General features: G+C 31.3%; 2 long non-coding RNA genes across 2 annotated transcripts in view; both read right to left on the bottom strand.

Moving 5' to 3' along the window:
- The window catches only part of LOC147907902 (uncharacterized), a 7,479-nt gene extending 6,582 nt beyond the window's left edge, over nucleotides 1–897 (bottom strand). Inside the window, exon 1 of the long non-coding RNA XR_015546906.1 lies at nucleotides 1–897. This exon is cut by the window's left edge and continues 3,000 nt beyond it. This is a non-coding gene — a long non-coding RNA (uncharacterized LOC147907902).
- A 29,080-nt stretch (nucleotides 898–29,977) lies between these two features.
- LOC147907901 (uncharacterized) lies at nucleotides 29,978–66,029 on the bottom strand. Its single transcript, XR_015546965.1, has 3 exons — nucleotides 58,117–66,029; nucleotides 51,428–51,627; nucleotides 29,978–51,341 (listed from the first exon to the last, which is right to left on the bottom strand). It is a non-coding gene; the product is annotated as an uncharacterized LOC147907901 (long non-coding RNA).
- Between the last annotated feature and the right edge of the window lie 6,060 nt (nucleotides 66,030–72,089).

Here is a 72,089-nt window from a genome sequence, read left to right as displayed (position 1 = left end):
TCGGGTTTCTGCATACTTTAGATATGCTGATGATATCTTTATGATTGCACCTAAAGATAAGGTCACTCAAATTTTAAATTCATTTAATGAACAGCATGATAAATTTAAATTCACTATTGAATATGAGGAAAATCATTGTCTGAATTTTTTTGGATTTATCAGTCATCAATAAAGACAATACTATCATTTTAGATTGGTATTATAAAAAAACATTCTCAGGTAGTGTTTGTCATTCTATTCGAATTATCCCGCATGTCATAAGATAGGGACATATATAGCTTAGTTGATAGAGCGATTTTATTATCAAATTCTGCATTCTATTATATAATAAGAACATAGAATTTATAATAAAGAATTTGAAGGATAACGGTTATCTTTTAGGAATGATTTTTTATTATATTAACAAAAGGATTAAAAGTTTGACTTGTAGAAAATCCACGATGGTTAATAATACCAGCTTAGATAACTTGATACTGATGAAGTTTTGAGAGAGATAATGATTTTCCCATATATAAGATCTATTTCTTATAAAATTACTAAGTATATTAATAAATCCAAAAACATGATTGGCTATAGGTGCTTAAACAAGCTCAATAAATTTATCAAAGTTTAGAAGATAAAAATCAAAGTTTAGAAGATAAAAATCAACATGATAGAAATAATAATGTCATATATAAAGTAAACTGTAATAACTGCGATGCATCATATGTTGGCCAAATGAAGAGACAATTGCAAACAAGAATTAAAGAACATTGCAATAATATAAAATTAGACCAGTCCAAATACTCAGTAATCTTGAAACATATCACGGAAACTAATTACGACTTCGATTGGGAAAAAGTTAGTACTCTTGATTTCGAAAAAAAATATCGTAAAAGAAATATTTCTAAAATGATACATATTAAAAAACAAAAAAATGGTTTAAATTTAATGAAAGATGAGTTATTGGATAACTCTTATTTTAACATACTTATTTTAACTTGACGATATACGAAAACATAAATGTTCACAGTTTTGAACAGACTTGTTTTTCGATTTTATTGACTTACTTTTATTTGACTTATACTTTACATCAATTAATTTTCAAACGAGCAACAATCAAAATCTTTAATGTACTTAACTGAATATTTGATTGAGAGTTTAGATTATAATATTTTGTATAAATTATCATAAGTTATTATTTGATTCTTTACCTCTTATTTTCACTAATAATTTATTATTATAATAAATCTATTTGTTCTGCATATCATAAAATACTCGTAACTAAAGAATTCTCAAATCGTATGATACAAGTCTAGCAAACTGGATTCTCAATCTCAACCAAGGAATTTGGCAAATCTATTTTTATCGATAAACATAATTAATCTACTGTTGACTGAAGTATCCAAGTGTTCCTACCTTATTGTCATCTGGTGGGATATTTATTGACGTTCGAAATTTTTTAATATTTTTAAAATATTTTTTTGTATTTTGACACTTCATTAATGATTTTTACATTTTCATTGTATCCGTTATTCTTTGTGCATTAATTTAAGATTGTATTTCTGCGTTCTAGCACTGAGGAAGGTTTTGTAAACCGAAACATTTGTTAATTATGTTAATTCAAAGTTAATTTAATTATAGCTCAAATAAGCCATGACATTATGTTAATTTTTAAGATAATATACGCGCATTTTATATATGGAATACTTATAACAATCTCTCAAGTAACATCTTAATATTTATCCATTTCAATATACTATCCTACTCTACTCTATCTTCCATTACTATCTGAAATTTACATCACAAATATAATAATAAGTATAATAACAAATATATAATAACATATAGTAAATGAATTACTTATAATAACTTATAGTTGACTCTTATAGTTGCTTCACGCTGCTTTCATATTCTTATACTCTTCTGCTTCTCTTTCTAATATATTGTATCAATATTTTCTTAAATTTGTGCAGATTTTGCCGCTTTTTTATCTCATTTGGCAAATCGTTAAACATTTTAAATCCATCATGCCATATATTTTTTGTTCCTCTCTAATTCTATATTTATCTATATATATATGTTTCCTTTGTGTCTTGTCTCTGTGTATTGTACAGTTCGACTATTGCCACTTAAATACCGTGGACATATCCCATTCGCTATCTTATAAATTAACTGACATACATTATATTCAATTCTTTCTTTTATTGACATGAATTGTAAGGCTTCAAGCATATTCACTATTCTTTCTCTTTTGTCGCGTTTTGGTATAATTCTCATACTCTGGTTTTGTAATTTTTGTAGTCGCCGCTAATCAGTCGCTCCTAAGCTGATAAATATTGACGCACAACAACAGTACAACTATCATTCTACAATATATATAATACATCTCATATTACATGACAAATTCCTACCAATCTTTTGCGTTACATTTAATTTCGCCCTAGCTTTTTTACTAATATAATCTACATGCGCTGAAAAAGTCAAATTTTTGTAATAACTCCTAGATATTGATTTCACTCACCATTTCTAATATAAAACCCTGCAATTTAACTTTCACATTATCTTCAGTTTTTTTTCTATTAGGTGTTGGAATTAATTCGTAGCGTTTTACAAGTGATGGGAAGTACTTTCATTAATGTATTTTTTAATGCTCATGTGAAATAAATAACATTCTTTCATTAAAAAACGCTACGAATTAATTCCAACACCTAATAATTTCCTTTATTAATATTACCTTGGTTTTATTTACATTTGTTGTCAATCTATTTATTTCTAACCATTCTTCAACTTTTACTATTTGTTCATTTAACCTGTCACTTATCTCATTATTCGCATTACTCGTTGTATAGATCAGTGCATCATCCGCAACCTTATTGCACATTCATCATTTATAACCTTTGTTATATCATTTATATACAGTAGAAATAATAATGGCCCCAAAACAGATTCTTGCGGTACTCCTAACTTTAACAGCATTAGACATCTTTCCATTAAATTTAACTATTTGAGTTCTATTGTCTAAGTAATTTTTAAACCAACTTAGAACTATTCCTTTTAGCCCAAATCTCTAACTTTTATATCAAAATTTCTCTGTCAACCACTTCAAAAGTGGCTCTTTTTAAGTCTAAAAATTACTCCTATCGTCTTTCCCTCTCCTATTACTCATTTCCAGTTTGATATAATTCATTGCAACGCTGTTTCACACTAATGCTTCTCTCTGAATCTTGATTGACATTCTTTTATTAGGTGTTGGAATTAATTCGTAGCGTTTTACAAGTGATGGGAAGTACTTTCATTGATGTATTTTTTAATGCTCATGTGAAATAAATAACATTCTTTCATTAAAAAACGCTACGAATTAATTCCAACACCTAATAATAAATTATTGCTCTCCAAATATATCACTAATTGTTTATGTACCATTATCTCAAGTAGTTTTTCATGCTGGTAATTTATTTATTGGCCTAAATTCGTCAATTTTTATCGTTCCTCGGATCTTTGGCACTGGAACTACAGTTGATTCTTTCCACTCACTAGGAAATACCACCACCTCAAGAGATCTATTAAAAATATATGCTATCTACTCTCCGGCCACTTGTACTACTAACTTCAATATCTTTACCTTCTTCCGTTCTCGATTTATTGAGTAGCTTTCTAACTAAATATTTTTTAAATTTCCTACTTCAATTTGTTCAAACTCTTCAAATATATTATCTATATATATATATATATGTTATCCTGCCTGAACTTGTCTCTTCAGCATCATTTTTTCTTAACACTATCTATAAAGTAGTTACTAAATATATCTGCCATTTGTTTTATATTCCGTATAATTTTACCATATTTTAGTTCTTTATATTCGGTGCTACCTTTACTCCCTTTCAACGTTTTTTTTCAATACTTTCCATATCTGCTATGATTTATTCTTGCTCTTATCCAGTTTATTTTTCAAATTCGCTTTTTTAATCTCACGCGCTTCTTTATAGGTCTTGTCTCTCTGTCTCCTCATTCTACAGGGTGCGTCACCAAAATCCGGACGAATTTCAATTTAAATTTTCCGCTGTATTGTGCTTCCGTTAGAAGTTGTTGGCGTCCGAGAAAGTTTGATGTTTCTAAACAGTCATATTCTCCAAATGGCCGCGATGTTAAAACCAAGTGCGGAGTATAATTGAAGAGTCACGATCATCGAAGGTCTTCGCGCTGGGCGCTCAGCAACGGAAATAATTCGGTTCTTTGGATACCCGAGATCAACTGTTTATGACATTGTGGCAAAAGAACATTACGGCTTTAGAACAGTCCAACAACAGTTCCAGTATGCCAGCGAGGAAGAATCACTCGAAAGAACGCACCGTGAGAACTCCCGCAGTCGTTGAAAGGGTTCAAGCGCTGATTTCGGATGACCCAAGGCAATCATTGCGAAAATTGCATCGATTGTTGGTGTAAGCGAGCCAACAATGCGTCGAATTGCTGAGGAGAGCCTTCAATACAAATTGTATTAAAGATACAACAGATGCTCTCTGAGGCTGTCAGGACAAGACGAGTTGCTCGCCTCGGCTCCTATTCTGACCTCCCAATAGCCCAGATTTAAATTCTTTGGACTATTACGTATGGAGCGACGAAAGGGTCACAAATAAGTCTCGGCATCCCAATGTGACGTCATTAAGGTTTGTTATTGAGACAGTATTCGTCGGTATGGACAGCGCTACATTATAACGTGCATGTGAACAGCTCAGACACAGAATAGAAGTCGTCATTCAATGGGGGATATATTGAATACTTGTGCTCTACAGGGATCTCCCAAGTGCCATATAAAAGGAGAATTTTTTGTAATATTTAATTTTTCATTAAAAACATTCTATTTAAAGAACTTGTTCGATTTGACCGGATTTTGATGACGCACCCTGTATATATAGTATATTATATATATATATATATGTATATATATATATATATGAGGGCAAATCAATAAGTACCCGTGTTTCAAGACAGGCGATGTTGCTGATGCAAGTTGGCATTGCCATAGTATACTACCATCTTTCAAACGACGCCATACAAAATTTCAGAGTGATTCATGCAATAATCTTGATTTGACAGCAATTCGTAGTAAACGTGTTTGATGTTTTCCGATACAATGGAAAAAGAGCAATATCGATCCATGATTCGTTTCTTATTTTTGGATAGAAAAACGTATTGAAAAAAATAAAAACGAAGTTGGATGCCGTCTATGGGAACTCTTCATCATCTATGACAACCGTCAGATATTGGTTCAACGAATTCAAACGTGGTTGTTCGTTTGTTTTTGATGAGGAGCGCCTAGGCCGCCCGTGGTTACTGAGGAAATCGTTGAAAAAGTCCACGACATGATTCTCGCTGATCGCTGAATGTGCATGAAATAGCAGAGGCCGTAGGCGTGTCGTACGGAACGGCATTCAATATTTTGCATGATAACTTAGGAATGAAAAAGCTGTCAGCCCGATGGGTGCCGCGATTGCTCACGGTGGACAACAAGCGGATGCGGTTATTAATTTCAAAGCATGGTCGAATTGTGCTATGAATTGCTGCCGTATTCACCGTACTCTCCGGATTTAGCTCCCTGTGACTTCTTCTTTCCAAATTTGAAAAAAATGGCTCGGAAAAAATTCACGTCGAATGAGATCATCGCCGAAACAGAGGCCTATTTTGTAAAGTTCGACAAATCGTATTTTTCTGAGGGGTTAAAAAAATGGTAGAAGCGTTGGGAAAAGTGTATCCTCTTAAAAGGGGATTACGTTGAAAAATAAAAAAAATTTTTGTGAAAAGCTTGTGTCTTCATTACTAACGCAGGTACTTATTGATTTGCCCTCGTATGTGTGTGTGTGTGTGTGTGTGTGTGTGTGTGTTATTTCTTGTTGAAGCTTTACTTGTAAGCATTTTACATCAGAAATAAAAATTTTATAAATAAAATTAATATTTACTGTAATTAAAAAAGTAATTAAATATTGTAACATAAATGTATAAGAAAAAAAGAATTATATTTTAATATGGACCAAGAGCAAGAGCGTTCGAAGAAATAATGTATTTACTTTTACAACAGTTTAGATTGATCAACAATGTTGGTTTCTTATACCTTTATAAAGAATTCATAATGTTTTTAACATTAAAGGTACATGAATAAAGAATTCTTCAAGATAACTTAGATTTCGATAGCGAACGATTGCATGGAAACATTGAAACATATTATTCGTTTAGCATTTTATGCTTACTCATACATTTAGAATTTTTTTTTATTATGATTTTAAGATGCATCATATCTGTAATATATTTAATGTGTATATTCAATGTGAAATTTATTAATATTAAAATACAAACGTAACAAATTCTTCGGATTAAGTGAAAGAAACTCAGATTGCGTTGAGAGATATGATGATGTACCGTTTTTATTATATTCAATAATAAAAAATTACGTATACGCACTAACACATGGGTTAGAACCCTCCTTACTATCCTACTATGAAACTTCTGTTAAATAAAAGAATAAAATTTATAACTCTTAAAATATGAATTTTTTTCAAGTATCGCATTGTAAATGTATGAAAATTTAAAAAATTCTGAAAGTTTATGAATATACTATATATAAAAAATTTTATGAAAATCTTTAAAAATCACTATGAAAATATATTCTAACAAATATCTGAAATTATATTGAAAAATTCTCTGAAAAGCTCTGTAATGCATTCGAAAATACGGATATTTTCAGAAAAATTTTCGGAGAAATTTAGAGAAATTTTTTTATCATGATATAATATTTTATTTTTGATATATTATTTTTATCATGATATATTATTTAGCTCTAACATTTCTCTGTTGCGTTACGATCTTATGTAAGTAGATAATGTTTATGGTAACTTCATTTGTTACGATCACGACCGCATACGATCGCAGTGTTACGATAGATGTGTACATAGATTGTCCTTAAGACTCAAAACGCGAGTCACAGGTCGCAAGCTTGTTGCATCAATCAATCTCAAAGCGTCATTTGTTAAATTGACGCCTCAGATTGACTGATGCAACAAGCTTGCCACTTGCGACTTGCGTTCTGCATCATATAGATCGAGTTTTAGGACCTATTGCTTTACACAATTATTGCTTTATTTACCATTTTATTGTTAGTCTTATTGTTAGTCTCCTCCTCAGTTCTATTTCTTGGCCGCTTAATCTTAGATAAGCATATGAATATACATAATTTGTAACCAAGTATAAATTCTTTTTTTTAAGTTTTTTTGCAAGGAAAGTTACTTAGATGTTCAATTAATTTTGAAAAAGTAACAGTTAGAAGTTATGATATCTTTCTATTAAATAAAATGCGAGTATCATTCGGAAAATAATGATTAAAAGGTTTTTCTTCACCCGTTTTTTGGGCCTTTAATTTTCGGACTGAACTATGTGCCAAATGATACCCCTCAATGAGATATTTATCACAAAAAAGTTTCAAGTGACAATTGTTATTATAGCTAGATGGGAGGGGAAATCATGTATTATATCTATGCGAAAATCCGTTTTTAATATTCAAAACAAATTGATTTACAAAATCATCAAAATAAATTTGTTCATTTAATCTTGCCTTCAATTGGATTAATTGCGATCTTGTTTCATCGGCTAGATTGGGAGCGGCGCACTTGTACACAATTCAATTGCACATTACTCATATCGGCCGATTCCTAGTAATTTTTAACTGTTTTACCAATAAGATTATATTATTTTAAATTAGCCAACTTGCGATTTGAACAATTGATATACACCTGGCTGGATCAACTTTTTTAAAATACTGAACCTCACAGACCTATGGTAATTCGATAATTGATTCCATCCTTCCTAGCTCTGATAACAATTGTCACCTCAACTTTAAACTTCTTTATGATTAATTCTTATTATAAGATAAAGTTTGATACACAGTTCTGAAAAAAATGGGCGATTTTTTTTTAGTCATTCTTTGATATTCGTTAGAGGAATGAATATTCGCTATAAGCTGCCGAAAATGAGTTTAAATGATATTTTTTTTTGCAGAAAAGGAAGAAAGCCAATATAAGTTAGCCATAGATTGTTTGTGTGTAAGAATTCTGTATATTTGAAGTGAGATAAAAGTTACGTTTCGATCATTATTATTGGGTCATCTTTAATGTACAATAGATTTAAAACAAATTCATTAGTGAATAATTCAAAAATGTATACATTTGCTTAATATTATTTAATGTTAATAATTGAAGTTTAAATATATAATTTAAAATGTACTTGTTTAAGTATTCGATTAAATACGATAGACAACTTTTAAATTTTAACTATTGATGACATTAAATAATATTAAGCGAATGTATACATTTTTTAATTATACATGAATGAATTTGTTACAAATCTACAATGAAGATAATCCAATCATAAAAAGTCGAAACATCTGTAATTTTAATTTCACTCCAAATATACGGAATTCGAACAATCTGTAGCTGGCTTACATTGATTTTTTACTTTTTCTGCTATTTAATCTTTGGAATCTTCAATCAAGATTATGAATTGACATTTTTTCGTAAATTTTTTTACTTTTTAAGTTGTTCTATATACATGTGAGTAATATATGTAAGTGGAATAGAAAGAAAAACTTGGATCTCGATTCCAATGATGGGTATTGAACGTTTATTTATTTATTCCTCTCAATGTTCGAATTACACGTTTGGATATGATAAGGGAAAGTAGGGGAATTTTGCGCATTTCTCCTGGTACTTTCGTACTTTTCCAATAAATGAAGACATCATCGTAGTGAAATTTTTACACAGAAAGTCGTTCTCTTAAGATATAACTACAAAAGATATGACGTAAATACTTGCTAGCCAGAGAAATACAAAAATGTGAAATCACATTTTTTCTTGTTATTTTAGCTTTTGAAAAATATAGTGGTAAGTCCGTATCTGTAATTTGTTTGTTTAAAGTTGCGTTATTAAAGTACATAAATACGTTATTAAAGTACATAATTATGCGCATTTTTTGAGCTGTTATTTATTAAGGATTATAAAAGAAATTTATTTGTTTAGGAATTATTGAAGTAATCGCATTTCATACCAAGTCAGGTCGCGGTGGGTAACTGCACAAGCGAAATGCGCACAATTACCCATCTTCCATATACCAAGCACTAAGTTTTTCGTTTCTTCTTGGCATTATTTTATTTTGCCATTTCATTTTGCCAAAATCTATATGCATTATTATTATATTAGTTTTATATTTTTTCTTAATACAATATATTACAATATATTACAATATATTGAATTTCCCGTCGCAAAAAAACAGAAGATTTTACTATTAAAAATATCATTGAAAAATGAATGAACTCATTGAAAATGAATGCGTTTTTAACAGTATTTTATAGCAAACTGAAGTTTTTGCCAAAGGTAATATTTTATCATTGAGGATTTTATCACTGGCTAATAATGTTTTCAATGGTACATTTTATAGTTTTTATTGGGAAATCGTTTTAACGATACGCTATCGCTGACCACAGATGGCGCTTCTACCACCGGCTCGTTCATCTTTCGCATGCATGATTAAACAATAACAGTTCGAGCCTTCCCTGCGTCGCGATCCCTCCTCAACAGGTTATGGGCCCAGGCAACAATTCGCGATAAGTGTTCGTGTTAAAGTGACAAAGTGAGTGAGGTTCTCGATGATCAAGTGCGTCAAAGAAAACGACACTCACAATGAATGTGTCCGCTATGAGCCGCATTGAAACGCTCAATAAAGACAACTACGACACCTGGAAAATGCAGATGCAAGCAATATTGGTGAAAAACAACGCATGGAAATATGTGAATGGACGTGAAAACGGAACTAGTTGCCGACGACGACGGGATATCTGCCCAAGCTCGTGCGGAATGGGACGACAACGATAGTAAGGCAATGTCAGATCTCATCCTTTCAATTCACTCGAGCGAATTGAAGCAGATCAAAGGCTGCACATCATCTCGAGAAATTTGGCTGAGATTGGAAGGGATATATCAATCCTGCCCGAAAGGCAACGCTGCTGAAGCGTCTCGCATTACAAAAAATGGCGGACGGGGAAGACGTGCGCGAACACATTCGTACATTCTTCGACGCAGTGGATAAACTGACCGAAATGGAAGTGATCATAAATCCCGATCTGCTCGCGATTTTATTATTATACAGCCTACCATCGCAATATGAAAACTTCCGATGTGCCATCGAGTCGCGCGATGAATTACCTGCACCGGAAGCACTACGAATTAAAATAATTGAAGAGAGCGACGCTCGAAAAAAGGACAACAACGTTCTTGTGCAAAACGCCATGGCGATCAAGCCTTACGCAAATAAAAATTGGAAGAACAAAAAAAAGGCGACATCGAAAAACGAGGACAAGGAAAAATCTAAGCTTAAATGCCACAGTTGCGGAAAAATTGGGCACAAGGCGGCCGACTGCTGGTATCGAGACAAACAATTAGCCAAAACGGCCGAAGATATAGGATTCTTTGCGACGCTCGCGACGAAGCCATTGCCGCTCGAAACGGACGAAGCGCACGAGGCGCGCCGAAGACTCGCGAAGATAACCGAAGGCGAAGTTTCCCGAGCGATCGCCGAAGACGGAGAGTGCAGATCGCAGCGAGCGGGGCCACTCGGCGACAGTGTCCGAAGTTTCCCGAAGGACGCCGAAGGCGCGACTGTAGCGAACCGCAGCGAGAATAACAAGTCGACGCACGCGTTAACCGCAACTCGCAATGAACTATGGTGCCTCGACAGCGGCTGCACGTCGCACATCTGCAAAGACGCCCATGAATTCACTAAGATGAGGGCGTGCGAAGTCAGACAACTCAACTTAGCGAGCAATGCCTCTACAAAGATCAATGCGAAAGGAGTCGTGACTATTGTAGCGAATTCAGACGGACGTGAAACAAACGTGGTGCTGAGCTCCACGTCCCCGACTTGCGCACAAATTTGCTTTCAGTCGGTAAAATAACCGAAAAGGGATTCAGTGTAACATTTAACAGAAACTCCGCATCTATAATAGACGACGACGGAAATACGAAATTCGTCGCAAAACGTATCGACGGACTTTATTATCTCGAGGGAAATGCGTGATCGAAGTGTAGACTGACTTTGCACCGCAAGATTCAAACCGGAATATCAACGGATTCTGAGATCGTGAAATGGCATCGACGCCTAGGACACCTGAATCTGAAAGACTTAATGAAGTGCGAGAATAGAGTGCGAGGACTGCGCTTGGATAAATTCCATGGACCGCTCGAATGTGAAATCTGCACCCGAGCAAAAATGATTAGGATTCCTTTCCCGAAGAACTCAAATAGAAAAACGGAATTGTTGGAGCTCATTTATTCAGACGTTTGCGGACCCATGCGCGTGGAAACGAACGGCGCGGCCCGGTATTTCGTGACCTTCATAGACGACAATTCGAAGTGGTGTCACGTGAGGATGATCAAAAGGAAGAGCGACGTATTCAATTGCTTCATAGAATTCAAGGCCTTCGCAGAAAATTCTACCGGAAAGAAGATAAAATATCTTCAAACGGATAACGGTCTGGAATACGTGAATACGGAGTTCAATGAATTTCTGAAAGCGAACGGAATTCAGCGGCGACTCACTGCATCTTACAACCCGGAACAGAATGGAACGGCGGAAAGGAAAAATCGCACGTTAGTGGAGATGGCGAGGTGTCTTCTGACGCAATCTGGATTAGCCACATCATTTTGGGGCGAGGCCATCGCCACGGCAAACTATTTGCGAAATCGGTGCCCCACAAGTAGTCTGAAGGGGAGGACACCGTACGAAAAAATGGAGAGGACGCACACCGAACGTCAGCCATCTCAGAGACTTCGGATGCGAAGTCTATGTCCTGGATAGAACCCGGCAAGGGGAAGCTCGAGCCTCGATCTACAAAAGGAGTATTCATCGGCTACTCTGATACGTCAAGAGCCTACAGAGTCTGGCTACCGGAAGAAAAGAAAGTCGTGATATCAAGAGATGTCAAATTCATGGAGAATAACGCAAAAAATTCTACCCGTATTGAATCTGTGCCGGAAACGTTCAGTGAGAAGCAGGCCGACGATCCAATAGACGGACCACATGAAATGGACATCGAGCTAACGCCCCCACCAATAGTTAACGAAACCGTACCAGAAGACGAGACAGAGGAAAACTTCAAAGACAGGCAATCGGCGGCGAATGAGCGAGACGTCGTTGCACAGAGAGACTCGCAGGCAAAAAGGGGCAGAGGCAGGCCTACCATAGTGCGCACTGGACTGAGGGGAAGACCCCCCAAAAGGTATCATGAAGCTCGCACCGCCAGCGAAGAAATGGAACACGCCTTCTCGGTGGAGATCCCCATACGTCAGGCCATGGATTGCTCTGATGCGGATGAATGGATCCGCGCCATGGCGGAAGAAGTAATCTCTATCGTCAAAAATGACACGTGGGAACTTGAACAAAGACCGACAAACCGCGACGTGATTGGAAGCAGGTTCGTCTTAAGAAATAAGTACGACGCGAACGGAGTCGTTGAACGCCGCAAAGCTCGGTTGGTCGCAAAAGGTTTCTCCCAAAAGTCAGGAGTGGACTTTCACGAAACGTTTGCGCCAGTAGCGCGTTTGAATTCGATTCGTGCTCTAACCGCGGTGGCGGCGAAACATCAGATGTCGATGCATCAGATCGATGTGACGACAGCCTATTTGAATGGAGACCTTGACGAAGAAATCTTCATGGAGCTACCGGAATTTCTTGAAGAAACCATGCAGCAAGTGGTTCAATCTGGCATGGCATCAAGAAGAATCAAGGATAAGGTCAAGAAGATGCTAGACCAGATCAGGACTGGCGACATGGTATGCCGCCTAAGAAAATCCCTTTATGGACTGCGCCAAGCTGCACGAAGCTGGAACAATAAAATTAGTGAAGCCATCAAGGAATACGGAGGCATTCCTGCCGACGCCGATCCTTGCATATTCCGAGTAAATCGAGGGGGAATCACACTTTTAATTGCCGTATATGTCGACGACATCATGATCGTCTCCGACAGCATCAAGGAGATCCGTAACCTCAAACAATTTTTGGCTCAGAAGTTCGACATCAAGGATCAAGGTGAGATTGGATACTGCATAGGACTGGAGTTCAATCGAGACAACGGAGGTATCTCGATTCGCCAAAAGGGTTACATCTTAGACATCCTGAGAAGATTCGGGATGGCCGACTCGAAATCTGAGTCAACGACTCCTATGGACATTGGAGTTAAACTGACTCACCCTGAGGGCGCCATGGAGAAGAAGTATGCCGAGTTGCCTTACCGTGAATTGGTGAGTGCTTTGATGTATTTGGCCACTGCAACGAGGCCCGATATTGCACATGCCGTAAGTTTCCTGAGCCAATTCCTAACCAACTACAGACAAGAACACTGGACCCCTGCAAAACGCGTTTTGCGTTACTTGAGAGGGACACCAGACATCGGGATTACCTACGGATGTGGCGGAAGCTCAATCATCGGTTTCTCGGATTCTGACTGGGGAAACTGCCTCACAGACAGACGGTCATACACCGGATACATATTCATGTACAACGGAGGTGCTGTATCCTGGGAGTCGAGGAAGCAAAGGACAGTGACTTTATCTTCGACAGAAGCCGAATATATGGCTCTCACCGAAGCCTCTAAAGAAGCCATTCATCTAAAAGGACTGCTGAAATTTCTCAATTCAGAGGACCCGCCAGAGGTCATCATTTTCAGTGACAATCAAGGAGCGCTGAAACTAGCCGAGAATCCGGTCTTCCGCTAGGACAAAGCATATCGACATACGACACCATTTTGTTCGTGAAGCTATAAATAACGGATCCTTTCAGCTGCGTCACGTCTCAACGGAAGAAATGGTTGCAGACGTCCTAACGAAAGGATTACCGAGACCTAAACACGATAAGTGCTGGAGTTTGATCGGTCTCGTAGAAGCATGAGTAATAGTTCTCCTTTAGTTCGATCGCGTATCGAGGGGAAGTATTGGGAAATCGTTTTAACGATACGCTATCGCTGACCACAGATGGCGCTTCTACCACCGGCACGTTCATCTTTCGCATGCATGATTAAACAATAACAGTTCGAGCCTTCCCTGCATCGCGATCCCTCCTCAACAGTTTTATTGCTAAAATGAGTATTATTATTGATTAATATCTTATTCCAGAATATACATCATAAAATTATGATAAAAAAAAAATTTTTTCCCTAAATTCGGAAACTATTAGGTGTTGGAATTAATTCGTAGAGTTTTTTAATGAAAGAATGTTATTTATTTCACATGAGCATTAAAAAATACATTAATGAAAGTACTTCCCATCACTTGTAAAACGCTACGAATTAATTCCAACACCTAATAATTTTATAGTGCTTCGAAACAGGCTTCACCCATCCGGTTGCATACTGCCATCCGCTAATCTTGACTTCTGAAATCGTATGAAAACTGCCGATCTTCGATGATCCACGAACACCTATATAATCGTGGATGTATAGCTATAATACATCTGTTCAATATATAGTCCTGATAGAAATTTGTTCAGTTTAATTGAACATCCAATCAGCTACTGTCTAATATTTAATTTTAATGTTATAACGACTATTTTCAAGTTAGGAAATCATACACTATACTTTTGTGGTATCAATTATCACGTATTATATATCGTCTTTGACTAGAGGTTTCCACAGTCTCTTCTATCTATAGTATCCCACATTGATACAGTACGGGTTATGTACCATGATGTACCTAAACAGTATGCAGTATAGGTACAGTGTTGATATATTGTACTATAATATCATATACATTTTTTGTACTGCTACCATACAGTTACGTCATATACCGCCACTTCGTACAATAACAGTACAATAACATATTATATAATAACAGTAGCGGTATTTTATGTAGATATTGTGGGATATTGCACGCTTGATTATCTGAGGTAATATTTTACTATTGAAAATTTTATCACCGGTTAAAGTGATAAAAAAAAATCTTCAGTAGTAAAATATTATCATTGGTAAAATTCCATTGAAAGCACCACTTGTATAAATGAATAGCTTTCAATGCGAATGATATTCCTGTTGACAATAATCCAATGGCAAAATATTATACCACTGATCGAATGATATTCTTATTGATGTATTATATATCTAATAGTAACTAATATATCATTAGTCGAATGATATTCCTATTCTAATATATCCAATGATAAAATATTGTACCATTGACCAAATGATTTTCTTATTGAACGCTTCAAGTAGTAAAATCATTCGATAATGATAATACCCGTATTGAGTCCGTATAATTTTATCATTAGTTCAAATGATTTTACTATTGATTTGAATGATAATACTATTATAACACTTTTCACGACGGAACGAATTATATTGCAGTATATATTAAATATATATATATATATATATATATTTATACTGCAATATAATAAATATATTTTTTGATTTCTTTGTCATTCCACGATTCATTCATTTCCTACGACTTTTGTGCACAATTATCCAACCTATGCGCACAATTACCCGACGCGCGAGAAATTTTTTTGCTTCTTCCTTTTGGTTAAATACAACCTTATTGTATAAAAATTTATTCGATATAAGGATACGTAATAGTAGAAAAATGTTATAATTTCTAATTAAATGTTTATAATTTCTAATTCCATACTTATATCATTTTAAATTTGGAAAATCGTTCCAGGGCAATAAATTTCTTTTAGGTGCGCACAGTTTCCCCACTTTCCCCTACGCTTATAAAGTTGTACGAATGTATATACGTACAAAATACATATATGTATATATTCTTACTTATTATAAATTTTTATTAATGTATTATTACACATTTTTAACGAATTGAAATTCGAAAAATTAACAATAAATAAGGAAGAGTACACTGGCAATGAGAGTCAAGCGCAGTAATTAGAGAGCAACAAAATTATCAGTGATTTATTAATCAATAAATATACGTTTCGGCATCATTTCGAGTTATTATCAGTAGATACATTACTTGTACATGTATAATAATTGTTGTCTCAAGCTCTACTTGGAAAATCATATGTATGTGTCTCACAATGATTGCATAACCACATGATTTTGGATCCAAAAGAAGCCGAGATTTGTGATAGAAACTATGATCAATCGAATTAACAAACTTGAATATAATATTAAGCAATTTTGTAACAAATAACGAAGATACGTGCGAATTAAACGAATATTAGAATTAAAAATTAAAAGTCAAAAAATTAAGAATTGGCATTCACCAATCGAAATCCAAGTTTTCCTTTCTATTCCACTTACGTATATTTATATTACTCATGTGAGAAATCTAAAATTTATGTAGAGAAATCTAAAAAGTAAAAAAAAAAATTGCGAAAGATTTTATTAAAATTCATTTTCGGAACTGCTTACAGTGGACAAATATCAAATTTTCCGAGAAAACTTATTTTAGTTAATAGAAGATAGGATATTACAACTACTAATCGTTACTGTTTTGAAACTAATTGGATATCTTCCCTTGTTAGTTCCATAAACTCGTTATTGTTTTGTTCGCGTAATCCGATGGATAGTGCAATGTTATTTTATCCATATGATGGATTATTCCTTATTAGGGAAACATCTACGTCAGTTATTGACAGCTGTACGAGTTAAAAAAAAAGTTTTTAATTTTTTTTCAATTTCAATATACAGTTCATTACCCTACTTTCTAATTTTGCGTTTACTTCAATCCTATAAAAGGATTTTTCCGTTCAGTTAATACGGAGATTTTTATATGGTTGTAATATATCAATAATTTTGTCACTTCTGCATCTTTTACAAGTTTGTTCTTATTTAATTGATTAATTTTTATCGATCTAATTTTGATTTATAAATGGTTTATTTTAGTTTCCAATTGTAACATAATATTCATTTGTACAAGAAGAAGCGCAAACTCTTCCAAACATATTGATTTGGACAATATTGATTATGTTATATTGTTGCTTGTGTATATATTGTACATACATCCAATGCCGGCAATGAATCTCTAAGCATCATTATTCTCCTGTATACATATAATTATGAATTCCGAGGTGGACGCAATTCTCTTGGGACATGCAAAGATGTATATATGCAAATGTAGTCAGATACTGTAGACATAGTTGCAGGTTGTAATCAGGTGAATTAACACATGACAATCACGTTCATGTGACGATAATTCACGCATAGTGCACATCTACTTTATCTACATGTAAGAAATAGTTCTTTAAATATCCTGAAAAAGTTGCTAGATTTTTATAAAATTCACTTTGCCTTTTAAACATTTATATAGGATCTACAATAGAAGTCCTAACGGTCGTAGGATCTTAGTAGAAAATTGACCAATTATAGTCGGTAGTTATTCTTCTCATATTCGTTTGTGATTAGTTAATTTTTTATAACTTAAAATCTTAATATCCGTATTTATAGTCCTTTCCTGAGAAATGAGGATTCCTTGTTCCTTATTTCATATTTCATAAATCTTTCTTGATCAAACAAGAAGCTTTATTAGCTTCTTTTTCTCAAGGAGGGTTACGAGTTTTCTTGAGGAGGAGGTGCAACCTTCATGACTACTCTCTAAATCTGAATCAATGGATAGTCACTAATTATCTAGTGGCATACTTGGCACTGGATAATCAGTGAAATTCAATTAAAAAAGGAAAAATGTTGGAGCATTATATAATTAAAATACTGATATTTGCATGTTAATTTCAATCTTCTAATGCTACATTAACTGAATTTACGCACTAAAATAAAATTAATTAGATCACATAATAAAGGTTAGACAAGTTAGGAATCTCACATTTCATTCAATGATTACCAGTGGCATACTTGACATTAATATTAGTGATTATTCACTGATTCAGACTTAGAGAGTAAGCAAACACTCAAATTTAGTTCGTCACACCGGTCTTTTTATTTTCGATATTTTTTAATTTAGACCTAATTAATAGTAGTTTTAATTTTTCTTCAAGAGTATTTTTATTGAAGATCTTATTCCAATTCAAGTAATGGCAAAGAATTTTAATTCTTTGTCAAAAATTATTTTATACTTTTCGAAAAAAAACTAATGTATCAAATGAAAAATTAAAACCCAGCTACAGTCTTAACTAATTAGTTAAATTTTATTAAATTAAAAAATAAAACTCACTCAATGGAGAAAAATGTTTGAAAAAATATTTTTTTAAACGTTTTTGAAAACGTTAAAAAACTTTTTTAAAAATAACGAGAAAAGTCCTCTTTTTCTCATTAAAAAAACGATAATTCAAACATTAAAAAAAAATTTGTTTAATGCTAAAAAAATGTTCTTTTAATAATTTAAGGAAATGTTTTCTTAATGTTAAAAAATCGCTTTTTTAAGATTTGACAAAAATGTTTTTGTAAAGATTAAAGTAATGTTTAAAATAACAAGAAAAGTCCCCTTTTTTTATTAAAAAGATATTTATTCAAACGTTTAAATAACGTTCTTTTAAAATTAAAAAAACATTTTTTTAATGTTAAAATTATTTGAACAAAATTAGAAAAAATATTGTACAACGGAGAATGTTTTCAAATTTATTATTTATTAAGAAACGTAAAAAACAATTGTGGTTATAATTTCAAAAATATGAAAAAAAAGAGCATAAAGAACCACAGCACAAATTATAGTTTGTGATATTTAATTATTCTTGCATTACAAATTACAATAAAAACATTAAACGTTTCGGCCATCTGGCTTAATCTGGTCATCTTCAGTAAAATTAATAATATTCTTAAGACGCAGAGTTACACCAAGTTGGAATAAAATTCAATCATCGTGTGTTATAATTGTAAAAATCGTGTTTGCATCTATGCGATGCTGCTTCGTATAATAATGTTAGAACGTCAGAAGTCATATAGTGAAAAGTGTAGAACGAGAATTTCCAGATTCTAATTTACAATAATTTATTTTATCATTAATATCTTTTAAGCGGAGTATAAAACAAAAGAAACATTACCTGTTTTACAACAAAAATAAATCGATGAATCTCAAGTATAATCATTGCACAGATAGAAATTTGTCGTGACATTATGTGTTGTTATTGGTCGTATCACATATTTTACCGCTATTTATATCCATGAGTCAAATAGTTTAGAAAGTTCTAGAATTATTTATTAAGTGCGAGAGAGATCTTTCTTTAGAAGAGGAAGATAAACATCAGGCAAACCTTCAGTATCACTTTGTTTATTGATCCCACTTATTTGGTCTTTAATATGTATCATTTCTGAAATTCTTCGTTTCATTAATGATTGTTCTGTATCTAAAATTTTTATGTTATCCCAATCAAACTCATGCATCTCATTCACACGGTGACGTGAAACCACAGAAATTTCGGAAGAAGGTTTTCTTATTTCGGCCTTATGTTCTTTAATCCGAGTTTTTAATTTTCTCTTAATTTGGCCAACATACGACGATTCGCAATTCAAACAATTAATTTTATAAACTACTCCACAATGGTCATCCTTAAGCAAGGGATCTTTTCTTGTTTTTATAATTGTATTCAATTTATTCATCGGTTTATAAACTATATCAAAACCATGAATATATGCAAGTTTTTTGAATTTTTCAGAAACCTTGCTTAAGTATAGTATCGCGAAAAATTTTTTCTTATTGGAAACATATTCATTATTATTTCCTTCGCGATTTTTATCTGGATTAGTTCTGTTTTCCAAAATTTTTATTCTATTGTTAATTGTCGAAAATACAAATTTGAGAGGATAGCCATTATTTAGAAGAGTGTGAATTAATTCCGAAATGTTCTTTTCATGAAATTTGGGATGGGACAACAGTAAAATTTTATCAAGCTTTTTTTTGATATAGCTTATAAACCGATGAATAAATTGAATACAATTATAAAAACAGGAAAAGATCCCTTGCTTAAGGATAACCATTGTGGAGTAGTTTATAAAATTAATGGTTTGAATTACGAATCGTTGTATGTTGGCCAAACTAAGAGAAAATTAAAAACTCGTATTAAAGAACAGACTGATATTAAGAAATCTACTTCTGAGATATCAGTTGTTTCACGTCACCATGTGAATGAGATGCATGAGTTTGATTGGGATAACATAAAAATTTTAGATACAGAACAATCTTTAGCGAAACGAAGAATTTCAGAAATGATACATATTAAAGACCAAATAAGTGGGATCAATAAACAAAGTGAAGGTTTGCCAGATGTTTATCTTCCTTTTCTAAAGAAAGATCTCTCTCGCACTTAATAAATAATTCTAGAACTTTCTAAACAATTTGACTCATGGATATAAATAGCGATAAAATATGTGATACGACCAATAACAACACATAATGTCACGACAAATTTCTATCTATGCAATGATTATACTTGAGATTCCTCGATTTATTTTTGCTGTAAAACAGGTCATGTTTCTTTTGTTTTATACTCCGTTTAAAAGATATTAATGATAAAATAAATTATTGTAAATTAGAATCTGGAAATTCTCGTTCTACACTTTTCACTATATGACTTCTGACGTTCTAACATTATTATACGAAGTAGCGTCGCATAGATGCAAACACGATTTTTACAATTATAACACATATTTTTACAATTATACACGATGGTTGAATTTTATTCCAACTTGATGTAACTCTGCGTCTTAAGAATATTATTAATTTTACTGAAGATGGCCAGATTATGGCCGAAACGTTTAATGTTTTTATTGTAATTTTATTGTAATGCAAGAATAATTAAATATCTCAAACTATAATTTGTGCTGTGGTTCTTTATGGTCTTTTTTTCATATTTTTTATTATTTATCGATAGTACAATTGAACTTAAACAACTGATTTTATTAATTAATAGTAATTTTTAATTATATCTTTATCTTTTTTACTTACTAGGTTTTGAACTTGAGATCTCAGGGTTATGAATCTTATGCCTTATCCGTTACGCCATTTATAATTGTCGATGGTTCTTATTGTCCATAAATGATACAGTTAACGCAATTATATTGGGTTAACTTCTCTTTTCTGTTTGTTTTTTTTCAAACCCGGTTTTTATTAATTTGAATTTTAGAAAATAAGAATATTTTTTAAATCTTTATATTAAACATCAAATAAACATTAAATAAATGTTTTTTTAACATATTTTAAATAAATAAATAATATAAAACAAATATTTAATAAACGTTAAACAAACGTTTAAAAAAATGTTCTTTTGAAACATTATTTCAAACAACAACTTAATGTAAAACGAACATTTAATAAACATCAAATATACGTTTAAGAATATTCCATTGAATCATTATTTTAAATGAAAAATTAATATAAAATGAACATTCAATAAACGTTAAATAAACGTTAAAAAAATCTTATTTTGAAAATAAATCATTAAATGTAAAATTCATTACTAATAAACGTTTAAAAAACATTTAATAAATATTAAATAAATGTTATCCTAAAAACGAATCATGAAATGTAAAGTTAATGAAAAATAAACGTTTAAAAAATTTCCTCTTCATATAATGGTCCAACATGAAATAAATGTTTAGAAAATGTTTCTTCAAGCCATTATCTTAAATAAACAATTTTGATGTAAAAAACGCATTTAATAAATGTTAAATAAGCATTTAAAAAATATTTCTTCAAAATACTGTTTCAAATGAGTAATTAATGTAAAACAAACATTTCATGAACGTTAAACAAACATTTAAAAAATGTTTTTTGGACTTATTTCAAACGAAAAATTGATGTAAAACGAACATTTAATTAATGTTAAATAAACATTTAAAAAATATGTCTTCAGAACATCATTGTAAATAAAAAATTAACATTTAATAAACGTTAAATAAATATTTAATAAATGTTCCTTCAAAACATTACGTCAAACGGAAAATTAATGTGAAACAAACATTTATTTAACATTAAATAAACGTTTAAAAAACATTTCTTTGAAATATTATTTTAAACGCAACATTAGTGTAAAATTAATATTTAATAAACGTTAAAAAAAAATGTTTAAAAACATTTTCTCCCCATTGAACAAGTAGTATTGCTTTTATTATTTACTTTATATATTATTATTATTTACTTTATATATAACCCTATAATGATATAGATCATTCGTATAAAAGATTTGATATCAACAACTGACGCCAAGTTAAATCCCATATCAAATTAAATAAAGAATACAATTTATAATTGCGTTGCCCTGTCCATTCAAGTGTTACCACAAAATTTAAAGAAGTAAACACTTGATGCTGTTGGGATTGAATAATAAAAACTATAACAATTCAAAAATTATAATTACAATAGTTAAAAAAATAAATAATTAAAGATAATTACAATTTAAATGTAATAATAAATTTAATTTGAATGTTACACTGAATAAAAATAAAGTTTACCACTTATTTCTTTTTTCTTTTTTATAACACGAGTCTTACGAATCCAACTTTATTTATCTTAGACTCAAACTTAATAGCTTGCACAATTTTCGTAACTTATACGACTGTTTAACCCAATTGAATATATACCTACTAGATACTCTTACTTTCATGGAAATGTTCCTCATTTTTCTTATTTTACATTCATGTTTTTAGCACTATGTTATATCGTTTATATTTATGTTTTTAGCACTATGTTATACCATGATTTAGCAACGCCAAGTGTTTACTTCTTTAACGTTTTGTAGTAACACTTAAATGGACAAGATAACGCAATTATAGATTGTATTCTTTATTTAATCCGGAATAAGATTTAACTTGGCGCCAGTTGTTGATGTCAAATCTTTTATACGAATAATACATATCATTAAAGTAAATATTATTTATTTAATTTGATATAGGATTTAACTTGGCATCAATTATGATTGATTTGATATCAATTGAATATTGATATCAAATCTTTTTTTACTAATGATACATAAAATTTTGTGGAATTTAACTTGGCCAGTTTTGCTGATATCGAATTTTTTATAGGAATACATATCATTAGAGTTAAGTAAATAACAAAGATAGTTCCACTAAGGTTTTATTTTTTAATTTGATAAAATTTAACTTGATTAGTTAAGACTCTAGCATAAGATTTTTATTTTTCATTTGATACATTAGTTTTTATCAAGGAGTAATAGGTTTTTACAGAGAATTAAAACTGTCATTACTTAGGTTGGAATAAGAAGACCTTCAATAATATCTTTGAAGAAGAATTAAAACTACTATTAATTGGGTTGGACATTTAGGTTTTATTCAAGAAGCACGTATATTCTTAGCATCTTTCTTTACTTTCTTTAAAAAGGTTTGTACTGATATCATGCATTTTATAGTGATGAACGTCTTCCTATAACAGTTTATTTTATAACTGACCTGAAGAAACAGATTTTTGTGTGTTTAGACGAAATTCAGGGGGGACCGAAATTGGTCTTTATTGACTATTTTTCTTTGTGACAGTTTTTATATAGTAAGTTTTACAAGAAAATTAAAGATATAATTACTTGAGTCTGTAAAAAGATGACAGCCATCTATATTTTCCGAAGAATAAATAATAGATAACAAAAACTAGAAATCAAAGCTTTAAACGGTCTAGCTGGATTTTAAATGCTTGTATGATTCTTGTGTGAATTCATATATTATTATACGTATGTAATCCCCAGAAACACGCATCGAAATCCAAATTGTTTAAGGCTTTAATTTCTATAGTTTCTGTTATCACACATATACGGTCCTATAATATATTATATTGATAAATAACAAATACCAGCGTATAATTTGCTGTATATACATATATTAAATTTTATGTATATTTTTGTTTCCATCCGATTATAAATATTATATACGTTATTTTATATAAAAAAATAATATTATAAAATGAAGATGAAGGACGAATAACTCGCATTTTTATTATCATTTTTAGCTTACAATCAGTACCAACTTTTGGAAAAGTTCTGAGAAGAAATTTTCTGATATTCAATGAAATTTGATGAATTAATAGGAAAATAGGATTTTGTCGAAAACTATTGAAATTTTTAAACTTTCCCAATATTTAAGGAAAAATATCAAGATTTTATAATTTTTTAAATATGACAGAAAGTTACAACACAATTGTTATGAAATGTATAAAACTACACATATTTTGCAGCTATATGTTGTGCGTCGTAGAGATTCTCAAATAAATTTCAATAGATCAGTGCTTGGAATTAGTTGCTCATTTCGGGCAGATTCCTGAGGCGATTCCCACTACCACTCGAGACTCGGCGGTCGAGCCCACGTGACGCTGTGCCCCAGGAGCGTCGCGATACAAAAAGTATGCTGGGAGCATATCTTCCGGCAAATATCATTAAAATATTTTCTTTTCTACATGACTTTTATTTTAATATTTAAATTTTTTTATTATTAACATATTATATTAACATATTATACTACAATAATATAATAAGGAATAATATAGTAAGAAATTATTATAATACTGTAATTACGACGTAATTACTTAATTACTTTTGTAATTTTTCTCTAGATTATTATAAAATTTTCTATTATATTTTTTCAGGAATTTCTCGGGAATTTCTCGCATTTTTTTTTTTTCAAGAATTTCTCGGGAAATTTTATTACAAATTCTACGGAAATTATTTTTTTCGACTTGGCAATCCTGGTACCAATCTAACCCATTGACTTGTTTACATTGAGTCTTCGTGTCGAGTAACATGTATATAACGCGCTTAAGTAATTTCAACTTGTCGAATAATTAATTGGTACTATTTTATTGTGATTAATCGTAATAAAGTTAGTAAATTGTTTTGCATTTTTCAAATGCTTGTGTAACTCGATAATTGTATTGATTTGGGATAGAATTTAATTGTGATACCGCGTGCAATGTTTCTTTTTTTGTAGTAATTTTCCGTTGCCAAATAATTAATCGGCAGTGATTAATAGTAGTGAGTAATTCCTGAGAGTGAGATTCTTTTGTAATAATCAATCAAGTGTGTGGATAAATTCGTGAACGTATTGATGCGCGATACAATTTATAAAAGAAAGAAAACTTCTGATTATTAACTATTATTATGCAATGTGTTTCTTTCTTGGATTTAATTCTCAGTTGCTAAATAATTAATTGGTAGTGATTAATAATAACGAACTGATAAATTTGTTTGCAAATCAATCGAGTGTGCGTGAAACGTTATGTCATATAATTAATGTGAAAGACAAAAATTCGCATAAACGTGATCATGATACAATTGATGTGAAGAACAAAACTTATTGTTATTTGGTGTGGACTTATGAGGATCTTGGAATTCACAGTCACAAAATTAACCTGCCTTTTTCCAGCTTGGCTGGAAGACATCTTTATAAGATAGGGGGAAGAAAGAGGGGGGGGGGAGAGGAGGAGAGGAAGAAAGGGGGGAAGAGAGAGGAGGAAAATATGTGTATGTGCATGCACACCATCATCTAATTACGCGTTTCACACGTAGCAGCTCGGAACTGAGTGCCCGTGTTGGAGTGTTGCGCCGTCCCTGCCTACCTTCCGTACTCGACCCATAATTCGCTCACTATTTTCGTTTATAATTCAAAAACTATGCTATGCATAGAATTTAGGCAAAGGGAAAATTTTGTCTTAAAATCAAGTCAGGAATACGTCATTTTAAGGATAGAAGTTTGTTCTGGGATACCCTATATGTAACATGCTGACAACGGCGCGTCCAAATATAACTTTCTATTATATAAAAAATACTAGTCAAGCTAAGAAAATATTACAAACAAAGAGGGATAACAACAAATAATTATGCGAAACTTTTAAATCGACTTCTACATGAGATACCTATTTTATGTCATTTAAAATTTGTATGCATAATGCAAACCCTCAGTATCTGATCGTAAATTAAAATCATTTTCTTGCATATGTGAAGGCAGTTCAGACGTCAATTTTTTATTTAAAAAACATTATGTATCAAATATTTCGACATTCTTCCAGTCGAAGTTATGTTCGAAATTGACTCTATGTTCTGTGATTGACAATTAGTATTACGATTTATGTGATTTTGACATTCTGATTTTCAATCTTCTACCTGGTAGACCTATATATGATGCGTTGCAATATTGTATAAAGTCTTCGGTTAGTTCTATTCTTGACATTTTTAATTCTCAGCATCCTAGGTTTCAGTTCACTATGGAGGTAGAGGATGATAGATTGAATTTTTTGTTGTTATAGTCATTAGGAATAATGAGTTGATAGAGTTCAATTAGTATTACCACAAGTCGACTTTTTCGGATAGATATTTGAATTTTTGGTCACAGCATCCGGTTTCTCAAAAAATAGGTACAATCGCGGGATTAGTTGATAGGATAGTTTTGCTTTCGAATCCTAAATTTCACCTTGATTTGTGTTTCATTATCAAAATATTGTTAGAGAATGTTTATCCATTAGACTTTATATTTGAGAATTAACAATCGTTTGAAGAAAATTATTATTTATGGCTAGGAAGAGTTGTTAATGATAATAGGGTTGGAGCAGTGCAGACTTCATAGTTCACTGTTCCTTTCATGGTATTACTGAGAAGTTTAATAGATTGAATAGCGAGCGTATGAGGATATCGTTTTATAGTACTAATAAATTGCGAGAATTCATTAAGTGCATAAAGACTCTTACTGCGTGACATGAAGTCGAATGTTGTTTATAAAATCTCGTGTAAGAATTGCGATGCAAATTATGTGGGACAAACATGTAGACAGTTGAGATCAAGAATCACGAAGCATAAGAACCATATCCGATGGAACATCTCTACTCGTAATATCATAACGGAGCATCAGGCAAGAAGGCCATGATTTCGATTGAGACAACGTTACAATATTGGATGAGGAACCTCACTATAGGAAGATATTGATTTTGGAGATGATATTCAAGAAACAGACGCATAGATTCAATCTGCAGACGGATATGGAGGTGCTTTCCAAGGCCTATCTCCCGATCATAGACAAGCTATAAAGACTTGAGGTTGTCACGTTTAGTCAGTCAGTGTCGTTCGAACGCAATAATGAGTCTTTCTGGCGTGTTTACTTTCCAACTTTCTTGTTCTTGGAATTGAATAACGCTTTAATGATACATTTTTCCCAATTACATAAATATATAAAAATATAAATAAGGACTCTCAATCTTAAAAACAATAATTAGAACTTTAGAACAAGGTTAATGGGAGTCTAACGCTGATGTAAGAGGGAAGAGTTAGGAGACGTAGATAATACTCAAGTGTTGGCGGTTATCTTCATTTATTATATCGAACATTTCGGCTCATTTTGGAGTCATCTTCAGCGAAAAAGTAGAATATAATATCTCGTTGAAAGTAAATCACTCGCAGATTGGCAGAAATGCAGTAATCAATACGCTATATAAATTATTACCATTTTACTGTTAGTTCAATAATTAAAAATCAGTAATACTCGTGTGATTCACCTCAACGGGAAAACAAAGAAATTCACAAACATTAATTCACAATTTTCATGAGATATAAATTAATACAAATCGTTCTTCGGATTAATATCGTATTAGTTCATCTTGACGTATTGTTTGAAATTGAATGTTACAAAGTGATAAGGGGATTTATAAACAAGCAATGACAATAAATAATAACAAGAGAATCAACCTATAATTATTTTAAATCTCAATATTGTTTTAACGTGTCTAATAAGAAAGCATAAGAATAATGCAAGCATTCTGTGTCTGTTTTTAAATTAAGTCCATTCTTCTACATGTATATATAAAGCATTTTTGAATTTAAATGTTTATTGGGAAATCTTTCCTTATTAAGAATTTGGACATTCTCCTAATTAAATTTATGATTAAAACCAAGTCGGTGGTCTGTGATCACGATTGGTTCTTGTTACTGCTGTTGATATGATTGCGATGCTCAGATATACTCATGAATAATTTTCGATCTGTTTGATCAATACGCGTCGCAATCTTTACAAGGGATTTTGTACACAACATTTTTATTGGAGAATTTTGGGAGTGTCCTTCTTTTGAATTTATTAAGCTTATTCAAACTGAAGAAGGATAATTTCGTTAATGTTCTTCATAATAATAAAAAATTTCTCGGACATCAATGGAACATAAGGTAGAGCGAACGTCCATGATGGACGTTCTTCATTAGTAATCATCGCTATCAATTATTAGTCGCTATCAATATTATTCTCTTTCGTTTGTAGTTTGTGGAACAACATTTTTAGAATTGATAGTGTTAAAAATGAAGTCAATCATAGTCATTATTTAATAAAGTATTGACTATAAACTTCATGTTCTTGTAATGAAATTTTGAACTTAAAAATAATAATGCTCTGTCAACCATTTCTGTTATTACGCCTTTCTTCTGAGAACTTGGATGCGTTGAAAGATAATTCAAGTAACGTCCGGAAAAAGTAGGCTTGTGAAACCAGTCGAATTCTAACCTTCTTTTCTTATTAATAATGATTGTCAAGTCTAAAAAATTAATTCTATTTTCACCCACTTCCATCGTGAACTGTAACCTCAGGTGCCAAGAATTAAAATTTGTGAGTATTTTATGAATTTCGCTAGATGGTACATCCATAACAATGTCATCTACATACCTAAAATAAAACAGGATGGAAATACTTATCTTTTTCAATGCATCCATCTCTAGATCTTCCATTACTAAGTTAGCGATATAATCGGAGAAAGAGGTGAGCCCATTGGACCAAATTTTTGCTTAAAAACTCCCCATTAAAAGTGAAGTACGCCGAATCCAAAACAAAATCCAGAGCATTCAGAAATTCTTTCTTCGGAATCAACGTCGATCTTTCGAGGTACTTCCATTTCTTGACTGTACATTTCCTAGCTAAATCTAATAGAATGATGGAACATTTTTCCATTTGTTATCTTGGAAAATTACTAACTAAAAAACAAAAAGTTACTTATTGTGTTTGATTCTGACTGGCCAACATTATCAGAAGCCGATTCTTGAATTATTTTTATAGTAATATTTGCGATATGGTGCTCTGTTTGCTGGATATATAACCTTAAAATTGTTTGATAAATTAGTTCTCCATATTCTTATTTTACGATATTCCCTAATTTTTTTTTCTTGTCCTTTTTCTTTCACTTTTTTTGGTTTTAATTCCGATATTTAGATTCTCGTTGTAGGGGAGTTCACCATGACAGGATAATTTTTATTCACAGTTTTTGTATGTGTTGTCTCTTTTGAGGAAGGCTCAAAAGTGAGCCGAAATATGTAAGCGAGTTTTAGTGAATAAAGAAGATTCACACTTCATAGATATATTATTTGCGCGACATCTTCTGCGCTTGATTCCTACTGCCTGTATCCTTTCCAGTTCTTTGTATAAAAATTTGTACAGAATATTTTTCTTAACTTTATGTGGGAGATTGTCTTTGTACTTTAATAAAGTTACCCATTTTATTCATATAATGAATGCTAATATTATGTTAAAATTTTTATTGTTTCTTTTGAATTCAGAAATGTTAGTAATATAAGGTAGCATAAACCAAACTCTTTGTTCTCACTCATTACTATCTTTGGCCAATATTTATAATCAGATCTTATATTTAAAACCGTCTTAAATACAGTCTTAAGATATCATCAACCAATCAGACAGCCGCATTAGCATCTTAAGAGATTTAAGACGGTCTTAAAATAAGAACGGATTATGAATACCGCTCTTTTAAATCTTTCTGTTTTAGCATACATTTGTGAAATAAAAATTTTAGGCGTAAATTGATAGTGTTAAAAATAAACTCTAATCGGATAATCATTTTTTCGAAAGGTATTAATGACATATTTGATATTTTTTTTTATGGTATTTGAAATGTGATAATCAAAATTCTCCGTCAGTCATTCCTATTATTATGCCTCTTTTTTGAGATAGGAAATGCGACGATAAAAAGTTTAATTAATGTCTCGAACATGTAGGTTTGTGATATCAATCAAATTCAATCATATAATATTGTTAATGATTATGAGTTCAAAAAATTTATTCTGTCACACCCTATTTCCAAAGTGAATTACAATTTCTCATAAAAAGAGTTAAATTTTCGTAAGTGTAAAATCAATTAAGTTGTTGGGAACTGCTATAATATTATCAACATATCGAAAATAGAAGGGAAGTTAAATACCAATAATTTCCAATACTTTCAATTCTAAATCCTGCATGATTAGATCTGCTACAATCGGAGAGAGTGGAGACTCCATATCTTTCTGCTTATAAAAACCATCATTAAAACAAAAATAAGTAGAGTGTAATAAACGAATGGACAGTTCTGTCTATGCACCTTTGGAAGCGCATATGTTCTCGGGAGATTGCCTTTATTACAGTATAATTTTTTATAAATAGCTGGATTAATATAGAAAAGGCTCCTACATTATGAAATACCGAATCCATTTTGGGTAAATGCTAGAAGTCTATGGGCAGAATTAAAAAAAATAATAGGTCATTTTGAATTAGGACATAGGGAATTTAATAAGCTTCAAAATAATGTTATGTAAAATTTAATTCAAATTTTATTTTTTTTTAAATTAAAGAAAATGAAGTGAATGATGTGAAAAGTGAGTTAATCACTAAGTCAAAAAAATTGTGCTCCTAATATGAGATGTCCCAAGAAATCGATAATAAAACGCAAAATACATTAGTATTAAACACATATCAATTAAAAAACTTTATGTAATGTTTCTAAAATACAAACACAGTCAGTGTGCGCGCAAAATGAGTACATTGTACCCAGGACTCATCTTCAGGTAATTGGAACTAAACATCGCAGAAACAGGCACTCGATGTTCATTCCGGTTGTTCTTTTTATTATTGTACAATAACATTTATATTTTATCAATAATTTTCACTATGGCATAGGAGCATGGATTCATATTAGAAATATCCTGGATATGACGATTTTCACATCTTATGGTTTTACGATTATCAAATCTAACTTCTGTAATTAAGCAATTCAACATCCCGTATTTTTCTATTAATACAATATTATTCTATCGCTACATGAAGAATTTATTGCCAAATATTTATTTATTAAATAAGTAAATATTTGGAGATGGAGTCTCCGATCTCACCTATCTTAGCGGATTTGGTAATGCAAGCTTGAAAACATTGCGATAAATAAAGTTCCTACCAGTCTATCAATTTATTTTAGGTACGTAGATGACATTCTATTAGCAGCAACTAGTGACATGTTATCTTTAATTCTAGATTATTTCAACTTTCAACTTATTCCATGAAAGAATAAAGTTCACGATGGAGAATGGTAAGAACAATAGTATTAATTTCTTAGTCATAGAGCTGATAACAGACGAGGAACACATTAAATTTGATTTATATAAGAAACCTACATATTCAAGCAGATATTTAAATTATGACTCCAATCATCCAATGATGTACAAAAGAGATGTAGTCATTAATCTTATTAACAAAATTTTAAGACTTAATCAATACATTTTTGTTGGTTATTCATTAGAATTTATTTTTGGAACCATTAACAGTCGTTTAAAATTTCACAGTACAACAAATAAAAGAAAAAATAACACAATATACAGATCAAACTAATATAAAAAATTATTTTGTAGTTCCTTATCTAAGCCAAATATCTGAAAATTTTAATAAAACAATAAAGAATTATGATTTTAATATCGCTTTCAACTTACTATGTAAATTCATAAAAACTGGTAAAGATACAATTAACAAGTAACTTATGTAGGACAGACAAAAAGAAAGTCAGAAACAAAAACAAAGGACACATGCCAGATATCAAAATAACATCGGAAAATTTATCATCTTAAAACATAGACTACAATCTAACCATGAGTTTCAATGGGATAATGCTATAATTTTGGATAAGGAACCATCCTATCAAAAAAGATTAATCTTTGAAATGATATACATTAAGGAACAGCAAAAGGCCTTAATAAAATGACACAGATAGACTAGCTAAAAATTATCTCCTTATCCTAGAACAAAGAAAGTCTCCGACAATTGGTACAAATTTTCCTCATTCTACAAATAGCGACAAGATATATTAATCTTTACCGCAGTCACACATAACAGTCAAAAAATGTTACTTGTTGAAATAACCACCAACGTTTGAAATCACTCAGCAAAAAGTTTTTAGATAGCTTAGAATTAAAAATTGCAGGATGATCATGTTTAAGATACAGGTATAGGAAAACAAAAATTTACCTTATTAAATATTTTTAATTATTCACATTATCAATCTTTAATTTTTATTTTTAATTTCTATTTTGTTTATTTATAATCATAGTCAATTAATTATATTTTGTTAATAATGTTTCTATTCTTATAATTTTAATTTATTATTTTACAATAAAAATATAATTATTTAGTTTTAATAATCCTTAATCAATTATAATTTACATCTTAATTTTTACTTATTATAACTTCTATTAATTTATATATAAGACATAATAATAATAAGAATAATTTTAAATATGAACCAGAAATTGGCAATTTTGTATTGCAACGACCATAATCATATCGAAATGAACATCTACGATACAATAAGGAAATTAAAATATAAAAACGACGAAGATTACGGAGAGAACGATTTTACAATCATAAGACTAAACGAATTATTGACAACATGTGAGAATTTATATTAGGGGTACAAATAAGTTCGTGCGGTTTTTTCTCGAAATTTGGGGCTTTATTGTGAAAAACCGGTTACAATGTAATCAGAGTCACTTCCAATGATAATGCAAGCTCTTCTTGCGTTTGACATGGATATTCATCGAGTAATGCCTCTAATTCTGCGTCTTCAAACTTTCTTGGACATCCGGCACGCTCTTGGTCTTCCAAGTCAAAGTCACCACTCTTAAACCGTGCAAACCACTTCTGACACGTTCGCTCAGATAGAGCATGGTCACCATAAACTTCCACTAAAATACGATGACTTTCGGCAGCACTTTTCTTCATATTGAAGTAATGCAGTAAAACTCCCCGCAAAAACTTTATTTGGTACAAAGTTCGACATATTTGACGAAGTAAAAATATTGTTGTTTACAATTCGAACAAATGACACATACTGAACTTAATACCTACTAATGACAGTTATCCAACGCATACTTAGAAATACGGAACGGTGGAATGAAACAGTAGTTACACCATCTCTTTCAAAACCGCACGAACTTATTTGTACCCCTAATAATTTGTATTGCGGCGAATTTGGATTGTAACTGGTTACAATGAATGTCAAATTATTGATGGCGAGCAATTTTATATATTGAAGATGACCAGACAAATGGTCGAAATGTTAAATATTTTATTTTTGAAATAAAGGAAAATTAGACAAAAACATATACCTATATATTAGGTGTAGTAAAAAGAAATCCATTATTTTTACCTAATATTTATATACTTCTTGATACGGTTCTTATTTACAACTAAAGCCTTTGTTGATAATATTGTATTAAATAATAAACAAAGTTTTAAGATTCATCTCAATGAAACTTGAAGACGTCCAAGTTCTAAAATCTTTTTTACGAGTACAGGCATGATTTAATAATGAATTTTCCACTAAATAGTTTTCATCTAAGAGCAATAAGTTCATAGTGGAAAAATAGATAGCGTTTATTAGTTTATCAGAAATGCCGCTTTCGTATTAGGCGATTATCTCATAATAGGAGGCTTTCCTCTATAATTTTTGTTCTTCCATCTTTGAAATAATGCACACACGCTTTTTGTTAACATATTAGAATCTTTGTTTGTGTAAGTTTCAATATCATTCAGCATCTGCAAAACCTTGAATTTTTTATCTTTTTTGTCAAGTGCAACCGTGATGTTTTCCTTATCAGCTTTCGTAAGTATTACGTCAGGTTTATTCTTAAGAAATTGTTTGGTAGTTTTCACTAAGTACGCAATTCTATTGTTAATTTCACTTTTCGGTAACTTAAACGATGATAATTTCTTCAAAATTGGTAAAGAAATATTTCTAATCATCGAAATCTGTTGAGTAGTAAATTTTTTCAAGTTGTTTTCAATACATTTAATAAAACAATGATGTTTTCTTATCGAAAAAAGGTAAAGAAAAATTTCCTGTCAACTGTAATAAACATATGAAGGATAAGTCGATATCCTTCTTTGATATCATGCAAGAATGGATGTTCTGTTCCACCATCATTGAAATCAACTTCAATGGTCACTTCCACAACGTTTTGCGTGATATTGTTCATGGTGTGAAACGAATAGTGAGGACCATTATTAGTCATATCAAAATTATTATGTTTACTGTTTAAATTCAAACTAATATTACAATAGTATTTAATCGATACTATATTGTTAATAGCTTTTTTCTCCTTTACAATCATCCATTTTAATTTTTTATTCACAGTATCTAATTTATTTCATAAATTCATTCGAAAAGTGTGAACTTACTTCGCAAAAAAGGAATCGCAAATACATAACGGTACATGTTTGGGAATCTGTTTTCTAAGATGGAAGATTTGTTTTCATGAATGATTGACAAATCTTAACGTATAATTCAATTAAATTTTTAACAAACAAATTAAATTTATATACAGAACGAAAATGAAATAGATTAATTTTACGGTTATTTATATAATATAAATTTTGCGACAATAAATTGTTCTTAATACAATGTTTAATGAATTTCATCCTTGTCTTATTGTTTATAATGTTTTTGTGAAGCTAGAACTTCATAAGGTTGATTAGAACAGTACCAAACGTAAACAAAAGAAAATTAAAAAAGGAAATATATAAGGATTTTAACGAATTTTTGTAGCCAGCGTGTCTTTAAACTAATTCCAAAATGTAACCTCATTATGGACTTTTAGTATTAAAAAAAAACAATGATATTTAATAGAGCGAATTAGAGTATTGAGAGTGATAATTGTACTCACAGTAATCAAGTAAAACTTTCTTATTACTCCTTTAATCCATACATTCAAAATATATCCAAATATCAATAGAACGTTTCGATTCTTTGGAGTCCTCTTCAGCTAATACATAAATAAAACTCCCTTGATTGTCAGATATGAGTCATATGAGTCACCATCAAATTCACAGATTTGATGTTGTAAAAATATGTTAAAAGTTAAATTGTCAAATGACTTAATAAACTACTATTCAAATAGTAAAAGAGAAAAATTAATTTCGACATTCGAATAATCATTATTCATCTTGATTGCAGGTATGTGGGATTCAGTGGTATGTCGCAACTTCTTCAACATTCATGCGCGAGAGAAAGTGCGATCTCCGGTCTGGTTTGTATTATGTCTGATTCATGTGTAATTTCGAAATTTTTAAATTGAACATATCGATTTATACTCATATTGTTTGTTCTAATTTGAACACTCCAGTATCTTAGTGCATCTCATTTCAAGTGTATCTAAATAAATATATACAATAATAAGATTGGAAATAATATATAATTTCCGAAATTAATTTATTTAAAATGAATATATATAATAGTTTAACATCTTAACATTCAGATCGTAGTGGTGCTTCGTATTTTAAGTAATGTATCTAAATAAATACATGTGTTGCACGCGTAATTAATATATTCGTGTTTCAATCCGTGTAATTTTTAATACTTCAGTACACGGTACTGAATGACACAAATATACATATATCGAAATAAATACACAGTTTGAAAGATACGTATATATCCATGTATTTCAATATACGGTTGGACATGTATTTTATCTTGTCTGTCAGAGAGTTGTGATCACTTTAAAGGTGATACTCTACCGTTTTCGTAATCTATAGATCCTCCCCTTTCCTAGCCTTTTTATAAACATACACGATGGGTCATTCTTTCAAAATTTTTAAATAAAAAACGCCGTAATTAATGATATTAACGATATAAATATTCCTGATTACTTTTTTTTAGACACCCTTGCAGTTTAGTATTGCACTCAATACGAACTTCGATTTTTTTTACATTTCATCTGCATGCGCGATTGATGCACAAACTCTCGGTGAGATCTCGTACTAAACCGACTTGAGGGATTGTCTCTGGCGTTTGTTCGAATTCTTGCCGGATGGTCTGTGGAGTTGTCGCTTCCATTGTTCTCTCCGAATCCTCCATGTGCGCTCAGCTCCGCGTATTTACTGGTGAGCGAAACATTAATTGCTGTCGAGATTCTTGATCCCGGACGAACCCCTAAAATTTTACGCCCGCGCGGCCGATTTACGAGTTTGCGCTCGCGGATGCACTTCCAAACTGCTGAAATGAACAATACAAATGTTAATAAGAAAAATAAGAAGCATTTATTAATACAGAATAGAACACCGCGAAAGATGTTAGATGGATCAATCAAGAGATACGTCCGAATACGTCGACAGCTCACATCCAAATCTAACTTGTTGTCAGACAGACGAATGGCTAATCGTCTCAACAAACACGGGCATAACAGTATTTATATTTTATTTTGTGTGATTATTAACATGTAACAAGATAGCGGCATAAATGTCTTATCCCATACAGCACAGATCATTCAAAGAATATTGCTGAGATGTTGCAATGTTGAATATTGATGTGTTAATATCAATGTTGTATCTATATTGATTTTTTTACGTTGATTGTTAATGCTGCTGTAACATTGGATCAATATTAAATAAATTATATCGAAATCTATTTTATTTTATAAAAAATGAACAAAAATAGAATGTTATGTAAATAAAAAATTTAAATTAATTAAATTGATCTTTTAATGAAATTTATTTCCAAATAATATATGTCTACGGGGGAATCGGCTTTGCGTGCAGCAAAGTACTCGCGCATGTGACATTATTTATGATTAATCAATTCAATGCGCGACGTTGACTCGTGATCTTTCTACATAAGTTATCCATCCATGTGAAACGTGGAAATAGGATAAGAATCGCTTTGCGTGGAAGTCGTGCACCCTCCCCCCCATCAGAGGGAACGTGAGGTGGAAGTCGCTTTGCGTGGATAGTCGTAAAATATATTTTTAAGTAGCAAAATTATTGTTCTGTATAGTAAAAAGAACATCTATATATAAACTTTCCTTCTTAATAACTTCTTTACGAAGAATGAGCGATGGCTAAAAGCTGTTGCAGGTCACTCAGAGTCATGACTTTGACAACATATGTCAAGGTAAAGGTCATTGGGGGATGTTCTCCTAATCTGAATTTTTATCTCATCCAGTGTAACATTCAGTGTTCATCGTATATCATCGTAGCAGTTTCCGTACGATTGCAGAAGTACCGAGGTGGTACCACTAGCTGAAATATTGTCTCACAGATTACATGATTTCCTTCTATTTCATATGATTTTATCTGATTACAAATAATTTTTTTCACTACATATGAAATCATTTGATAAAATATATGATTTTATTTAATATTGTTACGCCCGCGCGTCCGATAGCAGAGTCGCTTTAGCAGACGCGCACACGCATTTCCGAATCGGCGAAATAACAATACGACAATAATAACACGACAAGATCGAGAACAAGAATTATTGATGCAGAACAGAGAACGCAGAGAACACCGCGAAAATATAGGATGCAGCAGATCGCGAGAGAACTTCCGTATACGCCGACAGCTTACATCCAAATCCAATCTGCCTTGTTAGATTGACTTTGACAGTTGATTGACTTGTTGTTGTTTCGATAACGCGTTCGGCAGCATAGACTACGTGTGTCGGCAAGGCATGGGCATAACACTGCCCTTCCTCTTGTAAATTGTCGTTTCACAATTTGAAGAACGTCAAGCTTCTAAAGAATTCCGAGCTTCCGACCAGTTTCTTGATCCCTACTGCGCTGCTGCCACAGTTTTCTGGAGCTGCTCCACTTAGAGCCTAATCCTTAAAGTTGGAGGCTTCCCCTTCTGAGCAAGACACCTCTTCCTCCTCGGAGAATAGCTAATCCTCCAAAGGACGAAACTCGTTCGGGCATCCCCTCATCCTCATGAAGGGAATCTTAGTATCCTCTTGCCTCTTGTCTTGAGGCGTTGCATTCTTGTTTCTTCTTTTTTCGGAAAGGAGGGGGAGGAAGAGTCTGGCTTTGTCGCAGTACCGCTGCTCCCAATCTCCGCCTTGACGTCTGCCCTCTGTCCTGCGGAAAAACCACGGTTCAAAAACTGCAGGCGAAACGGTCTTCTTAAAAAAAAAAAATCTGTCGCTAAATGAGTTCCTTGACGATGTTGCTCCATCTGATGGACTTCTTCAGACACCGCTTCCTCAGCTGGGCTCTTCGCCGCTGTTGATATTGCAGCACGCCAGTAGTAGTACACCACTAGTCTTTATACCATTACTTTTTCTCATGACGATTGACGAGCCCACGAAGATTGCAGTACCGCCAAAGTAAGTCCAAAGAGATATTCGGCATTCTTGTAACTAAAAGGAGAGTTATCATGGCGCCGCTTGCGCTGTAAAATAAATTCACATTAATAAGCTAAGTGATACTATAACGAGGCTCTGCTTTATTGAATTGATATCAGTTTATTTAATCTATTCCGCGGGCCTCTTAAGATACAGTGCCAACCTGTTTGCATGTACAATTTTATTTTTATACCTGTTCAACTTGCGAATACAGTAAACAACATCCCTAAGCTTCCTTTTCACACAATAAGGACCTTCCCAGCTACTTTGCAATTTAGGAGCTTTCTCTCTCACTTTTCGAGGATTGTACTAATCAGAGGAGCACTTCCATCAAACATGTCCGGCTTTAACCTAACGTTTGTTTCCCCACGAAGCGAAACACGGGATTCCACGCGTTTACACGTATTCATATCATTTCCGCCCGCAGAAAATCGCATAATATTGTGAAGTAAGACACACGATTCAACGCATTTTTGCACGTTCGTTTGTCATTTCTGCTGCCCGATGAAAATTGTATAACATCGCGATCGCGCGCGTTTGCGGTAAGATTTCCGTTATTGGAAGGACTTATTTGAGTGTTTCCACTGCGAAGTTTCTCCCGTAGCCGTTGGATCTCAGCGTCGAGTTGTCGCAGTGACTCCATACAATCGGTCAGCGTGCGCTAATGTTCTTCACGCATCTGTCGCATCTCAGCGTTGCGTTGTTGTGAAGATTCTGCGCGCGTGCCGTTGCTCCTCCCGCAGCTGTTGCACTTCTCGCAAAACGACCTGAAGAGTGATCGTCGTAGGTGATACTTTCTGATATTCTCACGGTTGACACAGCAGGAGATTGCTCTGTAGCAATGATTCTCCTTTTTTGAGCACAGCACGCAATGAATGTCCAAGTGGACGAACTCCCAATTGTTGCGTCCGCGCGTCCGATTTATGACGTCGCTTTAGCAGACGCGCACACACACTCCTGAATCGCTGAAATAATAACATGACAGTTAAGAACGAGAACGTATATTATATGATGCAAAATAGAGAACACGGAGCATACCACGAAGATGTAAGATGGAGCAGATCGCGAGAGAATTTCCTTACGTGCCGATAGCTTACATCCAAATCCGTCTGGCTTAGGCAGTTGACTGATTTGTTGTTTCGGTAACGCGTTCGGCTGCAGGTAGGTATCGGCAAGGCATGGGCATAACAATATTATATAATAATTTCTCGTGATTGCATAAGTAATTATCGGATTATATATAGAGATTTCATTTGAATTTTATAATGATTGCAAAGACTCCCAAGTGGTTACCACCTCGTCCAGCACGCTAGAGTCCAGCATCGGATAAATAATCGCTTTTCAATGTACCATGAAATTAATTCCAAATTTCAATTGAAAATATTTTTTTTTATTATAATTTTTTATTATGTATTCTAGAATAAAATGTTAATCAATAATATTATTATTATTTTAATAATAAAACTAAATTAATTAATATGCGAAAAATTTTTTAAGGAAATCAGTGAAATTTATATTATACATATTGTGTTATGTCTATGATGTCTATGTGTTATATCAAAGGACTCTATGATTCTTTTTTTTTCATGAAAATGTTGCCGTCGAGCCGGGAACCAAACACTTGTGGAAATTACATAGCAATTTCAATTTTGTTATAATAAGAGATTGAAGTATCAAACATAAAAAAATTAACAATGAAAGTCAAAGGAATGATACCTTTGACTTTCATTGTTAATAGATTGATCAGATATCTAACACCGTAAATGAAATTGACGATGGAACATTTTCATACTAACAATAGAATCAATATATACCTAGGAACAATTGATTCCCATATTTCCCCTCTGATCATTCTCATCAAAGATAAAGAAATTCATGGTATAAATTAAGGTGCGCGGAAGCTCACAGTGGTCAAATCCGGTCAGAAGTTCTGAAGCTATATCTTACTCGGTCAAAGATTTTGAAGAGCACTTTAAGTATTCGAGCAGTAGTTGTGAAATTTTTGATCGGGTTGATTTTGTTTTCGGGGATGCAAATCTTTGAGAGTAATTACCAAAGGTGGCTTCTCCTGTAACTATAAACATCTTTCCTTAGATTAGAATCTTGGACCAAACGCCACAATAAAAAATAATTTAAACAAACCTTTCATTTAGTTGATAACTTATCTTGAAAAATCAAAAATTCCAGTGCGCATCTTAAAATTAAATAGAATTCAGAAAAATAGACGGGCGAAGATGCCACAAACGCAACCTCGCAACCAATTAGCTGAAAGCCCAAAGGTAGATTTAATTTAGTAAAAGTTATTAGAAAAGTTGAAAAATAAATAATACGTGAATTTAAGAATTCTTCTGACATTCTAACTTCCATCTCTTGTTTACAGTTCACTTCCCCTTAAATTTGTTATAGCGATAGCTACAACTAAAAGATAAAATGAAAATTAATTAATATAGACACCTAGCAACTGCAGATGACCTGCAAGCCATTGACTTTTGAAGAAGTCTTTGTACCTAATTGCGCAATTTTGCGGAAGCAATGAGCAAATAATATAAAATTGCTTTCAGCAAGTTGCAAAAAGATTTCTTTTCTCCGTTTTGCGGAAGCGATTGCCTCAAATTGGGAAATCCGAATGCGACCGTTAGCATTGATCGTATTAGGAAAAGGCAATGACCGAAACCAGCTGACCAAGTTTAATCCAGGTCAGCAACTCGAGCGGGTATATTAATATATGCTGTGACATACCGGGAGAGTTGTCTTATCAGTTATCATTCGAGTTTACGCCTGTATGCGCGTCTACAGCTTCTCGCGCTTTAACGCTCGAGTTGATAAAGGAAAGGCCTCTATTATGAGAGTTTATTTTGGGTAAATGCGCTAGACGTCTATAAGCGAATATAATTAAAAAAAATAATAGATCATTTTGAAGGGAATTTAATAAGCCAGCGTGCGCGAAAAATGAGCATGCGATAGATTATACCCAGAACTCGTTTTCAAATAGTTGGAATCAAGCATCGCAGATATAGGCACGCAACGTTCATTCCGGTTGTCTTTTTTATTATTGTACAATAACATTTATATTTTAGCAACGATTTTTACTATGACATAGCAGCGTGGGTTATTTCATATGAGGAATACCCTGGGTATCTCATATTATGATTTCCACGCTTTATGGTTTTACGCTCATCAAATCTAACTTCTGTAATTAAAGAATTCAACATATTCTGTATTTTTCTATTAATACGATCTTACTCTATCACTCCATGAAGAATTTATTGCCAAATATTTATTTATTAAATAATAAACAAGAAATTAATTTAAATGCTCATCTCAATGAAACTTGAAAATATCCAAATTCTAAAATCTTATTTTATAATGGCTACAGACATGATCTAATAATGAATTTTCTGCTAAATAGTTTTCAATCCAAGAGCAATAAATTCATAGTAAAATCAATAGATAGCATTTATTAGTTTAGCAGAAACACCGCTATCTCATATAGAGGCGCCTATCTCATAATAGAGGGCTTTCCTCTAAGTAATCGCGATACGCGACTAGAAATTATACGAAAGAATCGGATCGCACGTGAATACTTGTCAAGTGCCAATTAGAGCGATATATATTGTAACATTGCTTAGTAACATTAAATTCAAAGTGTGTTAGTAAGCGTGAAAGTGACTTATTTCTTTTCGTCCTTGGCGAACCCACAACCTATCACTCAAGAGTACAATAAATCTTCCTATTCACCGGTCTCAAATTCGGATAATAATTGCCTGAAAATATTCAGTCATTTTTCCCTGAACTTCCCCAAAGTGATTACTCCTCTTATATGAACCAACTCAGTTATCCATCTCTGAATTTCCTAAAAATAATCATTCATTTCCCTCTCCAATAATTGAGTCAATTTACATCTCTTATCCTAATCTTTTAAATTCGAACGATCTTGAAGATTTGTTTCTTGAAAATATTTAATTTTTAAATTTCTCCAAAACAGAGGAGTCCTTGATATTTAGAACTTACCTTACTAGATATTCCCATAACCAAAGAATAATAATCCTAGACCCTGAAACCCATGTCCTTTTCACTGATCCGATTCATTTTTTTATACTCTGACTTAGCCACCTCCTCTCCTAATCTCGAGACACATTTTAACTATTTATGCTCACAAATATTTGAATCTCCCTAATTTAATTAAATGAATTTATGTAAATTATGAGATAGATCAAAATTCTAACTACACTTCCTGAGATTCTGTTCAGTAATTTTCGTAATGAAGTAAAATCACTTGTGGAACACAACATAACACTACCAATTTTACACTTTTAATCTAGCGATAATTTAATTCAATTAAATCTAAGATTTAATTTTAAGAAATTTAAACTGTAAGATATAATTATTAAATTAAGATTTATTTAAAACCAGTTACATCAATTTATTTTAATTCCGCTTTAATTGCATTCTTTCTCTTACAAGGTCACATGATCCCAGGTCATAAGATGTGATTTTCTTGATCTAAAAACGAACCGATGAGTGCATTATTTCAAGCAGAATCATTGCGTTCGGCTGTAGACTTCTGTTTTGAAATTTAATCCAAGTGCGTACGCGTTGTGATACGCGCGATAAGGTATCGATCCACTGAGTCGTTAATCCAAGCCCCTTCTATTTGCCTTTTAACTCTCGTGAAATAAAGATTTCTGGGACTCTGAAGTAACAATTGAATCAATGTTGAATTGCAACATTTATGAAATATAAATTCAACGGACATTGAACGTTTCTGTCTTTTCAATGTTGTAATTAAATTTTGCAACATTCGCAATTTGATATTAGTGAGCTGCATAAATTATATACGTAAATGTATTTATACTCAAATGGGCGAATATCTTGTTATATATTAATAATTACACGAAATAAAACATGAATACGTTGCACGTGTACCCGTATATTTCAATACACATGTAATCGTACATTGAAATACACACATACACCTATGTGCCTTTCAAATCGTATATTTCGATACACGTATACTATTTCGATATTCGTGTATTGAACCGTGTATTTCAATATCAGTGTACCCGTGTATTAAAAATTACACGTATTGAAACACGGATATATTAATTACACGTATACAAGTGTATACGTATACAAGTATATCTCCAAAGCCATTTCTAGTATTTCTCTAAATTTCTTAAAGAGTGAAATTTTATTTTAAAAAATTTACTCCAAAACAAGAAAAAGATTTCTTTCTTTTGCGCTTTGGAGTGACTCTTATTTCAAAAGAGTGTAATTTCATTAAAAAAAATAGAGTGAAAATCTGTCACTCAGATTCAAGAGTACAAACATAATATTTTTACTTTTTTTATAATGGCAACATTTTACTCTGTTTTTGGAGTAAAATTTTTCTCCAGAAATTTAGAGAGAGGGCTATTTCGCCCTACGAATCGAACATACTCTGGAATCGTCTTTAATGTCATTATGTCTCCCGCAGTTTATCTTTCATGTCACATTTCTCTTGCATCTTCGTGAAGTTTTCTATAAATAAAGGACGCGGACCTTGAAACGGTCGCTAGTATCGATTGCACTTGAGCATACGCGGCTCATTTTGCTTTTAGAACTGTGACAAAGCTACATGCCGCAAACGATCGTCTGCTTCAATGGAAGGGCAATAAAACGGGCGATGTAGGAGAAAGAGCGCGAAAGAGCAATGGCATTCTTTTATTTCCGTAGATAATAAGTATATCGCGTTTTCACATTGTGTGATGATCACAATATGTTCGCGCGATCGAGATAGAGGTACTGATTTTGCTTTCTTTTAATTAAATGAGAGAGAGTGAGAGAGAGAGAGAGAGAGGAGGGGAGGGAGCGAGAGAGAGAGAGGGAGAGAGAGAAGGAAAAGAATTCACTCTTCCTTTTCTCATATCGCGATGTGAAAAGATATGAATATGAAATATGAAATAAATAAAATTTATTCTCTTTGTAAAGGAGCAGTGAGAGCAAAAATCGTCTATTTGATTTTATCGACAGATATTAAATGTTTCCTTAAAAAGCTCGAAAATGTCGGGATAAAAAGCAACTCGAATTTTATAAAATTTGTATAAAGAAAAAATTAATTAAGAATAAAGAATTTTTGAGTTTAAGTAGATTATTTAATGCAAAATGTTACCGGAAGCATTACAAAAATATCCTTTGTTTATTATTATTAATTTTTACCGTACCAGGTCGGGTCATTAATAACCGTGCGATGCAAGTTTCTTTGAGTCTTTCGATAATTATAAATTATACACTTTATTATTTTTCAAAATGAAATTTCAATATTTATTCTAGAAAGTTGAAAGTATGTTGGTGAATTTTTAGAGATTTTTTGAATTTTATTCTAAATAGGTGAAAAAAACGCATGGATTTAGTGACTTATGTTTGGACGGATGAAACATCAAATCGTACCTTGTATTATAAGGTTAATTTTCTTATACAAAAAATATAAATCAATAATCATATATCATTTAAATGCAAAAAAAGCAATTTTTGTAATTATAGAATAGAGAAACTCTGATGTCCTTGACATGACATATGTTACATTGCTCCCGAATGATCTTCAACAGGTCTTAGACATGATTCGTTAGTCGTTTAAAAAATTATCAACAAATAAAGTTTAAAAAACATTTTATTTCTATTGTATACAATACAATTAAATACACAATAATAATTAAAAAATACTCTAACGTAATTTTATACAGTCACCCTAAGTTTAAGAAATAACATTATATTTTTGCTATATATATATACACAATATTAACAAATATCTTATATCTCCCTCTGCTTTTAAGGAATAGACAACTTTTACGCGAAGCAAAGTCCATCCCACATACTCCTCTCTACCCAGAAACGCATGACTTTCTACGTGAAGCGAGGTCTACCCTAATCTTTCGCCTGCCAAGGGGCGTAAAGATTTTTTACGCGAAGCAAAATCTACCACATCTCCCATCCAGCCAAGAGACGCATAATTTTCCAAACAAAGCGAGGTCTATATTACAGCCCCTCCCCCTCCACCCTCCGTCTAAGAAGTCGTACGCCTCTAAGATGGGCTAAGATGAGGTAAATTTCATTTCGTGGAAAGATGCGCGTCCCTAAGCAGGAGGGAACGTAAGTTGAACCTCGCTTCGCGTGAAAAGTCGGACGCCTCTAGGCAAGGGCGGAGGTGCTGCAGGATTCGCTTCGCATGGAAAGTCGTATGTCTCTAGGCGAAGAAGAATGTGGGGTGGAACTCGTTTCGCGTAAAGGTGTTACAAAATAAAAAATATTCTGTTTATAAAACGAATTCTTTGCTTTAAAAATAAAAATTATATAAGAAAATAATGTTTTTAAAGAAAATTTTTGTTTTTGAAGCAGAAAATATTTTATATTTTGGTCAGAAAATGTTTGTTTTATGTAGTAGGAAAGAAACGTTATTTCTTAAAATTATTTTGTTAATAATTTTTAATGAATAACGCGACGATTAAACCTGTTGTCACTCGGAGTTGTCACCTTGACAACATACACTTGAAGTCTGTGAGGTCGCCCCTAATATGCATAATTACCTAATAATGTTTTAATTGGACGTCTAACTTTAATTCTAAGAACTCCATGTTGTTTCTTCATGTAACTACTAGTCTATGGACTACTATTTCGTAAGTATAGATTATACAACTTTCATACGAAGCAAATGTCACGATATGACAATTCTAGAGCACTATATTGGATTAAGAAACGTCTAAAGAAGGTCTTAATTTCGACATTTTTTGTTGTTTCCAGTATAGACTCTACTTCACAGACATATATCAATACATTTTAATCCTGGAAAAGAATTTTCGAATCAATAAAAGAGGAAAAATTGTTGCGCAAAAATTATATGGCTTAGTCGGTAATACATACGACTATAGGATCCTCTAAAAAACACAAATATACAAAAAAAGTTTTTAAAGAAAATTTTGTTTTCAAAACAGAATTTTTATTCTAAATAATGAAAAAGTGACATTAGTTCTTAAATTTATTTTGTTATAATTTTTTAGTGGCTAATAAGTAATGGCTAAAATCTGTCGGAGGTTACTCAGGGTTATGACTTTGACAACATGTCAAGGTCATCAAAAGGGGTTCCCCGATTCTATATAATTATCGCAATTTGATGTGTAGTTTGCTATAATGACACTGTTCAACAGAAAAATGATATTATTTCAAGCTAAATTGAATGAAGAGTATAGTTTCCATAGTCTTCATATGAGCGCTAAATATGATTTCGTTTATTAAATTGCTCTAGTACATTACAATTTTGAAAAAATTACGATTAAAGTTACAGTAAAGAATAATTTTATATAGTATATTAAACAATAATAAAAATTAATTAGCGGGCAATGAGAGCATACACAGCGCGGTACTTGAAGCACAATACATAAAATATATTTACTATAATTTTACATTATTTGTTGATAACAAATTTCTTGAACGTTTCAGTTTACTTTAAACCATCATAAGCAATACCCTAAAATTTTCATGAACAATATTCCAATCCTCCCATGTTGAAGATGGTCACTGCATTCGACAGAGGATGAGCATACCCCTACTTCTTAATTGACAAATGCCGTTAATTCTCTTCGTTAAATAATTAAATGATACAATAATGAAATAACAATATTATATTGATTTTACACAGTTTCTCACTTTTACTCAACCTCCGTCTTTGCAGATCACAATTCGAAGCGCAACACATTATGTTACAATATATAGAAATAAATTATAAACATTACTTAAGATACTATCCATGTAAAAATCAAATATGTAATGACCGTTAAAATTTTATTCTAAGAGCCGTGTCAGAATAAAACATAAACAATTTTTAAGTCAGCTATTATAATCAATCTTTAAAAACAAAGCTAACGGCGAGTACATGTATCACTATTTAAATTTCCTTAAAATGCTCACATATGAATGGTGTAGAAATTCCGTGTCCGATTGTAGATTCAAACTATTGATTTGTAATTGAATATTTAGCATTTCAGAGATGAGTCTTTTATTTAAATGTCTTTCTATATCTAGAATTTTAATATTCTGCCATAGCTAGACAGATTTCTTAGATTCCCATTCACATCTATAACTCTTTTTAAAAAACAAAAATTATTTTTATTGGTTCTCTAAACAAGAACGTAAGAGAATTGGCAAAAATATGAAGTAATAGGAATGTGCGATTTCCATTAATTGAATCGATCTCTGAATCGATCTTGAATCGGATTGATTGAAATCGATCTACTAAAAAATCGAAGCTGAGTAAATCGATCTATTAGAGATCGATTCAATTAAAATTTTTTTAATAACATCTCAGTGAGATATGACAATGGAATAGATGTCGAATCGACATTAATTTAATGATTTTAGTGTCGAATCAATATTGATTCCATTGTCATTTCTCACTGAGATCGTATAAATTCAACAAAAACAATTAAAACACTATTTTGACTTACCTCCGAATAAAATAATATTAATTTAAAAATCTAGATTTAAATTAACATGTAGTTCTGATCATAAATCAACATAAATCAACTACTGACGTAAAATCGGTGAAATATATTATATAAAAGCGTTAAATTCGGTTTTATAACAATTGTCAATTGGTGTTATAAATTAGAATTTAACTAGCATTTATTTATACATTTACCACTAATTTACATTTTTTTGCCACTAATAATTACTAATTATAATTACAAAAATTATTAAACCCGATTAATGTTAAATGATAAACGTAAGCAGTATAGGCAGAGTAATGATATTACAACTTTGGATTCTTTGGACATGACATATATAGGATTAATTTTCAATAAAATGATAGAGATCTAAATGAAAATATTAAATCTTTTTTATTGTATATAAAACGTATTTGTCGAATAGTGCAATAAAAAATACAATAAAAATTATTACGTGAAAACATAAGACTTTTTAAATGTCTATATTTGTCAGAATCAAATCTGATAACGGTATTAATACGATGCAAAATCCATAATAAAATTAAAGATAAAAATAAGAAAATAAAAGAGACCAAGATAAAATGTTATTCATTATTGATTTATTTTCCATTCATCGAATGAGAGAGAATTCAAAAACAATATTCCTTGCAAATGTTTCGGTGATAGTCTGTTACGATTTTCAGTTACAATATTTCCTGCTTTTGAAAATATTCTTTCTGATGGCACAGAAGTAGCTACAACTAATAAATATTTTTTAGCAATTAATGTTAAAGACGGATATATTGAATTATTGAACCAGTAATTCATTGGATCTTCACTTAACGCAATAGTTGATTGATTAAGGTAATGCTTTAAGTCAGTCGGAATTTCATCAAAATCGCGATCACGAACAAGTTAACTTTTATTAACGAGATAATTATGAACTGACCATAAGTCATTCGAAAGATTTGCATTTTTTTAATTCACTGTTAGCACGTTTTCTTGTCTGGATATATTATTTAAAGATTCTATCTGTCGGGTTATCTTATTAATTGCCAGTGAACAGGCATTATAATTATTGAAATGCAATTTTTCAAACCGAAAGTTTAGAATGGTAGATATAGTTAAAATAGTAATTTCTTCCATTGCTCCAAATCGAATATCAATGATAATAGAGAGTGATTCAAGTAGTTTCAAGGTTACAGAAGGCTCAAATCATAATCTTTCAATTTTCTTTTTTAAGCAATTTATTAATGATATTACTTTGCTGCCTGTGACATAATGCTCGCCACAAATCTTTTTTGTAATAGCTTCAAGAGAATTCATTACTTAAATTATGTCTCTGGCAAGCTCCAATTCTGTAGCTGTTAACATTGAAGGTGCTCTTGGAAATTTTAATAATATTAAAGTGATACCTTTGGATAATTCTATAAATCGTTCTAATAATAATTCTAATATATAGAATTAAGAATTCGTGTGGGAACACATGAATTAGATTTTTTGTTTGATGTTTTCGTAATTCATCTGCAGCAACAATGGACTGTATAAAATATGTAATTAGTGTTTTTACCTTTTCACAGAAGGTTTCAATTTCATTATCTTTTAATAATGTTGCAACCAAATTTAATGTGTGAGCAAAGCAAGTTAAATGTTTGTCTTTTTCAAAAATAGTAGTAGTTGCTTTGACAATATTAACTCCATTATCTGTTATCCTTCTCAATACGCCATTCAGTACATATTTGAAAGCTATTATCCGAGATAATCTGAAGTGTATTTTTCCATCAATTCAGTAACACCAATAATTAGGGGTCAGTTTTCCATTTGAAACAAAATGCACTGTCATTCCCAAATAACTTCTGGCTAAGAGTGTCCGTCCACACGTCTGTTGTAAGACAAAAATGCTTAAGTGTAGATAATATGGTTTTTGTTATATTTGTACAAAATTCATATTTTTCTCTCATTAAAGTTGTTATTTCTTTTCTTCCAAGAATTTTATAAAGAAGTAGAACCATTTTTACGAAACGCTGGAAACTATCTTTCTCTACAGTATTGAGCGGCATATTATCTTTTGCAATCATATAAAAAAGATAATTTGTTATTTGACCATTTTTCTCACTTCCATCTAACAAAAATATAAATTTAAGAATTATAAAAATCTAACAATTATAAAGATTAAAAATTATAAATGAAAATTTAAGAATTGGAAATATACAAGGTGTTTGCTGTCTGGTAATGATTGCATAATCTCTTGTGGGAAGGAGGGTAAAGTAGATTAAATTGATAATAGGAGAACCTTAGAAAGGGATTTACCCTTGGATTTAAATGAAAAATGAAAAATTTTTTTGGTAACTCTACAGGTCAGAAGAGAAATTCCATGTTTTTTTTTCCTCACGAAGCAGGTTAATGGAACGGCTCTCTAAAGCGTAGCCGATTTAAAAAATTTAAAAACTCGAAACTAAGGTCTATGTGGAAAAATCGCCGAACATGGAATTTCTTTTCCTGTAGAGTTACCAAAAAAGTTGACATCTAAATCCAAGGGTATCATTTCTGGAGTTACCTTTGTAAGTCGAAAAGTCCTGTATAATTTTTTTTAGCAGAATGTCTAAAATCAACACATAAAACAACTTTAAGACATCTTTAAAGAGTTTTTTAAGAAACATCTTTAAGATATTTTATAGAGGACACTGACAGATTTTAAAGTTGTCTTATTCATCGATTTTATTCACTTAAGGTAAGAACTCATGGGCGCGTCAAATGGCGTGCTCATAAGTTCTTACCTTTATTCGGTAATATTTAGAAATTAGTATCTCATTAAATATTGCGAAAATTTCAAAATGGTTCTTCATTTTTCGATTCAGTTCAGTCTGCTTCACTTATCAACGAGAGATTATACGGTCATTATCATACACCATTGTATATTATGCACACACACACACACACACACACACACACACACGCGCGCGCGCGCGCGCGTATACATATGTAAATATTTATTTAAAAAGTATCAATTTAAATACATCTTGATTGGACATAGAACTGCATATCTTCTAGGCCCGATTTCAGAATATATGTTATCTAAAGATTAAAGAATTTCATTGATGAATCTGTTTGTAACTTTTAATCTTCAGGTAATCATATATTATGAAAAGGGGCCTTAATAGTCAATTCTGTTGATTATCATGGATACCTATGAATGATTATGTCCAATCGATATATTGAGTATGTAAAATTTGAAGGATGCTTTCCATTTTAAAATGAATTTTTTTACCTTTGTAAGCTTTTATGTTCAATAAAATTTCATTAATTTTTGGTTGAACAGATTTTTTTTCTTTTTATTTTTATTAGATTTTTTTGTTTTTATTAATTTTTCTATCATTTTTCTATCTAAATCTGAAGAAGTTGATTGAGATATTACAAAACATGATGTAGAACATAATTTATCTGATTCTTCAGATACCATTAAGAGACCAGAAAAACTTGAGGATGAAGATGATATTATCTCTATATTTGTAGGATCATCTTCACTAGTTTTATCCTTAAAAAAATTGATTTATTAATTAATATACTTTTACAAATACACATTAAAAGTATATTTTGTGTTCTCCTAAACTTTGAAATTACATTTTTACTTTACATTCTTCGTTTTTTTAACTTATTTATTTTGCTTGTTTCCTTTAACAATCTCTTTATGTTTCCTCTTCAAATGATTTAGCAGGTTAGTTGTATTTCTGTATTAGTTTTCACTTCTGTTTGGTATGTCGGCCACCAGTTTCTGTTCGGAACTGAAGTATTTCCAAGCAATACTTTTTTTTTAGATGTCACTAGAATACAAATATTTAAATAAAATTATTAAATTAATATTAATATTAATTTTGCAATCAACAGAAATCATTGACAGAAAAATGACTGTATTCGGTATAATATTAAAGATTAAAGTTTCATAAAGGGAAGGTCTCATTATTACACATTCCGATTGCATATATCTACATCAGATGGTATTCAGAATGTTTGCACTGACCAATCAATCAGGAATTTTTCTATTAAATTAGACAATTAATAATATGAGTGTTATCAACTCTTTATAACGCTTGATGATACTTAAAAGAATTGATTTTTATACTATCAAATTTTTATACTTCAAATCATAAAATGTATCTTTAATGTTTTATAAAGCGCTTTATTTTACTGAATGCATTCATTATTAATTATATTAATTATTATATTATTGCTTACTTATTTTATTATTGTTATTCTGTGAATAGAATATTGGAATAAATATAAGATAATTAAACGTTTTTTGATAGAAAGTAGGAACACACAAAACTCAGAATAAAAATATTTTGTTAGTCATGCACTAACTTATTCAACCATTTTATTTCATGTAGTATTTTTGTTTCATGTAGTAGAAGAGACTTTATTTTTCAAATTTTTTTTGTTCATAACTTTTTAACGAAGGACGAACGACGGCTAAAACCTGTTGCAGGTCACTCAGGGTCATGACCTTGATAACATATGTCAAGGTCATCGGAGAGGGTTCCCCTAAATAGAAGTTTTACCCAATTTAATGATATATTATTGATATTTTGCCACTTGTATTGTATAGGTATTATCGTGTCATTTTTAGATTTTTTAAAATAAAAAATATCTTGAAACTAACGTGGTTCTAATATTAACACATATAAAAAATAAGAGCATAAAAAACCACAGCACAAGTTATAGTTTGTGATATTTAATTATTATTACATTAATTAAAACATTAAACGTTTCGGCCACAATCTGGCCATCTTCAGTAATTCAATAATATTCTTAAAACGCAGAGTTACATCTATTATAGTTGACATTAAATTCAACAGTCGAGAGTTAAAATTAAATAAACATGTTCTTTTATATGTGAAGATGCTTCATACAGTAATGTAACACCGTCAATTGTCATATCAAGAAAAGTGTAGAATAAGAATTTCCAGATTCTAAATAAAATTGTATATATTAAAATCTTCTAGTCGGAATATAAAGAAATAGAATCATTATCTGTTTTACAGCAAAAAAACCAAACGATGAATCTCGAGTATTTCTTTTATACAGTTAGAATTTTGTCGTGACATTATGTGTTGTTATTTGTCCTATCATATAATTTACCACTATTTATATATCTGAGTCAAAATTTTTAGAAAGTTCTAGAATTGTTTATTAACAGAAAGAGACATCCTTCTTTAGAAGAGGAAAATAAATCTCAGGCAAACCTTCCGTGTCACTTTGCTTATTGATACCACTTGTTTGTCTTTTTATATGTATATCATTTCCGAAATTCTTCTTTTCGCTAAAGATTGTTCTATATCTAAAATTCTTATATTATCCCAATCTAATTCATGCATCTCATTCATACGGTGACGTGAAACCACAGAAATTTCGGAAGAAGGTTTTCTTATTTCGGCCTTATGTTCTTTAATCCGAGTTTTTAATTTCCTTTTGGTTTGGCCAACATAAGACGATTCACAGTTTAAGCAATTAATTTTATAAACTACTCCGCATTGGTCATCCTTAGGCAAAGAATCCTTTCCTGTCTTAATAAATGTATTCAATTTATTCATAGGTTTATAAGCTATATTAAAACCGTACACATGTGAAAGTTTTTTAAATTTTTCCGAAACTTTGCCCCAATATGGTATCGTGAAAAATTTTTTTGAAGTAACATTAGGGTCACATTCATTATTAATTTCTTTACGATTTTGATCTAAATTAGTTCTGTTTTCCAACGTTTTAATTCTATTATTTATTGTAGAAAATATAAACTTTAAAGGATAACCATTACTTAGAAACGTGTGAATTAATTCAGAGATGTTTTTTTCATGAAATTTAGGATGGGATAAGAATAGAATTCTATCAAATTGCCCAATAATAACTCCCCTTTTGTGTTCTAACGGATGATTCGAAAAATAATTAAGATATCTCCCAGAATTGGTAGGTTTTTTATAAATATCGAAGATCCAAAAATCTGTTTAAATATTTTATTATCAAAACTAAAAAATGTAGAATTAATTATAATCATAATTGCTTTGATAAATTCATATAAAGGAATCGAAATCTTATTCTCCAGTCTTATTCTATTCTTATCCCATTCTAAATTTCATGAAAAAAACATCTCTGAATTAATTCACACGTTTCTAAGTAATGGTTATCCTTTAAAGTTCATATTTTCTACAATAAATAATAGAATTAAAACGTTGGAAAACAGAACTAATTTAGATCAAAATCGTAAAGAAATTAATAATGAATGTGACCCTAATGTTACTTCAAAAAAATTTTTCACGATACCATATTTGGGCAAAGTTTCAGAAAAATTTAAAAAACTTTCACATGTGTATGGTTTTAATATAGCTTATAAACCTATGAATAAATTGAATACATTTATTAAGACAGGAAAGGATTCTTTGCCTAAGGATGACCAATGCGGAGTAGTCTATAAAATTAATTGCTTAAACTGTGAATCGTCTTATGTTGGCCAAACCAAAAGGAAATTAAAAACTCGGATTAAAGAACATAAGACCGAAATAAGAAAACCTTCTTCCGAAATTTCTGTGGTTTCTCGTCACCGTATGAGTGAGATGCATGAATTAGATTGGGATAATATAAGAATTTTAGATATAGAACAATCTTTAGCGAAAAGAAGAATTTCGGAAATGATACATATAAAAAGACAAACAAGTGGTATCAATAAGCAAAGTGACACGGAAGGTTTGCCTGAGGTTTATTTTCCTCTTCTAAAGAAGGATGTCTCTTTCTGTTAATAAATAATTCTAGAACTTTCTAAAAATTTTGACTCAGATATATAAATAGTGGTAAATTATATGATAGGACAAATAACAACACATAATGTCACGACAAAATTCTAACTGTGTAAAAGAAATACTCGAGATTCATCGTTTGGTTTTTTTGCTGTAAAACAGGTAATGATTCTATTTCTTTATATTCCGACTAGAAGATTTTAATATATACAATTTTATTTAGAATCTGGAAATTCTTGTTCTACACTTTTCTTGATATGACAATTGACGGTATTACATTACTGTATGAAGCATCTTCACATATAAAAGAACATGTTTATTTAATTACAACTCTCGACTGTTGAATTTAATGTCAACTAGATGTAACTCTGCGTTTTAAGAATATTATTGAATTACTGAAGATGGCCAGATTGTGGCCGAAACGTTTAATGTTTTAATTAATGTAATAATAATTAAATATCACAAACTATAACTTGTGCTGTGGTTTTTTATGCTCTTATTTTTTATATGTTTTTAAAATAAATTAAATCTACTGCAAAAATTAAGAGTAATATAATTCATGCTTTTTTATAATCAGCAAACGAGAATGGATTAAAATGGATTGAAATTTTTTTCTATCCGAATACGTATTTTAAATAGCAAATACTTTTTTTGGATTTTTTTGGATTTAATTGGATGCAATTGGATTGAACACTGCATTTCCTATTCAAAATTTTGAATTGAACAGTATTCACAATGCATAGAAAAAACTAATATTTACAAAAAGAAGAGCATAAAACCACAGCACAAGATGTTGTTTGTGATATTTAATATGTCATTATATTAATAAAAAATTTTTTTAGACGTTTCGACCACAATCTGGCCATCTTCAGTAAAATTAATATCAATCAAAATTTACATAAATCTGACATTAAATTCAGCCGTCAAAAATATAAATATGTATAAATGTATTCTTTCATCTTGTAAAGATACATCATAAAACGTGATTGCAGCGCCAATTATCATATTGCAAATTATGTAGAACAAGAATTTTCAGATTCTAATTTAAAAATTAAATTATCGTTAATATCTTCTAGTCAATTTTATAAGGATTCAGGAACAATTCGTTACCTGTTTTACAGACAAAATGAATATTAAGCACTTTCCTCACGCAGATGGAAATTCGTCGTGACATTGTGTATTATTATTTGTCCATATCTTCATATGTTACTGCTATTTATATGAATGTCAAAAGTTTAGATTATTCTAGAATTATTTTTAAGTGTGAGAGAGATCTTTCTTTAAAAAAGGCAAATAAACATCAGACAAACTTTCAGTATTACTTTGTTTATTAATACTACTTATTTGACTTTTTATGTATATCATTTCAGAAATTCTTCTTTTGACTAATGATTGTTCTGTATCTAAAATTCTAATATTATCCCAATCCAATTCATGCATTTCATTTACTTGGCGTGAAACCACTGACATATCGGAGGTGGATCTTCTTATGTGAACCTTCTTCATATGTTCTTTATTGGAGTTTTTAATTTCCTTTTTGTTTGGCAAATATAAGAAGACTCACAATCCAGACAATTTATCTTATAAATCACTTCACAATAATCCTCTTTATATACGATCTTTTCCTGTTTTAATAAATCTATTAAGTTTATTTATAGGTTTATAAGCAATATTAAAGCCCTGACTATGTGATAATTTGTTAAATTTTTCTGATACTTTACTTAAATATGGTATTACAAAAAACTTTTTTCTTAAATTGGAATCAGAATCGCTTTCATTATTATTCCAATCATTATTTTTATCTAAATTAATTCTATTCTCTAAAGTTTTTATTCTATTTTTGATTGTTGAAAAAATGAATTTAAGAGGATAATCATTTATTAATAGAGTGTAAGTCTGTAATATTTTTTTCAAATTTGAAATGAAAATTTCGGGATAAAAACAATATTCTGTCTAATTGCTCGATAATTACACCCCTTTATGCACTAATGGATGATTCGAATAATAATTCAGATATCTCCCTGAATTAGTTGGTTTTTTATACGTGTCGATAATTCTTCCTTCTTGTCTCAGTTAGTTTAACATCTTAGTTTAACATCTAAAAAATTTTCGTCGCCAAAGTCTAGTGTAAACCTTATCCTTTCATGATATGATAATTAAATAATTCCAGAATATTCTCAACTTTATCTTTATGCACGGACAATACAATGTCATCAACATAACGGAAATAAAAAGACGAAACAATATTATTGGTCGTGATAATTTCCTGTTCTAAATCTTGTAGAACAATATTCGCTAATACAGAGAACAATGGGGAGCCCATTGGCATGCCAAAAATCTGTTTACAAATTTTTTTGTCAAATTTAAAAAATGTAGAGTTAATTATAATCATAATTGCTTTTAAGAACTCATGGATAGGTATCGAAGTCTTATTTTCAATCAGATTCCACCTTTGTTCAATACTCTTTAATACCAAATCGGTCGGAATGTACATCGAAACCACGTCAAAAGATATAATGCTAAAATTATTATCGATTATCCTTCCATTGAGCTTATTTACAATATCAAAACTATTTTTAACATAACTAAAATTCTTTTTATTACTATTATCTATGATATCTTTTAAAAAAGTCATTAATGGATAAAAAGCACTACTTATGCAACTAACTGTTATTCTCAGCGGTTGACCTTCCTTATGAATTTTTGGCAGTTCATAGCAACTCGGGAGTTCGCCATCCGATACATACAATTTTTTATACAGATATTTTGATCAATGTACCCCTTGTTTTTCCAATTTTTTAATAAATTACTAATTTCCGTTATAATTTTGTTAGTGGGATCTTTATTTACTAAAATATGCTCTGGTCATTAAGAATGTCGTACATTTTGCTTCTGTAATTTTTGCGATTCATAATTACTTTTGTCCGCTCTGGTAATTAGAATTTCAGGATTCTCTGAGATGAATTGTTTTACTTCCTTTATATCTTCTTATACAGGTATGATATCATTTTCTACGGATTTAATGTCGCTGTTATCTATTCATTTCAAGATTTGAATTGCCTCATTCCTTATAGTTTAACAAAGTTTTACAAAAAGCTAATATTATTTTTAAATTGAAAGGCATAGAGATATGATCCATGCAATTCCTACAAATGAATAAAAATGCATTCAAGATTGAAAAGCATTCATTTTAACATTCGTGAATCAATATTTCTGAAAATCTGAATCCATTTCAATTCATTTCAATTCATTCTCATTTGCTGGGTATATTAAGATAGAGAGAATTTCTCATCGAAGAATATCGTGACGTGAGGTTAGTTCGTGAGGTTAATTCGAAAGTTAAACGAGATTAAACGAGATTAGAAAAATAAAAATGTATACAATTCGTACTTATGAATATTCTTATGATTACATGAGAATAAATTAATCAAAAATAATATCTTTGTGAACAGAAACGTTAGAAACGCGAGTCACGCAACAATATCAATAATATCATTAATCATTAACGCTTGCGAATGCGAACTTTACCTTGGACCTTGCCCTGCGATTGTTGATATTATTATTTATCAACTATTATATTATTATACTTTGATTGATCAGTATGATCAGCTACGTAGTATGTCAGCACGCGCTGTTACGCCGTTCAAAAATTAAGAATATCACAACTACTACAACAATCACGGGGGCGCCAATATAGGCTATATAGGGCAGGGTTGCCAACTGCGTTAAGAAACTTTACCTGGGTGTATCTAGATATCATTTTATCCTTGTTTAACATTCGGTGAGCAGCAGGGATGAAATGATATTACAGAATATATCTTGAATTAAATTTCCGAATTCAGCTCTACGCCTCGAAGATTGATCTTTTATTAAATGAATCGATCTACCTTAAAATCGGATCCTCGCGAATCGATTAAAAAAAATCGATCTTTTAGAAGATCGAATCGAGATCGCACAGCCCTATGAAGTGATTAATTTGTGAGCAGAATGTGGAGAAACTAAAGAACATAAAATCTATTCATTATTTTAGTTCAAACTCTCCATACCCAATTGTTTGTACAAAATTGAAATCATTGTGCCATGTGATATGCCTGTAGCCTCAACAAGTTCACGCACTTTCACTCGTCGATTAGTCAAAACAATATCGTGGACTTTATCAATAATTTCTGGCGTAGCAGCCTTAATTGGACGTCCCGAACGAGGTGCATCACATGTGGATGAACGACGTTTAAATTCATTCACCCAATTATATACAGTCGGAAACGCTGGTGCAGATGTGCTATGAACATTATCCAATGTTCATCGGCTTTGATTTCTTTCGGTTAAACCTTTCATATGTAGATGTTTGATCACTGCACGAAACTCTTTTTTTTCATTTTGCAAAAAATATAAAGGTTGTTCGCTTTAATCATCTACAGAAATGAAACTACGCGATGAATTCCGCTCAAAATTTGACAGTAATTAGCTGAAAGATGCTACTTGTCAAAAAGTAATATGACATAACACTGCGAGTGTCCTCTGACAGATTTTCTAAGAACATATTGACTTGTCCTCGTAGCATTTGATCGGATGTAAAGAACACAATTTTTTATCGCATTAAAATGTATCGGGTTTTGTACCAAAAAAAAGCATTTGCGGGAAGCATTACTTTTCTGTTTTAATTTCAAAAAATCTGCTGCTGAAAGTCATCGTTTGCTAGTGGAGGCTTATGACAAGCATGCTCTATCTGAAACATCTTGCAGAAGTTGGTTTAGAACATTCAAAAACAATGATTTTGACATGAATGTCAAATAACGGCCTGGTCAGCCAAAAATGTTTGAAGATGGATTGAAGGTATTACTTCAAGAAGATCCATGTCAGACGTTCAAAGAGTTGTCGGAAATATTAAATGTCGATAAGTCGATAACTGTTTGCAAACGTTTAAAAGCAATGAGAATGATCCAGAAGTTAGAAAAATAGGTCTCACATGAATTGAGAGAAAGACATTGCGAAATGTTTAGCCATTTATGAATAGCTGCTTCAAAGACAAAAATGGAAGTCATTTTTGTATCAAATTATGATTGGTGATGAAAAATGGATTACGACAATCCTAAGCGCAAGAAATCATGGATAAAAACCATCAATATCAGGATATTCATGGAAAAAAGATCATGCTGTGCATTTTGTGGGATCAAGTGTAATGTACTATGAACTGCTGCAACTGAGTCAAACCATCAATGCTGATACATCACTATCGATGTCAATTACTCAATTTGAATCGAGCATTCAAAGAAAAACACTCACAATACGCCAAAAGACATGACAAAGTTATTCTTCTTCATGACAAGATCACATGTTGTAGAACCAATGAAGAAAATTTTAGAGGCATTTGGATAGGATGTCTTACCACTCGTTCTAGTTCACCAAATGTTTCTCCTTCAGATTATCATTTGTATCAGTCGATGCAGCATGGTCTTTCTGAACATCACTTCAGTTATTTCGAAGACATGACTTGATGATTGGATTGTCTCGAAAGAATCTGAATTTCTTTCCGCGGAATCCATTTTTTTTAAACTCGAAAACTGGAAAAAGGTTGTAGCTTTTGGATAACATTGTGAATAAAATATCAAGCACTTTTTTTAAATAACATAAAATAAACATGAGTTTTTGTAACAAAAATCAGCGAAAATTAATTCAAGCACCTATGAGTACTACGATAATTTGCTGATATTAGATTTAATTAAAGTAAATAAACTTATGCCAAGAAATCAAATTGAATATAAATCAAAAGTATTTATAAACTTCAAAGTTCCTAGAGTACTTGTTTGACTACTAAGATCCATTCTAGAAAAATCCTATTGGAAAGCTTGAGAATTGGTATAATAATAAATAGTAATCAAAAAAGCAGTAGGCGTAATTGCGTAGTATCAAATATTAAATTAACTATTTTACTATGTTACAATAATTTAAACATTCTGAACATTCCGGTTCATATTTGGACCACCTTTGAACTGTTGTATAATCATTGTATAATTTTATGATGACGTCTGTGAACAGATGAGAATCTTCCTCGATAAATTTGTTCATCATTGTAGTTTATAGGTTGATTGATATCCTCAATCTATAATATATTTATTAAACTGTTATTAATGAAAATCAAAAGAAAATCTGACTGACTCAACTCAACTGGCAAAATCACGAACATGATGTAATTATAAAGAATATTTGATTAATCACTGTCAACTTAAATATAAAAAGAAGCGACGTACATTATACATAAAAATCGTTAACAAAATAAAACAGTTGCAATGACATTGCAGTCAGTATAAAAAAGAAAAAAAAACAAATATATTACAATTTACTGAGAATTTCTATATAGCCATTGTTTAAGTCATCCGTGTCAGTTTTTATGATAATATCATTTGATTGATTATTTGTATATATCATTTAGGCCAATAAACGTTTATTACAATGTTTCTCTACATTCAGAAATTTCACATTTGCCCAATCGAATTCATTATGCATCCTTTAGTTTGTAATAACTAATTGAGTCGTAGTATTTCTACGAATATGACTATGATGATTTGAAAGTCTGGTTTTCAATTTTCTCCCGTCAACATATGATACATCGCAGTTAATTCTATAAACATCTTTTTTTTGTAAAATTGGTAATGAATCTTTATGTACTTTAATAAAGATACTGAGTTTATTTATACTGTAATATGATATATCGTGTGTCACATCATTGAAAATGTTATTAAATTTTTGTGAAAACCCTGAATGTATGGTATGGTAAATTTTTTTCCATTTTTTCTTGCTGTCGTTCTGTGCGATTATATTAGATCCATTATCCTTATTACTTTTGTAAATTAATTTCTTAATCCTCTCAGTTATTGTTTTGAAAATGTAATCCAAAGGATAGTCATTTTGTAATAAAATATGAATAATGAATTAAATGTTTTTTTTTTGTGAAAGATAGGATGCGGAAGAAGAAATGTTTTGTCAATCAAATTTGTTATAATACAATAATAAGAATAACAATTATTGAAGGACTCCTTGATATTAAACAATATAAAGACTAGAATGTAAGGAGAAGTAGGAGTCAACGCGGTACTCGATACACAATAAAATAAAAATGTTTATATGTCTATTTTTAATATAAAAGTATAAAAATATAAAAAAATCGTAATATACTCGTATAGAATCGTAAGATATTTTATTCTCTGAGACATAGTATTAAAAATAAGTTAAAGAGGATAGTCATTATTTAATAAAATATTGATGATAAGGTTAAAATTTTTGTGATCAAATTTTAGATTAGAAAAGAACACTTTGTCAACCATGCCAATGATCACGCCTTTTTTCTGTGAAAAAGACGTTTAGATAAAAAATTTGGTATGTAGTGATTATCCTCTTGAATTTATTTTTAATACTATGTGTCAGAGAATAAAATATCTTATAAAAAATAATAACAAAGGTAACAAAAAAAATGTGACATCTAACAATAAAATTTGATTTACGATCCCCTTTGTTAACAATATTTGAAATAAATTTAAGAAGATTATTAACAATACGGTATCCAAAATTGCATTTTATAGTATCAGTAAATCTCGCAGTCTAATTAAAGTGCAGAAAGATCCTTAACCAATTAGTGCACAGAAACGTCGTATATAAGATATAAGATTGCTTGCAAAGATTGTGAGGTTTTTTTATGTAGGACAAACTAGTCGTCAACTGCATTTTTGTAGACGCATTTTTGAACGCCGAAATCATATTAGAAGAAAGATGTCTTCTTATTCGGTCATTACAGACCACAGATTGCAATTTGACCATGAATTCGATTGGGACAGGGTGCAAATTTTGGATATAGAAAGGAATTACAACAAAAGATTAACGTCTGGATGTTGCATATAAAAACACAGAAAAGGAGTTTAAACAGATACTGAATGTTTAGACAATGCCTATACGTCGATACTGAATGTTTAGACAATGCCTATACAATTCTGAATACTATTTAAAGTTCCTGGCTAGACTCGCGGCGGCCATGTTGGAATCGTGACGTCAGAAGCAAAGAATAACACGTTAATTTATGTTGCATGCCATTTTTAAATAAAGACAATTTGAATGAAACGACGAGATCACTTTAAAATACTTGTAAAAATCGATAAAAACTTTTCCTCCTTTGACAGTAAATGGTCATAAAAGGTACGTAAAATGAGTCTATATTCGAGCAGAAACATACGGTCCGGCAGCTGTTGAAATGAGTAAAATATATGCTTTTACATACAAAATTCCAAGATAATTTTAGTTTTCATCGATAATTACTTTGATAAGTATGAGACAAGTCATATTTTCACAATAAGCAAATAATAAGGAAATGGCATGCAACATAAATTTCGTTAATAAAAACATCACGCCTATAAATTCAGCCATTTATCGTGATGCGGCGCTATAACACACATTCAAGCACGAGTCCATATCTGTGTGCTCGCCTGCGGCGCGTTGAGAGTGAACGAGACAGCGAGCTCCTTCTCGCACTAGTCGCTTGTTTCAAGTGACCGAAAATGCTTTCTCAGCAATATCGGCCGCTCGGCAGCCATAGACATCAATAAGGGGCAGAGGACATTCTAAATAACATATAAGTTTTAATAAATTATAGTAATAGTGTACCCTTCTCATTAATCCAGAATAGTATAATCATGTTAAAACGTAATAGTTTATGAGATATTTATTTATAATTTTTCATGCGCATTTTACAGTATACCCATTCTTCATAAACTCCAGTAGCCAGAATAGTTCAGTAGAAGTATTAGGTGTTGGAATTAATTCGTAGCGTTTTACAAGTGATGGGAAGTACTTTCATTAATGTATTTTTTAATGCTCATGTGAAATAAATAACATTCTTTCATTAAAAACGCTACGAATTAATTCCAACACCTAATAGAATTTTAACGGAAAGAAATTATAAACTAGCATTTCTTTTCACGAAAGACTCGAAAGGCCATCAGAAAAGAAATGTGTATGTTTGAGACTCAAGACTTGGAAAGAAAATATGCGAAAAAAAAATTTGGTATAAAAAATGTAGATATTCGAAATAACTACAAAATGAGACATGGAACATTAAAATTATCGATTTATTAGTTCAATAGAAAAAAAATACTGAAAAAGGCCTTTTTTTTCACTCGCTCTCTGTTCATTGAGATTTAAACACTTTGAAATTTGCGTAAAATGTAGCAGTTGTAATGACGAACAAATCTAACCCTGAACAAGCCTGAAATGTTCATTAGTTTGCAAGAAGCCATTTGTTCACTAAAAACTTATGTGCGAAAAACTTAATTTCTTCATTTTTGAGCAGTCGCGCAGCAATTTACAGAGATGATTTTTTTTCTTTAAGAATTGCGCTATCACGTACACTTAATAACAAAATTACGAAATAACAATTTATAACGATTATAAAACGACTTTAAACAATGAATATAATTCCGTATAGAAAAATGGAAATAATTCCGTTAATATAAATCATATCAATAGCCGTATGAAGCATTCGACATCTGACATTTTTCTACGAATTTTAAAAAAAAAGATTACTCTCCGATTATTAGGAGCCGAGATAACAATTTTTCAAAAAATCACTATGGCTCTAATTTTTAAGATTAAGAGTTCTGGCACCAATTTGTCAAGAAAGAATTGAATTTACTGTTAAAAAAATTCTCAAACTTTTTGCCGAAAAAGTTTGTTTAAAACCATTGGAAAGTTGAAGAACGCGAGCGAGGCAGTCCCCGACGAAAATGAGAAGTTTTATAAGTGTTTGTTTGACAATTACATAAGCATTTGCAGGAATTCGTTGAGAATTCAGAAACGGTTAATAGAGTGTTCATAAAATGGAAATTGCAATGCTGTAACGTTTGGAAGGCATTTTCTGAGAAAATAAGAAATTTCATGAATGTTTGTTTAATGTTTACATGAGCGTTTGCAGGAATTTGTTGAGAATTTAGAAACGGCCAGTAGAGTATTCGTAAAACGGAAATTGCAACACTGCAGCATTTGGAAGGCATTTTCTGAAAATAAGAATGTTTCCTGAATATTTGTTTGATGTTTACATGAATGTTCAGTTCAAGTGTTGAGCTGAACGCATACATTTTATTAAAGAAAAAAGTATTAAATTTTTTATTAAAAAGTCTCATCATATCGCCTTTTATCTTACTTGATGTGGTTTTTTAAATGCGAGAAATTAAATTTCATTGTGTCCCTCTAGTGGCCACGTCGTGCACTACTTGAAAATCGGATATGTAAAAGAATGTTTGCTAAACGGAAGAAAAACGCTTGTGTTATGGAGTTGAGAAAAACGTTTTTTGGGCGTTTTTAAGCCGTTTGCGTAAAAGCCTTACAAAATGTTTACTGAGATTCAATAATTCGCCACATTACACAACAGCGTTTGTTGAATAGAAGAAAAATGTTTGCAAAGACGCCTATGTATCGAAAATGGAGGAGATTCTTTCAGACACTAATACTTATGAAATTGTTAATAAAGATCCAAGTAAAAAGTTGATTCAGGACTTACGTTGCTGATGAGATGGAAGCGTGATCGGTTTATTGACGGACAAACATATCGGAGATTGCTTACAACTGATGATGTTATACCTAGAGCTTACGGTTTGACCAAAATACATAAAGACGGCAATCTATTGAGAGTGATTGTATCCTCTATTAACAATCTACTATTATATATTATCTTTCTTTTTTTTTTATATAATATAATTAATGATTAATAGCATACCAAAAACTCCTAGTCACATTAAAAACAGTTTCTATTTAATTGAGAAATTAAATAGCATAGCATATTTTGATTCTCAATATGTTTTGCCTTCGTTAGATGTAGTATCTCTTTTTACTAATATTCCTGTTGATCTAACATTAAATAGCATCGATAGGAGATCGATAGGTTTATATTTCAACGAAGACATTTCTAAAAACGAATTCACCATTGCAGTTAAATTTATTCTAGATTCAACTTTTTTGCTTTTAATAATAAAACCTATAAACAAATATTTGATACTGCAATGGATTCACCGTTATCACCGATAATGGCTAACATTGTAATGCAAGATCTAGAAGAAATAGCAATCAATAAGTTATTAGCACAACCATTGTTTTATTTTAGATATGTGGATGATATCATTTTTGCATTTCCATCTGATACTATCAATGACGCTTTAAACATTTTTAATTCTTTACATATGAGATTGCAGTTTACTTTGGAGGTTGGTACGGGTGGCAAATTGAATTTTCTTGATACAATGCTTGTTATAGATGATCAGAGAATTATATTTGACATTTATCATAAAAAGACGTCCTCGGGAAGATTCCTTAATTTCCATTCAAATCATTCTCTTTGCCATAAAAAAAGCACTATCATCAGCTTCATAGACAAAATTATCATCTTATCACATCCACGGTTCCAACAAAAAAATTTGATAGACGCTATTCACATTTTCTTAAATAACTGTTATCCTCTGTCATTTATCTTCTCTACAATTGAACAAAGATTAAAGTTCCATATATATATATATATATATATATATATATATATATACTAAAGTTCCATATAATAAATATATTACACGTAATCCATAAATTAAAGACAAATATATCATGATTCCTTACATCAAATCCATTTCTGAAAGCTTCCTTTCTATTTTCATTGCAAACTAGTCTTTTCTATCCCTAACACATTAAAAGGTCTTATTAAAAAAGATAAAGATAAGTTAGATTTTCTAACCAGAATGTGGTCTATAAGATTTCCTGTGACGATTGTGAAACGAGCTATGTTGGTCAGACAAAAAGAAAATTAAGTACAAGGTTACACGAACACGATTATCTCTGATATTAAAAAGAATACTGGTTCTCCTACTGTTATAACTGATCATCGTATCAATTTCGACCACAATTTTAGATGGAACGAAGTGAAAATTTTGGATTGCGAGTCTTCGTTTAATAAGAGATTAGTATCTGAAATGATTCACATCGAAAGACAGAAACAAGGTCTTAATAAAAAGAATGATACTGAATCGTTACTGGAAACATACTCACAGATTATTCAATCTCTTTCTCTTTTTTAACAGCATTCTTCCTCTTTTTACATCCCCGCTCCCCACTTTCTCTTCCCTCTACTTTATTTTTTCCCTCTTACATTCTCTTCTAGTTTACCACTTCAACTTTCTTGTCTTAATATGTGGATGTTATATTGTCTCTGAGTATCTTAGGGTAATGACTATAATTTCTATCTCATCGCAATGCCTAAGAATAGACGACATTTATATTATATTGACACACAATAGAAGGTATTTATTCTCATTCGATTTAGTTGTTACTAAATTAAACATATATAATTTACTGTTCATCACACAATTGCAATTCGTTTTAATGACTTTAATGTACATTTCGCATAATATTAGATTACTTTTTTATTTTTATTTGTATTCCTTGCTTCTTAGCTTGTATTTTTCTTATTAGATTTGATTACTTATTCCGATAGATTTGATTACAATTTTATATATATTTGTATTTTTTAACAGAAACAAGTTATGTGCGAGAGCGCACCGCGCGGAAAAATTCGAGTGAGAGTTCGGCGCACGGCTGGTATGATGCACGACAGTAAAATCAACTCAGTTTCTTTGTAATTTAACAAAAGAATTTCTTTAATATATTCAGTTACAAAGTCAAAAGATATAATTAATTAAATATTAGATTAACAGAATATTAAATGCGGTCACCTTTTCCAAATTGAGTTTGGAATCGCGGTGATGGAAAATCTCGGCGATTTTTCTCGGCACTTCTCGAAAGATTCGGTTTATAGCGATTTCACTAAACGGTTAGCACGGCGATTTTACGAAGCGAGATTATGACTCTAAGAACTCTAAGAACTTTTTGGAAGTAAGAAGGAGGACGGCGAGATCGAAGCATTTATTGCTTTCGGCCTGAGCTTTCCCTTTTGGGAAAAATCCAATAAAATTTTGCCACAATCGTAATTATTACGTGGCATTAGGTGTACAGAATTGATTGGCGCTTTGAATTCTTTTCTAGCGACGTTCAACGTAACAGTCATGCGCGGCAGAAAATCCGTGCGTGGGATTGGTGACAGCGCGTGACGTATTCGTCGGAGCGCGGCGCTCGCGTGCGCGAATTGAATCGTTCTAGAACTTTCGATTGTCCGTTGCCGGTAACGACAGCTTGTTTGCGTGTAACGAATTGTTTTTAAAAAGAACAAAGAACGACGAATTCGATGATTTTAATGAGGATTAAGATCATGCTCGAGATGAAATCACGAGCTCAATTTATGCATGCGTTCAATGACAATTAATGTCGGTCGACTGAAAGAATTCTTGCTTTTCTTTCGAATTACCGATCTCGAACAAGTTATGTTTGTCTATAATCTATATACACAATCAAGAGGAATACATGGTTTTCGATTACAACATTCCTGTAACATTTATTTTAAATTAAGCGAGTTTGATTATCAATGATGCGATCGAGAGCGAACTTTGATTTTTCTTAACTATGTAATATTTCCACCGTTTTTGTTTACATTGATAATGATCCAGGAATTGAAACATTTGTTTTGTTTTGTTTGTTACCGGCTAATTAAAGTTTATATTTTAACTTGATATGTTTTATTTATTAACGGTTTAAAAATTTTTATTTTATAACGATTGTTTTAGCCTTTCTGTTTTTTAAAAATGTTTGTCTCGGTATTGAGAAAAGCGTTTGCTAAATGTTTGAAAAATCTAACAGTAAACTCTCTGCACGAAGGCGCATCCGCGTTTACTGAGCATCCTTTGGAAAGCGTTACTTTAGCATTACAGAATTTTCATGAAACGATATATACTGCATTTTATAAGCGTTCTGAAGTGTTTAAAGTGTTTAAAACCCAATAGTGTTCTGTAAGCGTTCTTATAAAGTTCGAAAATATATAAACTCTTAGAAAATCGTCATCGAAATGTTGTCAACGTTTTATAAAGTTTCGTATTTTTGCCAGGGGTACGCCGGGCGGAGTGAGGGAAGTTGGCGCGCAGTTGAATGGGGAAGATCGGGCCGCTCGGCGATTCACGTGTATTTGATTTCGTGCGTTAAAATTTGCTAAATTTACATTTTCTCAGCAATAAATTGACGTGGAAACATGACACTTTTTTAAAAATCTAGAGTAGTGTTTGATGATATAAACAAATAGCTTAATCAAATGTTTTGCAAAGTAATTGTAACCATAACATTATTAGTTTTTTATTTCTCAAATTTTAATTTTTCGGTTTATTATTAAAACTCATTCACGTTTGAGTATGGAGTGCACGTCTGATTAACAAATTTAAGTCACATTAATTGTTTATTTAATATGCTGTAAAAAATGTCCAACTGGACAATTAAATGTACGGAATTATGAGTACAAAATTGTTTTTGCAAATACAAATATGACATATGTAAACAAATAATTAATAAGTAATTTGCGAAATGTTAGCGTAACGTGATTTTTTAGTAATAAATCGAAAAAATAAAAATTCAAGAAACAACAAAAAATTTTATAGTTACAATTCGAGATTTTTTTAACAGCAAATTCAATTCTTCCTTGACAAATTAGTGCCAGACGGAACTCTTAATCTTAAAAATTATAGTGATTTTTTTGAAAAAAATTTATTATCTCGGTTCCTAATAATTGGAAGGTAATTTTTTTTTTAATTCATAGAAAAATGTCAGATGTCGAATGTTTCACATGGCTATTTGATATGATGTATATTAGCAGAATTATTTTCATTTTTTTTTATACGGAAAAAGATACCTACTTTTTAAAATCGTTTTATAATAGATTAATTGCAAAAAATCGTTTTGTTATTAAGTGTATGATAGTACAACTCTTGAAGAAGAAAAATAACTCTGTAAATTGTTGTGCGACTACTCAAAGTTGAAGAAATTAAGATTTCCGCAGATAGGTTTTTAATGAACAAATGGCTTCCTGCAAAAACTAATGAACATTTCAGACTCGTTCAGGATTAGATTTCTTCGTCTTTATGAGGCTACATTTTATGAGAATTTCTCAAAGCTTTGCGTTTAAATCTCAATGAACATCAAACGAGTGAAAAAAGAAGTCTTTCTCGATATTCTTTATTTTTTTTTTCTACTGAACTAATAGATCGAGTTTAATATTCCACGTCTCATTTTGTAGGTATTTCGAATATCTACATTTTTTATACCGAATTTTTTTCCATCAATTTCTTTTGTTTTATAAGTGAAAAATGTGTTTTTTGCAACTATTCAATTTTTTTCGTATATTTTCTTTACAAGTCTCAAACATACGCATTTTTTTTCTGATGACCTTTTGAAACTTTTGTGAAAAGAAATGCTAGTTTGTAATCTTTTTTCGGTAAAATTCTACTTCTACTATTTTTGCTACTCGAGTTTATAAAAGAGGAATATACTACATATTGTGCATGAAAAATTGTAAAGAATTCAATCGTAAATTGTTGCGTTTTAACATGATTTATACTATCGATAGTCATCTACATCGATTAATGAGAGTGGTACACTATTACTATAATTTATTAAAACTTATACATGTTATTTAGAATGTCCCCTGCTCCTTATTGATGCCTATGGCCGCCGAGCGGCCGAGATTGCTGAGAAAATATTTACGGTTGCTTGAAACAAGTGACTAGTGTGAGAAGGAACTCGCTGTCTCGTTCACTCTCGGCGCGGCGCAGGCGAGCATACGGACATGGGCTCATGCTTAAATGTGTGACTACCGGTGTTCGCTAAACCGCCGTCTGATTTTGTGTTGCCATCGTCAACGCCGAATTCTTGGCTGAATAGTCAGGAGTCTTAAAAATTAATGTTTACCATTATACTTTCGATAGTTTCGGGTCAGCGTATCGACTGTAACATGCTATTTGTCTCCATATAACCGAAGAGTGAACAACTGTTACATTTTGTTCTTTTTATTTGACGAAAAAATTATTTGGATCACTCTTATTATTTCTTCTAATTGTAAAAATTAATATTATATTCTACTGTATATGTTCGCACAAATTGCACCAATTTGGTGAGTGTCAATCTGCTTTCTCCTTGTTGGTTCTTTTTAAAATTAATATCACATATCTGTGACATTCTCATTCTTATTATAGCTTTACTTTATAAAAATTCTTGTTTCCTTCTGGCCTGTAAACTGGAATGAAGTTAAGGAACCTCTTTGTGATGTTGGATGTTTGGCACCATGGGTGATGCACTATTTGTGCTGAATTAGAATTATATTAATACTGTTGAGAATGACTTGAAGTAAGTCGAAACGCGAACAGATTTTATACGATTTTTTAAATATTTTTATACCTTTATATTAAAAATAGACATATAAACATTTTCATTATTGTGTTTGCACACCGAATACCGCGCTGACTTCTACTTCCCCTTACATTCTAGTTTTTATATCGTTTAATATCAAGAAGTTCTTCAATATTAATTGTTATTCTTATTATTGTATTATAACGAATTTAATTGGCAAAGTATTTATTCTTTCGCATCCTATCTTTCACAAAAAATACATTAAATTCATTATTTATATTTTACTACAAAATGACTATTCTTTGGATTACATTTTCAAAACAATAACTGAAAGGATTAAGAAATTAATTTACAAAAGTAATACGGATAATGGATCTAACATAATTGGACAAAACGACAGCAAGAAAAAATGGTTTACTGTACCATTCATTCAGGGTTTTCATAAAAATTTAATAACATTTTCAATGATGTGACACACGATATATCGTATTACAGTATAAATAAACTCAGTATCTTTATTAAAGTATATAAAAATTCATTACCAATTTTATAAAAAAAAGATGTCGTTTATAGAATCAATTGCGATGTATCATATGTTGGCAAAACGAGAGAAAATTGAAAACCAGACTCTCAGATCATCGTAGTCATATTCGTAGAAATACTACGACTCGATTAGTTATTACAAACCATAGGATGCATAGTGAATTCGATTCGGAAAAAGTGAAATTTTTGGATGTAGAGAAACATTCAATAACCGTTTATTGGCCTAAATGATATATGATATATAAACAACTATTTAATCAAATGGTATTATCATAAAAACTGACACGAATGGCTTAAACAATGCTTACATAGAAATTATCAATAAATTGTAATATATTTGTTCTTTTTTTTATATTGACCGCAATGTCACTGCGACAGTTACTGTTTTATTTTGTTAATGATTTTTGTCTTATGTACAATGTACGTCGATTTTTTTTTATATCCAAGTTGACAGTGATTAATCAAATATTTTTTTATAATTACATCATGTTCGTAGTTTCGTCGGTTGAGTTCAGTCAGTAAAATTTTCTTTTGATTTTCATTAATAATAATTTAACAAAAATATTATAGATTGAGGCTTTCAGTTATCAATCAACCTATAAACTACAATAGTGAACAAATTTATCAAGGAAGACTCTCATCTGATCACAGACGTCACC

The sequence above is a fragment of the Acromyrmex echinatior genome, chromosome 12 (assembly GCF_024713525.1).
Source record: "Acromyrmex echinatior isolate Ae372 chromosome 12, ASM2471352v2, whole genome shotgun sequence".
NCBI classification, from domain to species: domain Eukaryota; kingdom Metazoa; phylum Arthropoda; class Insecta; order Hymenoptera; family Formicidae; genus Acromyrmex; species Acromyrmex echinatior.
The sequence above is the reverse complement of the archived record's forward strand: the minus strand, read 5'-3'. Positions and strand labels throughout refer to the sequence as shown.